Source organism: Pipistrellus hanaki (genome assembly GCF_964339955.1).
Source record: "Pipistrellus hanaki genome assembly, chromosome: X".
NCBI lineage: Eukaryota > Metazoa > Chordata > Mammalia > Chiroptera > Vespertilionidae > Pipistrellus > Pipistrellus hanaki.
The window spans coordinates 9,142,099-9,214,187 of NC_140524.1; the positions used below are offsets into that span (position 1 = coordinate 9,142,099).

At 42.5% G+C, this 72,089-nt stretch overlaps 1 protein-coding gene across 1 annotated transcript; it reads right to left on the bottom strand.

The window, feature by feature from the left end:
• Positions 1–11,654: 11,654 nt before the first annotated feature.
• Positions 11,655–49,561, bottom strand: VAMP7 (vesicle associated membrane protein 7). Its single transcript, XM_084871162.1, has 8 exons — positions 49,416–49,561; positions 38,424–38,578; positions 34,196–34,253; positions 31,403–31,540; positions 29,582–29,672; positions 18,547–18,614; positions 16,804–16,896; positions 11,655–13,477 (listed from the first exon to the last, which is right to left on the bottom strand). The coding sequence occupies exons 2-8, from the start codon at positions 38,567–38,569 to the stop codon at positions 13,415–13,417; spliced, it is 657 nt and encodes a 218-aa protein (XP_084727288.1). The 5' UTR covers positions 38,570–38,578; positions 49,416–49,561; the 3' UTR covers positions 11,655–13,414.
• Between the last annotated feature and the right edge of the window lie 22,528 nt (positions 49,562–72,089).

Below are 72,089 nucleotides of genomic sequence, written 5' to 3' on the forward strand. Positions count from 1 at the left end.
ATTTCCTTTTCCACAGTACAAGTTTCCCTGGTAAGGCGATTTTTTTTTTTTCCTTTGGGAAACACTAACAGTGGTCGGCAAACTCTTTAGTCAACAGAGCCAAATATCAACAGTACGACGATTGAAATTTCTTTTGAGAGCCAAATTGTCTAAACTAAAACTTCTCCTAACGTTACTTCTTCAAAATAGGCTCACCCAGGCGGTGGTATTTTGTGGAAGAGCCACACTCAAGGGGCCAAAGAGCCGCATGTGGCTCGCGAGCTGCAGTTTGCCGACCACGGGCCTAGGAAAAATATTTACAGTATGTATTTTGGGGGGTTGAGCAGTGGGGTCCTCTCTCAAGGTGACCCAGTATCTCCTTCATTTGAGGGTTTCTTTGTCTGTAAAACTGGCTCAAACCTGGAAATTGATTAAGAGCGCTGTACTTTTAAATGCAAGTTAGCTTTTTGTTTACTTAACATAGAATTCTTCCACTTATGCAGATCAAGTAAGACTATACTAGGCTACTCATTTATTTCACTTCTAAAAACATTCGGGAATCCTGGCCAGGTGGTTCAGTTGGTTGGAACACCATCCATGCACCAAGAGGTCGCTGGTTCAAATCCTGGTCAGGGCACATGACCAGGTTGTGATCAATGATTCTCTCTCATCATTAATGTTTCTATATCTCCTTCTTCCTGAAATCAATAAAAGCATATATATTTTTTAAATGATAAAACAGATAACACTTTTTTTATTCTCAATAGGGAAATAGAGGGTAATTTGCACAAGAGCCATTTGTCCTGACCAAGATGTCAAAGTTAAACACAGCTCAAACAACATTCTTTGAACCTGCTTTGGTTCTTCATCACAGTGCTTGTGCTTGAATGTTTACGCACTCCTATGTTCAGAGCAGCATGATTTACAAAGGCTAAGATCTGGAAAGAGCCCAAGTGCCCATCCTGTGTAATATGCAAATTGACCGTCACTCCGCCACAAACATGGCAGTGCCTACAGTGGAGGCAGGGGTTTCTGTAACACAAGATGGCTGCACCCACAGCAGAGGCTGAGTTCCTGTAACAAGCCTTAATGAGCAATCAGCAGGGACCTGAGGCTGCGTTCCTGCCCCTGCCCCCATGGGGCTTGACTGGGGACCTCAGGCCACACCCTTTGCCCCGGTGCCAGGCTGGGAGACTTCAGACCGTATCCCCTGCCCCGCAGGGCTTGACAGGGGACCTCAGGCTGCCTGAGTCAGGGGACCTGAGGCTTTGCCCCCCACCCCAGCACCAGGCTGGGGGACCTGAGGCCACACCCCCAGCACTGGTGCCAAGCCAGGGGACCTGAGGCCGTGGCCCCCACCCGGTGAGGCTTGATGGGAGACCTTAAGGTGCGTCCCCATTCCCGGTGCTGGGTCAGGGGACCTCAGACTGTTCCCCCTGGCCTGGCGCCAGGCCGTGGGACCTCAGGCCATGACCCCGCCCGGTGGGGCTTGATGGGGGACCTCAAAGCATGCCCCCCACCCCAGCCCAGGCTGGAGGACCTCAGGCCATGCCCCCCACCCGGCAAGGCTTGACAGGGGACCTCAAGGTGCACCCTCCCTGCCCCAGTGCTGGGCCGGGGGATCTCAGGATGCCCCCTTCACCCCTGGCCAAGGGACCTGAGGCCACACCCTCTGGCCCAGCACCAGGCCAGGGGACCTGAGGCTGTACCCCCCTTCCCAGTGGGGCTTGACAGGGAATTTCAAGGTGGGTCCCACTTCCTAGTGCTAGGCCAGGGGACCTCAGGCAGCGCCCCCCACCCAGTGGGGCCTGGTAGGAGACAACAACGTGCGCTCCCTGCCCCAGCCCAGGCTGGGGGACCTCAGGCCATGCCCGCCACCCAGCAGGGCTTAACGGGGGACCTCAAGGTGTGCTCCCCAGCCTCAGTGCTGGGGTGGGGGACCTCAGGCTACTCTCCTTGCCCTGGGCCTGGGGATCTCAGGCCGCAACCCTCACCCCAGCGCCAGGCTGGGAGACCTGAGACTGCATCCCCCAACCCAGCAGGGCTTGATGGTGGACCTGAGGCTGTGCCCCCTCTTGGCACCAGGCCGGGAGACCTGAGGCTGCACCCCCTACCCAGGGAAGCTTGACAGGGGATCTTAGGCCATGACCCCACCCAGTGGGGCTTGATGGGGGACCTCAAGGTGCGTCCCCTTCCCTGGCCCAGGCTGGGGGACCTCAGGCCATGCCCCTGCCTGATGGGGCTTGACGGGAGACCTCAAGGTGGACCCCCGCTCCAGTGCTGTGCCAGGGGACCTCAGGCTGTGCCCCGTGCCCAATGGGGCTTAATGGGGGACCTGAGGCTTCACCCCCCACCCTGCCCAGTGGGGCTTGACAACGGTGGGACCGGCTAGGTCTGGGTCTGGCACAATTTCGAGGTGCAGGTGAGCAGGGACTTGACTCTGGTTCCTGTGGCACACCTCAGACTGTGACAGGAGGGACATTTTCATATACATTTTACTAATTTCCTTTCATCTCTGACACTTCTGTTATAGAGAAAGGGCAAATAGCAATATTAAAATATTTCCTCTAATTAATCCCCTTTTAATGTGCACGATTTTGAGCACAGGGCCATTAGGTTGTAGACAAATGGATAAAAAAAGCTGTGGTATGTCTATACTATGGAACAGTATGCAGGGTATAAAAAAGAAGGCTCTCGTACTCTTTGAGACAGCATGGAGGAACTTGGAGAGTATTATGCTAAGTGAAACAAGCCAGTCAGAGAAAGACAAGTATCACATCACATGATCTCACTCATATGTGGACTCTAATGAACTAATAAACTGATGGGCAAAATAGATCCAGAGACATAGAAGGACGGAACAGACTGAGGATTCTCACTCAGAGGGAAGGGAGGGGTGAGAGGGGTGGGAAGTGATCAACCAAAGAACTTGTACGCATAACCATGGACACAGACAATGGGGTGGTGAAGGCCTGGGGCAGGGGTAGGTGGCAGTGGACTAGAAGGGGTCAATGGGAGAGAATGGGGGACACATGTAACACTTTCAACGCTAAAGATTTTTTAAAAACCATATTAAAAGGGCACAGCCTTCTGGTTTCCCTCCTCCATGTAAAGAGCTTGGAAAGCAGCCACCCTGTTCTTACACAAAAAGAAAGATGAAAAATCAATTCTTACGTTTATCAGAAAATTGAGGTCACGAGGGCAAACCACTTCCTTGGAAATTAAAGAGACAGGCAAATACAGACCAATGCACCATCCCAGGAGCAGAAACAGCTCCTGGACCCAATGTCCGGTAGTAATACTTAGAATAATTGCTACAGATTTATCACGGATTAACGAGATAAAAAAAAAAAATCTGGAAGCGCAACCTTGGAGTGGGGGGGGGGGGGGGGAGAAACTTCCATTCTTTCCAGAGTTTCGTTCCAGGAACTCATCCAGGTTCTCATGTAAAGACCATAGAAAAATGCCTGCATTGTTCCAGAGGGGAAGCGAGGTGTTTTGATATATGGTCCGGTATTCCGTTCTTCATAACAAAGGCCTGCCTCTGGAGGAAATGGTTTTACCAGAGCCTCATCTACCCGTGGGAGTGGAAGTACCCAACTTTAGCACTGTTTAGCCTTCAAAGTGGGAGCGTGATAATAGGAAACTCCGGCCCCCTTATCCTTCCTGTCTCACCGAGTGGTAAAGAAAAGCTGAAATGTACTTGGGGAAGTCATGGACCAGGGACAGAGGGTCACTGAAATGCTGAGGCCTAATCCTAGGACTATAGGACACGTCTACTCCCCGCAAACCCTACCACCATATCAACGGGTATTCCAGGGGTTGAGCGTCAACCTATGAACCAGGAGGTCACGGTTCGATTCCTGGTCAGGGCACTTGCCCAGGTTTCAGGCTTGATCCCCAGTGTGGGGTGTTCAGGAGGCAGCCGATCAATGATTCTCTCTCATCATGGATGTTTCTATCCCTCTCTGAAATCAATAAAAAATATATTACAAAAATAGGTCTCCTGTACCATAACTAAGGGTTGCAGCTAAAAAGAATTGCAAAGTTTGGATCTTATTTTAGACGGAGATTTTGGGGAAACCCAACACTGACAGCCACAGAAAGGGAGGGATCTTATCCTCTGACACCCACAGCTACAGAAAACGTAAACCCGGTCTGATTTCTAGCCCAGTGGTCGGCAAACTCATTAGTCAACAGAACCAAATACCAACAGGACGATTGAAATTTCTTTTGAGAGCCAAATTGTTTAAACTTAAACTTCTTCAAATGCCACTTCTTCAACATAGACTCGCCCAGGCCGTGGTATTTTGTGGAAGAACCACACTCAAGGGGCCAAAGAGCCGCATGTGGCTCGCGAGCCGCAGTTTGCCGACCATGGCTCTAGCCTGATAAAACCAGGCACTAAAGGTCTTAAAAGTCATACTAATGCGCAAAAACACAGTCTGAAGTGACACAGCGAGCATCACCACCAGACTCAGACATGGATGGCAAATATTTAGGGATGATCACGCTGAGAATGAGAGATAACTGTGATTAATACTGCTAATGGACAACGCGCAAGAACAGATGGCTATAGTAAACAGAAAGAAGAAAACCAAAAGGACATCATAGAAAAAAAAAAACTAACAAATTTCAAACGCCTTATGAGATGCTCTTTAGAGGTGATGAATACACACCGGAAACCGAATAACAAATAATACAGTACCGTTGAGCTCTCTCTGCTGACTACCCATGGCTAGTCTGTGGCTTTAAAATTGAATACCTCCAGCCAAGTGTGTAAACTTATATAACAAAAGGGTTATATGCAAATTGTCCCCTCCAACGGGAGTTTGACTGGAGTTCAACCAGTGGCCAATCCCAGCAGAAGGGCCAGTAATAACGGGCACCCAAGGTTGGGCCAGCTGATGGGTGGCACAGATGGACCACAAAGGCTTGAAGAAATGGTCCGAGGTTGCCCGGCCAGTGTGGCTCAGTGGTTGAGCCAGGAGGTCACGGTTCAATTCCCTGTCAGGGCACATGCCCAGGTTGGGGATAGAGAGTACAGGGGGTGCTATTCTTTGTTATTGTTAATCCTCAGCGGAGGATATTCTTCTATTGATTTTTAGAGAGAGTGGAAGGGAGGAAGAGAGACACACACAGAGAAACACCAGTATGAGAGAGACACATCAGTAGGTTGCCTCCCGCTCACACCTGAGCAGGGCCTGGGATCAAGCCTGCAACCGAGGTATGTGCCCTTGACCGGGAATCGAACCTGGGACCTTTCAGTCTAAGGGCCAATGCTCTATCTAGTGAGCCAAACCGGCTAGGGCCATATGCAAAATATCTCTTTAGTTTTCACTCCACTGTCCCCAGATGTGGTGACTGACTTAGGCTCTGTAAGCACACTGTTAGTTCAAAATCTGACCTGGGGACAGCAGGGAGTCAAGAGGGGAGGGTGGCATAAGGTGTGCATAGGTAAGAAGGCAGTTGAGTCAGGGTGGGCCAAGCCCTGTGCCAGGTTTTGCCTGAGGACTCCGCATTCCAGTGGGAAGTTTCCAGATCACAAATAACCGAACCCGGGGCAAGGCGGTGGGTCTGACACAATCTTCATTGGTTCAGAAGCCTTTGCAGAGAAGAGTTTTTTGACACAGACAATGGGGCGGCAGTGAGGGCCTGGGAGGGGCACAGGAGTGGGCTGGAAGAGGTTAATGGGGAAAAGAGGGGGACTTATGTAATACTTTCAACAATAAAGATTTTAAAAAAATATATTTTATTGATTTTGTACAGAGAGAGGAAGGGAGAGAGATAGAAAATTAGAAACATCGATGAGAGAGAATCATCGATCAGCTGCCTCCTGCACACCCCCTACTGGGGATGTGCCCGCAACCAAGGTACATGCCCTTGACCAGAATCGAACCCGGGACCCTTCAGTCCCCAAGCCGACTCTCTATCCATTGAGCCAAACTGGTCTCGGCTCAACAATAAAGATTTTTTAAATATTAGCTACAAATTTAAAAAAAATACATTTTTCTTGATTTCAGGGAGAGGGAGAGAGAGATAGAAACATCAACGATGAGAATCATTGATTGGCTGCCTCCTACACCACCCCCATTGGGGATCGAACCCGCAACCCAGGCATGTGCCCTGACAGGGAATCGAACCTGAGACCCTGAAGTCTGCAGGCCAGTGCTCTATGCACTGAGCAAAACGCGCTGGGGCAACAATAAAGATTTTTTAAAAGGAGAGAGAAGAGCTTTTCCTGAAAAAATAACAAACACCTACATTCTGGTGTTATTCCTAAAATGAACACTAGATGACAGCACAGAAGACTTTGTTCACCATGATGACTTCTACTCCGATGTTATTCCCAAACTGTACACCAGATGGCAGCAGAGCATAACTTTTTCTGGTTACCTGCACGCGGGTGTTAGTTCCACGATGCACACCAGATGGCAGCAAAGAGCGTTTTCCTGCCTTGGGGGCTCTGCCCACTTGGCTTTCAAAGGAGAATCCAGATCTTGGTATTAAGCTCACTTTGAAATAACCCTGCTTTAGGCCCAGCACATGCTTTATCTCACGTACTGTCCCCGCGCTTCAGATGAGACGGGGGCACTGATTCCGTCCATTTTACAGGTATTTAATCTGAAGACTGATTCTAACAGCCTGAAGTCCAGAACTGAACCAAAACGGCCAAGATGGGCCAGAAGAACATGCACACACAACAGCGTGGACAAACAGAGGAATCCACATAGTCCTTGCAGCTTGGGGTTGAATCTTGGCCATTGCGCTTGAAGAAAATCTGCACATGACCTAACGGTTCGGCTTGCCATGCACACAGGCTGGTTTATGGGGTGGGTCCAGGGGAGGCTGCTGGGGACAGGCCCAGACCCCTATAACAATGACTTCCCAACTTCTACACCCTGCCTGGCCTCTGGCCTTTTAGTCATTTATTTTTAAAATATTTTATTGATTTCAGAGAGGAAGTGAGATGCTCAACCGCTGAGCCGTGCCTGCGGGGCCTAACTCTTGCATCTGTGCCAGCTTTCTCCTCAGGACAGTATTAGCCACGGGTTCTGTCTCAGCCCAGGCCAGCATCCCTTCTGCTTCCTGTTCCTCTCTCATCCAGTCCAGCTTCCACACTGTGACCGGTTTGATCTTTCTAAATTAGGGATCTAATCCAGTCACTTCCTGTTTATTGTATAGAGCTACCACCAGGTCTCCCGCTCCCCTGCCCACTCCCCCCTCCCTCTCCCGGCCTAAAGGATAAAGTCTCTATTAGCGCAGGGTTGAGACTCTTATCAGGCCAGTTTCTCCTCCTGGGCTCATTCCCATCATCCCACCCAATTCAGTTGCCCACCCGGTCCTGCTGTCAGCATGAACCCCTCTCTCTGGTTAACAGATGGAGGCGCCAGCACCGAGACTGAGCCTGTGTGCGGGAACCTGAATAAAATACAGGCTGCAGTGAATAATAAGGCATCCATGTTTGGCCATTCATTGTAACAGTTGTATTAAAAAACTAGAAAGATAGGAGAGGTTAAAAGTGAAATAAGTCCTAGAGGGGTTTTCTCAGTGGTTAGAGCACTGGCCCATGGACCAAAGGGTCCCGGGTTTGATTCCGGCCAAGGGCACATACCTCGGTGGCAGGCTCGCCCCTGGCCCTGGTCAGGATGTGTGTGGGAGGCAACCAATCGATGTGTGTGTCTCACATCGATGTTTCTCTCTCTGTCTCTCCCCCTCCCTTCCACTCTCCCTAAAAGCCAATGGGAAAATATCCTCGGGTGAGGATTCACAGCAATAAAACAATGAAATAAGATGAACATATGGAATCGAACTGGAAACCCAGAGGAAATGGGCGATTTCTTAGTGAAAATAAACATTAGAAAACTGGACCCTAAAATAAGGGAAATACGATTAGATGAATTCCACATCCAGGGACCTCCCCCCCCCCCCCCCCAGCTGATTCTCCTCTCATTGTTTTGGGGTTTCCCTCTCCCAGGATGGGGAACAGCAACAGAGCTGTTCAGCAGCTCCCCTAAGATCCAACCCCACACACATCTTCATTTCCCAGAGCTGTGCCTGCCCAGTGAGAACACCGCACTGGAGGACGCCTTGTGGATTTTTTGCCCTTTTTATTGAATTTATTGGGCTGACACTGATTGACAAAATTATACCGGTTCCAGGTGCACAATTCCGCAGCACGTCACCTGTACACTGCATTGGGTGTTTATCACCCCAAGTCTCTTCCCATCACCATTCATCCCCCCATAAGCTCCTTCACCCCCCCCCCGGGCTCCCCCCCCCTCGCCCCCCGCAATCCCCACACTGTTGTTCATGTTCATCTTTGTTTTCCTTGTGATGATCTCACCCAGATGTGGGACCCAGCGAACAAAGTGAGCTGACAAGCAGAACAGAGACAGACTCACAGACAGAGAGCAGGCTGACAGGCGTGACAGCAGCGAGCTGGGCGGGGCGGGTGGAGGGACGGAGCACAAAGTCTCGGGGACAATTCATTCCGATAGGTCAGCTCAGGCTTTTTGATTGCTAGCAACTGGACACACTAAGGGGAAGTAAGATAAATTCATAATTTTTCAAGAGGTAACAGTAAATGAATACTTGCAAGGGGCAAATTGAAGAGCGAGCTGGGACCAGACAGGCCTGGGTTTTCACACTCTTGTCGTGGGACCTGGTCCCTCTCCAACCTCCATCCTACTAAGTGCTTTTGGGGGGTGCTGTACACAGGCACAGACCCACCCCCCACAACACACACACGGAGAGTTCAGCAATGTTGGGTTGACCCTCATTCACCCGGAAGGGGTTCTCCTTCCCTTGAACTCCATGAATACTCACAGCTTTAAAATGCCAGTTGGGCCAGGTCAGCATGGCTCAGTGGTTGAGCGTTGACCTATGAACCAGGAGGTCAAGGTTCCATTCCCAAGGTCAGGGCACATGGCCGGGTTGTGAGCTCGATCCCCAGTGGGGGGTGTGCAGGAGGCAGCTGATTCTCTCTTATCATTGATATTTCTCTCTCTCTCTCTCTCTCTCTCTCTCGCTCTCGCTCTCGCTCTCGCTCTCGCTCTTGCTCTCTCTCGCTCTCTCCCTCTCCTTTCCTCTCTGAAATCAATTAAGAAAATATTTTTTAAAAATGCCAGTTGGTTACTGCAATATCAGGGGAATCGAGTATATGATTGTCTAACCACTAAGCTGTGCACCTGAAACTAATATAAAATAAAACTGAAAATATCCAACATTCCCTTTCGCCTGGTTTGGGTCACATTCTCATCCCTGAACCCATCAGAGCATCCAGAGGATGGATTGGCGAGGTGTGGGTTCAGCCCTTTGAACTGTTGGGACTGGAAACAGATGAGGAATTCCCACGGGAAAGTTGAGGTGCTGGATTTGGTCATGAGAACAGGCTGTGGGTTGAGAAAAGCAGATTCCACACTACCAATGGCCCATTGCTGAGATGGGAATCTGAAGCCCAAGAAAAGAAGGGGTTCACTTAGGGTCAGGAGTTCAGCCACCCATCCGGCTCTCTGCTGTCCTCCCACCATGGCAAGAAGCAATTGTACTTGCTGAAAAGGCAACGTTGTTCTTAGTGGTACACTCAAAGCTTCTGCCTTTGGCATTCGGTCCTCACATCTCCTCTTTGGAAAAGAGGTACATAAAAATCACAACATATTTTGGAGTTAGATAATGTTTTTCTTTAATAAAAAGCAAGAATCCAAAATAATTTTTGTACAATGTGTCCTGACCAAAAGAATGCTTTAACTTACCTGAATAGCCTTTCTCTGTGAGATCAAGGAATCTATATATATAAAAGCCTAATATGCAAATTGTCCCCCCAGGAGTTTGAATGGGATATCTATTGCTCCCTATGACTTGTGCTGACCGCCAGGAGGTGTAGCCGAACAAAGGAAGGCCCCAGCCAGCAGCTGGAAGGTCCCGATTGGCCCTAATCACTGGCCAGGCCTAGTGACCCTCCCCTTGCACAAATGTCATGCACCGGGCCTCTAGTTACATTGATATAATGAATGGCTATGGGAGCAACTTGGTTTTCCTGGTCTGGTACCATGGCTCTTGCCAGAAGCTGGGAACTTCATAGAAATTCCTCTCCCTGTACCCTATTAGGATTATGTTTTGCCAGTGAAATGAACGTGTGTGAGACTTGGAAAGCAGAAGGGAAATGGAGGCCAATAGTCTGATGGTTATGGCAATCAGACTTGAAGATGCTACGGTGCCTGGTGTACCCCAGCTTTTTCTCAAATGCCTTCACTCCACATCCAGCTCATCTTCCTGATGACTGGCCCGGATGACCCATCTGAGTGCAAGTCAGGTCTACTGAGGCTGTAGTTTCCACACACCTTTCCACGTCAGTCTTCACAACCACTTAGGCAAGTAGATGCATAGCACTCCTTGGGTTTCTCAAACTCTGAGCTGTCCACCAGCGCCATGCTTAGCCTAGCTCCCAATTCCTTGATGTCTCCCTCTAGACCTCTCCTTCACAGGGTGATACACACCCATGTAAGCTCGATTCCTGCGTTCAACCACTGGTTTCCATATACTTGTCTTGGCTGTTTTTCCCCACGGAATCACCACCGCCATTCTACCCCCTTTATTGTTCTTGAAAAGATGGAAATGTCAGAAAAAGACCAGCTTCTAATGTAGGACATTGTGTGTGTGTGTGTGCGTGTGTGTATGTGCGTGTTGGGGGGAAGTCTAGGGCTGCTGTTATTGTTGTTACATCTATTTCTATCAACATATCCTGGGAAGCAACCCAATTTCTTCCTCAGTCTCAAGGTCAGGAAGGATAGGTACGCACAGAGCTGAGCGAGGCGAGACCATTATCTGATGGAAGCCGTATCCATTCATTCTGAAGGAAACGTATGGATTGTGACCCTGGTCGACCTTGTGGCCAAGGGTTTGAGGTAGAGACATACTTGTAATCCCTGGGGTTCTTTTGTTATGTCTCAACCATGGTCTCAGGATGATGGCTGTGGAGGCTGCATTGCCATTTCAGGATCTTTCTCATTGCTTTCAGTACGACCTGCCATATTTTATTAAGTTCTTTGTGTCTTGGTTTTGTAGAAATTTTATACACCGAAGACAATGCTATTGTTCTGTACTGAAAGGCTACAAGTCACACGTTTTGTACATTTTAAAATAGATTTTTAGAGAAACATTGACTGGTTGCCTAAGGCATGTGCTCTGACCGGGGATCGAACCCACAACCTGTGCATGTGCCCTGACCTGGAATCAAACCAACTACCTTTTGGCGAATGGGACGATGCGCCAACCAACTGAGCCATACCAGCCAGGGTACAAGTCCTACTTCTTCTTTTTTTTAAAAAAATAAATGTATTTTATTGATTTTTTACAGAGAGGAAAGGAGTTAGAGAGTTAGAAACATCGATGAGAGAGAGTCATCGATCAGCTGCCTCTTGCATGTCCCCTACTGGGGATGTGCCCACAACCAAGGTACATGCCCTTGACCGGAATCGAACCCGGGACCCTTCAGTCCGAAGGCTGACTCTCTATCCACTGAGCCAAACCGGTTTTGGCTAAGTCCTACTTCTTAATGTTATTTTCAGCAGAAGTAAATTAAGGGTATTTTATTTTAGGTATGTCAACCAGGGCAAAATGTCATTGCAAGAAATGAGATTCCGGGAAGAAATTCTAGCACAAAGCATCTCAGCAGATGACTCTTAAACTTTATTAATGCCTTCAGTTTGTTCATCATTCAAAACAAGAGATGTGCTTTTAAAAGCATTCTGATACATAAACAGATCAAGGAACTGCGGAGGAACTTCTCCCTAAAACATGCACATCGGTTCTTTTCAGTTGTGTACAAGGAAGGGAAATAACTTTTAAGTCTCTTTCTTTGGATTCAAGACATTTGGAAGTTATTATTCAGGAATGCCAGCTGCTTTCCTGGAACAGATGTGCTTCCCAATAGGAAATGCTGATGTAATTAAAAGGCCTTAGTGTTGATAAACAGGACTGGAAAAACATTTGCGCTTTGTCTGATCACCAGGAGAGTTCCCAGGGGACCGAACGTACATGTCAAAGAAACGAATCCGGTAGCAGGAATCGAACGGTTTGGATTGAAAAACAGGGAGTGGGAGCCAGATTATGTGACATATATATATATTCAAGGCACGTGACTAGGCTACACAGGTGGCTGGGGTTTATTGACCAATTTGTTCTTTCGCTGGGAAAAGAGTCCAATGTAATTTAATTTCCGCTTCCTGGCACTTATTGATAAATGCAATTAGAGCTGGGCAGCGAATGTCCTTTCGGATACACATTCAAGGTGCACACCAGCTAGCAGATGTCCGAGTGGCCCAAACAGTAGGACTCCGGGGTTCTTACAGGGCATTGCAGCGAGTGCTCAGCTGTCCTGGATTGTTACTAGACCCCATCTTGCCTGCTCTCGTTTCACAAAAGGATTGTTCAAAACAGGCAGCTGAGGAGCTTACGGGACCCACAAAGGATGCTCAGACTGTTATTCAACAGCAAGCTCTGGAGTTGCCCACTGACTATGTTCTGCCTGGGGTTTTCCCAGATTGGAAAACAGTCCCCACGCTACCTCCCTTCATCCAGAAAACATGCCAGCATATTCGCTGCGATTCTCTTCTTTGGCGTCCCTCCGTGACGTATTCCGTTCAAGAGACGGGTGCCCTAAATATCAACTGAAGAATATAAACAACAGAACCTCCAAGAACATGAAAACTACCCTCTTCTCAAATCAACTGGGACGGGGACACAGAGGATCAGGCTCTGCGAGGTGTGTTAATGGCCAGAGCTTTCGTCTCGAAAGTGAATGCTAGGAGGTCAGACATGATTCCATGTGCTTCGAACGGCCTAGCCAAAGGTTCCCCATCTGATGAGATAAAGTGTCTAATTCTTCACCTGCCCGGGCTACTAGAAGCAAGCAGCACCAGCAATGTAATTACACTTCCCCAGGTAACACCGAGTCTCCATCTATCAATATATCGTTTGGAGCACCTGAAACTCTTCAAGAACAAAAAAACAACAAAGATGAGATGTTAGCAATACTCTGTGTCTTGCATACTTCTGCGTGTGTGCGCGAAACGGGCCTCTGGTTACAGGAGAGAGCTCCCGGGACTGGTGCTTTCTGCCTCGGTGACAGCTCTGTGCAATTCCAAACAAAAATACTTCCCTAAGGAGATGACAGGAGTTAACCGAAGAAACAAACAAAAAGCCCATTAAGGCTACTGCTGCAATGAATGGCTCAATGTGAAGTGTATTGGAATAAATTGGCTGAAAGGACAGAGATCGATCTGGATGCATAGAACAAGATTATGAACAGAAAGAGAGAAAAGGGAGGGCTGAAGAGACTGGCAGACACCATCTGTCAGTATTAAAAGGCTTATGTCGCGCGGAACTTTGAACTTCTTGTTCTTGCCTGTCCTTGGTTGACTCGTCTTTATTTCTACACGCACTTTGGCCATGTGAATCCGCCACAGACAAGTGACACGATGATATAGATGAACACCTGGAGGGAGGAAGGAGGCAATTTTATTTTCTGGAATCTAGCATAGGATCCTAAATGATATAGGACTAACAAATACTGGTTCTATCAGAGTTGTAGTTATGTAATAATACAATACCCTCATCTAGTATTTTCAAAGATAGAGGTTGAATTAAAATTATCTGTTCTGATATAATTCTCACTGGATTTAAAAAAATATATGTATATTTTATTGATTTTTAGAGAGAGAGAAAAGGAGAGGGAGAGAGAGAGAAACATCAATGAGAGAGCAATATCTATCAGCTGGCTCCTACACGTCCCCTCCTGGGGATCAAGCTTGCAACCTGGACATGTGCCCTGACCAGGAATCAAAGGGGTTCATAGGTCGACACTCAACCACTGAGCAACACCAGCCAGGCATTTCCCACCGATTTGAATTCCACTACGCTTTCTTCAGTGGGAGGGAAAGCAGTGGGATTGTTTCACTTTACCGCAAACTAGAAAGAATCCATTTATATAACCAACTCTTACTGATACATCACTAATAGTCATAAAGATCACAAATAATAATTCCCTCTAAGTATGATTTTACTATTAAGTACATCCTTAGGTTTTACACATGGACTAATTTTTCATTATTAGGATAAAAATGTAAAAGCAGCCGAAACCGGTTTGGCTCAGTGGTAGAGCGTTGGCCTTTGGACTGAAAGGTCCCAGGTTTGATTCCAGTCAGGGGCATGTACGTTGGTTGCAGGCACATCCCCGGTAGGGGTTGTGCAAGAGGCAGCTGGCCGATGTTTCTCTCTCATCGACGTTTCTAGCTCTCTATCCCTTTCCCTTCCTCTCTGTAAAAAATCAATAAAATATATTTTAAAAACGTAAAAGCATGAGATTCTACCATTGATATTACCTATGAGCAAGAATATTGTTACTAACCTTTCAGTGGATAAAGACAATAATTATAATTACCAAGTCAAAGGCAAACTGATGATAAAAAGAAAGCAAAAACACTAGCCCTATTATAGATGTGTTTGCTCTTTAGAATATTGTAATTTGAAAATCATGTTATTTTTATTTTTTATCTAGTTGGGATGACACTGGTTCTCAAAATCATACAGGTTTTAGGGGTACAGGCTTGCTCATGTTACTATATTCCAAAAAATACATTTATTTTAGACCTTAGGTCCAGTGTATTAAATTGGTCATTTTGTTTGGCTTTAAATTACATTTTGAGACCTCTAGGTGACTGATTTAATTATTCACAGGCTTGGGGAAAAAGTTGGTAAATTCCATGCCCCCTCTAAGAAGTCATCAAAGTGTTTTGCCTTACTTCTCTACAAATGTTGGGGGGTGGTTTACAGCAAATTCTGGTTATTAATGAATAAACTCCTCACATCATGTTTATTCACTTACACACACACACACACACACACACACACACGTTCCAATTTGATATAAAGTTGCTTGCCAGATGAAAGATAAGGACTTTTAAAGCTGAAGCACAATATGTTAGGTGAAAACACCTTTTGGCAAAGATTGGCATTGCATGTAGAGTACTGCTCTGCATGTAATAAGTAATCAATAAATATAATGTTAATTGAACAACAAGCCAGCTTCATAAATCCATTAAATTCCCAGAGCATAGAAGAAGGAAGAAAAATAGCTAAGGAGCCTAGAATGTACCACCTGAAGATCCTGAGCAAGAAGACATTTAAGGCCATAACATGCCTGGCTGGTATGGCTCAGTGGTTGAGCATTGAGCTATGAACCGGATGTCACGGTTTGATTTCCGGTCAGGGCACATGCCCAGGTTACGGGCTCGATCCCTAGTGTGGGGTGTGCAAGAGGCAGGGGATTGATGATTCATTCTCATTCTCTCTCTCTCTCTCCCTCTCTTCTTTCTTCCCTCCCTATCCCTTCCTCTCTGAAATCAATAAACATATATTAAAAAAAGAAATTAAATTTAAAAAATAGCTGTATAATTCCTATAAAAATAAAAAAAATCCATTACATATAAACAACTACATTTCTGGGAGGTCAATTTTACGTGTCAAATTGGCTAGGGCACAGTGCGTTGCTTTATCCTGCACATGTGATTCAAACTCACAATCAGTTGGCTTTAAGGCTGGTTATCCTCCATAATCTGAACGAGCTCGACTCAATCAGTTAAAGGGCCTTACGAGCAGAGCTGAGGTTTCCTTGATGAGGAAGGAATGCTGCCTGTGATTTACAGCTCGCTTTCTTCCTGCGTCAGAGGGCCGGCCTGCCCTTCCTCACGGCCTGCCCTACAGATGTGGGACTTGCCCAGCTGGCGCCCACCGTCACGTAGGCTCTGCAATTCCCCACGCTGGCGCTCTGATTATACAGCCAGACAAACCCCAGGCTAGGGCTGCATTTGTTAGCAAACACAAGTCCCGTGGAAAACAAGTTAGACTCCTTTCGGTCTCAGAAACTGCAAACATGATTATGAAAACTAAAAAAAAAATAAATAAGAGAGCTGGATAGCAGAAGGAACGGAGGTAAAAGTCAATTTAGTCTGTTGGAAGAGTTAGCAAAGTGATTCTCCGGAATGTAATGCAAAAAGGGGGTTAAACATACTAAAAAGGTTACTACACATGCAGCATAGTTCAAAGAGGTCCAATATCCGCTCACAGAGGGGAGCCAATAGGAGAACAGCACATAGACTAATTTGTACTTATAGATAAGAGAACCGCTAAATAAATATTAGCAAACTGAACTCATCATGCATTAAAAATACTACATAATAACTCCTTGATATCAATCCCAGAAATAAAAGTTAATTATAAGTGCATTTATAAATGTAATTCAACACATTAATATTAAATGTAAGTGGTCACATTATCAATTCACTGGGTAGAGAAATATCATTTCCTAAAATTAAATGCCTATTCCTGATTTAAAAAAAAATGTTAGCAGTCTAGAGATAAAATGAAAGTTCTTTGACTTGATAAGAATCCAACAAGAATTCATAGTAAATGTCACTCTTATAAATTAAATATTAGAAGCATTTCATTTAAAACCAAGAACCAGCCTGGCTGGCGTGGCTCAGTGGTTGAGCATCGACATATGAACCGGGAGGCCACGGTTCAATTACCAATCAGGGCACATGCCTGGGTTACGGGTTCGATCCCCAGTTGGGGGTGTGCAGGAGGCAGCCGATCAATGATTCTCTCTCATCACTGATGTTTCTGTTCTCTCTCTCTCTCTCTCTCTCTCTCTCTCTCTCTCTCTCTCTCTCTCTCTCTCTCTCTCCCTTCCTCTTTAAAATCCATAAAAATATATTTGAAAAAAATAAATAAAATCACATGCAAAAAAAGACAAACACTTACAATGGATACGATGATAATGATGATAGTAAGCTTGAGGTTCTTCATACACATGGCTCGGGCAAGATTTCTGCTGGTTGTTTTGAAGGTAACAGACTAGGAAAAACAAAACGAAACATGAATTGTTTGAACCCTGGCACTGACTATATGGTTGGTTTGCAGCAATACCTCCAAAATGTTGACTTTCATTCACTGTTCTTTACCCCTTCCCTCTCTTCCCAGGCAGAGACGGTCATTCATAATCATTAGCTCCCAAAGAGGGCTCTGCCAGGTCTATGGTAAGCAGTACGAGCCCTCTTCACACCCCAGGGATGGGATTAAAGTGAGCCATTACAGAACCCTGGGGATTTGAATTCCTATTTGATGCCACCCTTCCTCCAAAGACCACGTGCTTTGATGAAAAACCTGTTAACCTTCTAAGACCTCCTGTTAACCAATGCTCCTGTAAAATAACAATCAACACATTTAAATAGCTCTCACCATGTGCCGGACACTGTCAGGCACTTTGCATACATTACCTTGTTGAAGCCTCAAAACATTAGGAGTTACATGTCCATTGGACAGATAATGGCCGAGGCACAGGTAAGGAACTTTCTTGAGGCCGCACAGCCAGGAAGAGGCAGAGATGGGATTCAATCCTAGGGAGCTCGACTCAAGAGCTTGTGCTATCAACTACTGCAATCCCGCTGCTGGTTCAAGGTGTAAACCTCCACTCTGCAGTTACATTTGCCCCTGTGCAGGCGCACGTGGTAACTGATCTCTGCCCACTTGGCATCACCACATATCTATCATCTTCCTCCAAGCCTTTATCCGCTAACCAGATGGGGAACACAAAGACACGAGTCATTGCAGCGTAAGGAGGTCACGGGGACACACGGACTACTTTAAGGCTCAGTGGCCCTCCCTAATCCCTGCCTCTTGCTTGATACTAAGGAAAGCCCAAGATGTCACAGCAGCCCAATCGGTGCTGCTCAGTGGTTGGGTTGACCTAGGAACCAGGAGGCCAGGGTCTGATTCCTGGTCAGGGCACATGCCTGGGCTGCGGGCTGGACCCCAGTGTGGGGTGTGCAGGAGGCAGCTGATTGATGATGTTTCTTTCTCATCGATGTTTCTATTTCTCTATTCCTCTTCCTCTCTAAAAAGGTCAATGATATATATATATATATATATATATATATATATATATATATATATATATATGTGTGTGTGTGTGTGTGTGTGTGTGTGTTTTCGGGACACTGTTATGAAATGTTTTATTTTTTATTTTATTTTTAATATATTTTTAATATATTTTTATTAAGGTATTAATAAAATACATTGATAAAAAAATAAAGATGTCACAGTAAGCAAGAAAGTGACTGCCCTGTCCAGATGTCAGGATTCGTACTGGGTCATAAGTGGCCTGAAAAAAATTTTTTTTTTCACGTTTTACAAAACCTACAGGGAACAGATTGGTATGTGCCGCTGAGGTGCTAACTGATGTAGGCATCAATCCAAAGCTTGAAAAAAAATTGTTTCTGTAAACTGAGCAGGCTTCCCAAACCGAAGCTTCCTTAGTGGCTATTAATGGTTGTGGCTCTTTTTCTATGCCTCATTGTTATCCACATAATCATAATGTAATCACATAAATAGGTCAGAACAAAACACACTACAGTATGGAATTCAAGACATTTCCCCTTTAAGTTAGCCATCAGCCACTTGCTGTACTTTTACATCCTGAAAAATACCATCATATCCTGTACTTACCGAATCCACGAGATTTTCTGTTTTATCTATCAATAGTTCCAATCTTTCTCCGCGCTGAGCTACCAGGTCTGAAAATGTTGGAAAAACGGAAAATAACATGTTTATATTAAAGACGTGCTATTTTTAATCTTTGCTTTAAGCCCAATCTGATTTTAATTATGGTTGGTCCGCCGAGAACTCCCATGGACTGGGGGAAGCGCTCGTATGTTTCATTAATAAAATATATGAGTAAAGCTTATCAGCTAAAGTGGGGGCTGGCAGGGTGTTTTTTTTCTCTGTAAAGGGGCCAGACACTGAATATTTTAGGCTTTGTGGCCCCAACAGTCTCAGTCGCAATCACTCAACTCTGTCAGACAGACAATGTGTAAACAAATGGGCATGACTCCGTTCCAAGGAAACATTATGTGGAAAAAGAGGCCAGATTTGATCCAAGGGATATCGTTTCCAAACCCCTAAATTAAGAGGATAATCTGAGAGTGAAAAAAAGACACTGGAAAGGGGAGTGTTGGACACTGCGAGAATTGTGGTCTGTGGACCCTCTCTCTAACAGAAGTCTGTAACTGGAAAAAATTATACAACAGCCCAACTCAGTGGTTGAGCATCAACTATGAATCAGGAGGTCACAGTTCGATTCCCAGTCAGGGCACAGGCTGGGGCTGCAGACTGGATCCCCAGTGGGGAGTGTGCAGGAGGCAGCCGATCCATGATTCCTGTCATCATGGATGTTTCTAGCTCGCTCTCTTTCTCTACCTGTCTCAAATCAATAAAATATATATTTTCAAACAAACAAACAAACAACAACAACAACTATTTAAAGTCTCTGAGCCCTGGCTGGTGCGGCTTAGTTGCCTGGGCATTGTCTCAAGCACCGAAAGGTTGTTGGTTCCATTCCCATCAGGGCACGTGCCCAGGTTGCAGGCTCAGTGATTGGTTGGTCAGAGTGCATACCAGAGGCAACTGATCCATGTTTCCCACATTGATGTTTCTCTCTTTATCCCTCTCCCTTCCTCTTGAAAATGAATAAAAGAAGCCAAAACCGGTTTGGCTCAGTGGTAGAGCATCAGTCTGCGGACTGATAGGTCCCAGGTTCGATTCCGGTCAAGGGCATGTACGTTGGTTGCGGGCACATCCCCGGTAGGGGGTGTGCAAGAGGCAGCTGGTCGATGTTTCTCTCTCATCGACGTTTCTAGCTCTCTATATCTCTCCCTTCCTCTCTGTAAAAAATCAATAATATATATATATATATTAAAAAGAAAATGAATAAAAGAAATTGAAAGTCTTTGAAAACTGTGAATGTCCAAATGAAGAAACATTTATACAAGAAAAACCAACCAATTCTCAGTAAGAACAGCTAAAGTCTATGGCATTTAAGCGATTACCTGCTCCATGTGTCGCTCAGCTCAGGGAGATAGAGGCTCTACTCCTGGGCTTCTCTCTCTCCTCAGGTCTCAGGCAAAGACTACACCGTCTCCCCAGGAAGGGGGAGTAGGGGCGAGTCATCACCCCTTCTCCTTCCACCCTGCCCCCCTTAAGGCTTAACATGCAGAAGCTCTACTCCGGCAGGGAGTGACGGACAGGCCTAGGGCTCCAATCCTCTCCATAGCCCCGCCACCAAGGGCAGAAGCTCTCCCTCAGGGGCGGGCCAAGACAATGGATCCCCTGCCCCGACTCATCCCCATGCTGGGAGAGGCAAGCCAAGAAGACCAGGTTACCCAGGACTCCGTAGATCGAACCAGTGTGTCCCTCCAGAGAGCAGTCCGCTGTCCTACCCATAATTATATATATTATTGATTTCAGAAAGGGAGAGATAGAAACATTAATGATGAGAGAGAATCATTGATTGGCTGCCTCCTGCACACCCCCCACTGGGGATGGAGCCCGCAACCAGGCATGTGCCCTTGACCAGAATCGAACCCAGGACCCTTCAGTTTCTGGCCGATGCTCTATCCACTGAGCCAAACCGGTTAGGGCAAGAGCTCAGGTTTTATTTGGAGCAGAGTGTAGGGAAGTTCAAGCCTAAGAGTGCTGTCAAAAACAACAGAGATTTTTAGCCTGGCTGGTGTGGCTCAGTGGTTGAGCATGGACCCAGGAACCAGGTCAATGATTCCAGTCAGGGCACATGCCCGGGTTGCAGATAGATCCCCAGTAGGGGGCGTGCAGGAGGCAGGCAACTGATGATTTTCTCTTATCATTGTTTCTATCTCTCTGTCCCTTTCCCTTCCTTTATGAAATCAATAAAAAGATATTTTATTTAAAAATACAAACAGATTTTGGAAGTAAGCAAGCAAGATGTCGGTGGTAGCATCATGAGAATCACAAGACAAACCATAGGCCGGGAGAAGTGTAACAGAGAGCTAAGAAAGAGACAGCTAAGGAGAACCATCCTGAGGTAAGAAAAATATCTAAGACTGCCCACAGAGACAGGGGAGCCCAAATCTAATTAGCTCAGACTGGAGACATTTAAGTCTGGGGAACTACTGGGAAAAAATAGAACAATTAGCCTGCGCTTCGTGAAGGTTAACAGCAGAGTGAGACACCCACAAAAGCAGACTCTCTGGAAGCATAACAGGAAGCCCGGCCAGTGTTGCTCAGTGGTTAAGCATCGACCTACAAGCTAGAAGGTCATGGTTTGATTCCTGGTCAGGACACATGTGGGTTGTGGGTTCGATCCCCACTGCGGGACGTGCAGGAGGCAGCCGATCAATGATTCTCTCTCATCGTTGATGTTCCTATCTCTCCTTCCCCCTTCCTCTCTGAAATCAATAAAAGTATATTAAAAAAAAAAAAAAAAAAGAGGCATGCCAGGGAGATCAAGAAAAGAGACAATCAAAACGACCATGTCATTTCAGGGTGACAGTATGTGTGCCCAAGGCTGAACACCATGGGAAAAACAAGACTTCAAACAGTCCAGCCTAGCACAATCGCTACACAAATAAACGAGCCAACCACAAACTCCGGGGTTTGGAAATCAGTATCCAGAGTTGCTGCAATATGTTATCTAAAGTGTCCAGTTTTCAACAAAAAATAGAGATAAGAAAACAAACAGGAAAGTGTGAGCCACAGACAGGAAAGAGAGCAGCGATTAGACATTTACATTGGGGGGCTCAGCTGTGGGACTGGGGAGTGGAATGAAATCGGAAAGCAACAACAGAAGGAAAACATATGGGATGAGGTCAAAGCGGTGCACAGAAGGGAATTTATAGCAGGGGATATATAAGGAAATTAAACACCCACATTAAAGCGAAGATGTTAGGGACTCACTCGTGCCCTTCCTTCCACTAAATTCCTATGGCAAAGCCCTGAAACCCTAACCGCCACCGTGATGGCATTCGGGCATGGGCCTCTGGGAGGTCATTAGGGTTAGATGAGAACGTGAGGTTTCTCGCTCTCCTGCTTCCTCTCCCTGCCTCCCCGCCCCCCATTCAAGGACACCGTGACAGGGCGGCAATCTATAACCAGGAAGAGAGTTCTCTGCAGAGGGAAGGAAATAATACAGATCAGGGCAGGCAAAATTAAATACAGAACAGGAAAACAATAGAGAAAAATAATTAAAACCAAAAGATTTTTATTAAAAAAAACCAAAAAAACAAAAAAAACACCCAACAACATTGACAAATCTGCAAAAACTAACCCGAGAGGAGAGAGGAAAAACTCAGATTCCTAAAAGAATCACTATCAGCTTCACAGAAATTAGGGGGATCCTAAAAGAATACTATGAATAAGAATATATATATATATATATATATATATATATATACACATACATACATACATATACATATCTCAACACGTTCGATACCTTAGATGACATAGATAAATTCCTAGAAAGACACAAAGCACCAAAACAGACTCAAGAGGAAATAGAAAATCTGAATCTGACCTACAACATATTTAATACAGAACAGAGGTTGAATCGAGGATTTTTAAATTTTACAAGAAGGGCCCAAGCTCAGATGGCTTCAGAGGTGAATTCTACCAGACACAGAAAGAAGAGCAAATTTTCACCAACTCCTCCCAAAACAGAAGAGGAGGGAACACGTCTCAGCTCATCCTAAGAGGCCAGAAATAGTCTGGTATCAAAACCAGACATAGACATCAGAAGAAAACAACAGATCAGTATCTCTTATGAATACAGACTCTAAAAATCTCCAATAAGATACCAGCATATGAATCCAGCATCCTTGTAGACCATGATAAACTGCCATTTATTTAAGAAATACAAGTTGACTTACTACCATACTTAATTGTGAAAGACTCACAAAGATCAGAAATAGACAAGGATGTCTACTCTTGCCACTTAAAAAAAATAATTGTATTGATTTCAAAGAGGAAGGGAGAGGGAGAAACATCAATGATGAGAATCGCTGATCGGCTGCCTCCTGCATGGCCCCTACTGGGGATTGAGCCCGCAACCCAGGCATGTGCCCTGACCAGGAATCGAACTGTGACCTCCTGGTTCATAGGTCGACGCCCAACCACTGAGCCACACCAGCCAGGCAACTCTTGCCACTTTTATTCGACACTGTACTGGAGGTTCTATCGTGGGCAACTGGATAGGAGGAAGAAATGAAAGGCATCCAGATTATAAAGGAAGAATTGAACTTATCTTGATTTTCAGAATGTATGATCCTGTATATTCACAATCATAAGTAATCCACTAAATGCTATTAGAACTTTAGAGCTAACAAATGAGCTCTAGAAAGTTGCATGATATAAGATCAGCATACAAAACCCATAAGCAATGAACAATCCAAAACCGGAAGAGAAAAATTCCATTTACAGCAGCATAAATAAAAATAAAAAGACTTGAAAACAAGGCAAGAAGAATGTTAGAAGATACTATCAAAGAGACATCATTCTACACTTGGCAAATGGTAAGGAAGACTTTATTCAAGACTCTAGCAGCAGGGGTCAAGACTGAGGGAAAGATTGAGCTCAACTCTGAATATGAGCATGTCCCAGTGAATAGTGGGCAATGTCAGCATTCTGGCAGCTCCGTGATGCAATGGCGCCTGTCCAGGGTGAGTTCCCGCCTTGCACCCTGAGCTGCCAAGACAGGTCCCGGGCACCTGCACCCCTGACCTGGAATAAGTGGGTTGGAAAAGAATTGTACTTGTTTTTATTAATCTTTCTTAAATGTATGTGTAGCTCATGCTTATTTCAATGCTTACTATTAGAAGTATTTGGGGTCTTTATTTATAAGTTTGCTGCTGTTTTTGTGACCAAATATGCTGTAGGAACTGATCTCTTGTTCATATCAATTAGCTTAAGGTAAAACTGGTTTCACTATATATTGTTTCTCTTAAAGTCACAGTTTCCGGGAACCTACTGAGGACTTACTATATGCCAGGGGTCCTCAAACTTTTTAAAGTGGGGGCCAGATCACGGTCCCTCAGAGAGCTGGAGGGCCGGACTATATGAACTACTAATTCCTACTGTAACACCTCGGCTGCGCTCACTGCCCAAAAAACCTGGCGGGCCGGATCAGACTCCTCTGTGGGCCACATGTGGCCCGCAGGCCGTAGTTTGAAGACCCCTGCTATATGCCATTCAAAAAAAATTTAACCTGAAATGGATTAAAGACTTAATATTGGTCTTTGCAATATTTTTTAAAAATATATATTTTATTGATTTTTTTACAGAGAGGAAGAGAGAGGGATAGAGAGTTAGAAACATCGATGAGGATGTGCCCGCAACCAAGGTACATGCCCTTGACCGGAATCGAACCTGGGACCTTTCAGTCTGCAGGCCGGTGCTCTATCCACTGAGCCAAACTGGTTTTGGCATCTTTGCAATATTTTTTAGAATATGACACCAAAACATAAGCAATGAAAGCACAAATCAACAAGTGGTCTACAGCAAACTAAAAAGCTCTGCGCAGCAAAAGAAACAATCAACAGAATGAAAAGACCACTTCCAGGATGGGAAAAAATATTTGCAAACCCCTATACTGGATAAGGGGTGTCCCAAAAATGTATACACGCATTTTGAACAAGTATAAAGGCCATGTTTATTAAAATGCATTTCACTTTCAAAGTGAAGCTATCAGCTGTTCATGCGTATACATTTTTGGGACACCCTGTATATAAATAATTCCTAAAACTCAGTAACAAAAGAAAACGACGAAAACACACAAACAAGCTGATTAAAAATGGGCAGAGGGACTGAACAGATATTTTTCCAAAGGCATACAAATGGCCAACAAGGTAAGTGAAAAGATACTCAGCATCACTCGTCATCAGGAGCAAGCAAATCAAAGCCACAGGGAGGGGCGGGAGGCCACAGGTGGAGCCGGGCTGCCGTGTGGCCACAGGCCGCCACGGGCTAGCCTCAGATTGATCAGCAGGCTCTGTGCCACCAGCCACGTCAGCCCCTCCTGGCTTCCCTCGCTGCTAATCCCCAAGGCTCTGGGCCTCTGCTCTCCAGATCTCACCCCGCCCTGCGCGGCTCAAGGACAGGCAGTGAGAGCTGCAGACGCAAAGCAATGTCAATAAAACCACCCTGGAGCCTGCAGAAAAGAAAAGAAAGAAAACGCACATATTTTGGAATGGCTATCACCAAGAAGACAAGAGATGCCAGCAAGTGGGGGAAAAAAAGGGAACCCTTTTGCTCTGCTGGTGGAAATGTGAATTGGTTCAGCCAGGTTTCTGAAACAATTAAAAATACCGCTCCCACATGATCTGGCAATCCCACTTTGGGGTATAGATTCAAAGGAAATAAAAATAGGATTTTGAAGAGTTATCTGCATTCCCAGGTTTATTGTAGCACTGTTCACAATAGCCAAGACACGTAAACAACTGAAGTGTCCATTAATGTATGAATGATGAATGAATGGATTTAGAATATGTCACACTCACACACACACACACACACACACATGCACACGCACACAGGAAATCCTGCCATCTGCAATAACATAGGTGGATCTCGGGGCACTATTCTTAGTGAAAGAAAGCAGCCTGAGAAAGACCAATATTGTATATTATTTACATATGGAATCTAAAAAATGCCAAACTCATAGAAACGGAGAGTAGAATGATTGTAACCGACGGATGGGGGTTGGAGAAATTGGGGAGATGTTGTTAAGGGTATAAACTTGCAAGGAGAAGGTGAATACGTCTGGAGATCTAATGCACAGCCCACCGATTACAATCAACAACACTGCATTATGTGCTTCAAAATTGCTAAGAGACTAGATGGTGTTTCTCACCGCAAAAAGTAATTTATGTGATAGATGTTAGCTACAGCTAAGGTGGTAATCACTGCAATATACAAATATATCAAATCAACATGCTGTGCTCCTTAAACTCACAGGATTTTGTCTGTAAATTGTATCTCAGCAATGAAAAAAGAGGAGCAGGATGAGGGGATGGTCCGTGCCTGGAAAATGACTGGAAGTGAAACCAAGGCAAGGGAATCTTGCTAAACTGGCCTAAAGCATCTCGGTAAAGGGCAGGCCAAAGATTTACACATCAAAGGTAGGGGATGAGGAACTTTGGTCGGCTATCAGGGGTGATCAGCTATCAAGGGTAGGGGATTGACTTAACAGGATTCTCTGCTGAAACTGGCTTAGGCAGGCCAAGGACAGGGCCTAAGGATGAAGCCTGGTCAAACAGAGGGCTTAGAGGAGCTGTGTAACCTTTGGTCAAGCATAGTCTTTGTCACGTATGACTTGTACGCTGCAAACTACAGAACGTCTTAAAAACACACACACACACACACACACAACTTCAAGAAGACCTAAATAAATGAAAAGGCATCTCATGTTCATGGATCAGAAGTTTAATATCGTGAAACTGGCAATGTTACCCAAATCGACCTACAGATGCAACACGATCCCTATCAAAATCCCAGCTATTTTGGTATCAGACACTGACAAGCCTACCTTAACATTCTCATGGAAATGATATGCAGAATAGCCAAAGCAATCTGCAAAAAGAACAAAGTTGGAGGACTCACACTTCCTGATTTCAAATCTTACTACAAATCTACATGACAGTGTGGCACTGGCCTAAGGGCACAGTATTGGCACAGACCCGAGAGTCCAGGTAAACCATACATTTTTGCAAGGATGTGAAGAATCTGGAATCTGCATGCATTGCTACTAGAAATGGACAATGTAGCAGCTACTTTAGGCATGTTTGGCCTTACTCAACATGTGAAACATGTCAGGGGAGGGGGGCAGGGGTTGGGTGGAGATGGGCCAAGGGGGGCAGTGGGGGACATCTATAACACTGTCAACTATAAAAAAAAATTTAACGCCGGGACCGGTTTGGCTCAGTGGATAGAGCATCGGCTTGCGAACTGAAAGGTCCTGGGTTCGATTCCGGTCAAGGGCATGTACCTTGGTTGCGGGCACATCCCCAGTGGGGGGTGTGCAAGAGGCAGCTGGTCGGTGTTTCTCTCTCATTGACGTTTCTAACTCTCTGTCCCTCTCAATTCCTCTCTGTGTAAAATCAATAAAATATATTTTAAAATAAATAAATAAATAAAAATTTAAAAAAAATTTAAGAATAAAAGAAAAAATAGTTAAACATGGAGGTCCCATGAGGCTTGTAATTCTACTCCTAGCTATATATCCAAGAGAACTGAAAATAGATACTCACACAGAAACTTGTATACTAATGTTCACAGAAGCACTATTCATAACCAAAAAGTAGAAATCGCCCAAGTGTCCATCAACTAATAGATAAATAAAATGTATCAATGCAATGGAATATTCAGCCATAACAAAGAATGAAAGACTGATGCATGCTAACCTCAAAATCATCATGGCAAGTCAAAAAAGCCAAGATGCAAAAGGCCACATGTTACAGGATTCCATTTATATGAAATGTCCAGAAAAAGCAAATCTATATGGACAGAAAGGGCTTAGGTCTGGAGTTTGAGGGGACTGTCTGTAAGTGGGTATAGGATTTCTTTTGGGGGGGAGGGGTGATGAAAATGTTCTAAAATTGATTGTGGTGATAGTTGCACAACTCTGACTATAGTAAAACCATTGGACTGTATACTTTAAATGGGTGAGTCGTATGGTATGTGAACTGTATCTCAATGCAGCTGTTAAAAAATCAAAGGGAAACATTTAGAAATGGTTTTACTGCATTTCTGTTGTCTTTGTTATTCTAAAAATAAATACATTTAAAAGGAGTTGATTAAAAAGCTTCATCTTCTAGAAACATGCATCTGTAATCTATATATATAAAACCCTAAGCAACCAGTCAACTATTTGACCAGTCAACCATTTGACTGGTCGCTATGACATGCACTGACCACCAGGGGGCAGGTGCTCAATGGAGGAGCTGCCCCCTGGTGGTCAGTGCACTTCCACAGTGGGTGCGGCTGCAGTAGTACTGAGCTGCGGTGGCTGCAGGCACAGCGGGGCAGGGATGGCAGGAGTGGCACAGCGCCTGGCCCAGGCTCGGGCACCTCCCTGGCTGCCTGCCATTTCACGCACTACTACATCCTTCAGGGGATGTTGGACTGACGACATCCCACAGTCTGACATCACTGGAGGGGTCCTGGATTTCAAAAGGGACCCCAGGCTGAGGGACCCCACCGGTGCACGAATGTGTGCACTGAGCCTCTAGTAAATAATATTATAGTAGTTGGCTGCTTCCACTTTCAGGTAAAATAAATATATTCATTGACAAAAAAAAGAGGAACAAGAGGAAGCTATTTTTTCAAAAGGTTCTCTAGACTGCATCTAGACATATAATTAAAACTAAAATCAATAAAAGGACATCACTTCAAGTACCCAAGAGACATACACATCCATAACCGCAAAAAATGTTTCTGCCTTTTGATTATTAATTCCATTCCTGGGAATTAGGCTTAAGAAAATCATAATAGCCACAAAACCATTTCTAACAGAACGGTTATATAACACAAACATCTAAATCCGTGCTACCTAAGAGTGTCTGCTGCTGCTTTAAGTCTCTAAGGGAACTGTTCAGTCCCATTGAGATTTTCACAATGAGACGTTCTCAGTAAAGGGAGCACAGCACTGACTTACAGAACTAAAGTGTAAAAAATAAAGACAGGACTGATAACCTATGATATAACTCAATGAAATACTGGATGAACAGAAAGTAGACTAACAATAGCCAACAGTCACTCAACTCTTGCTATGTGCCCAGCCATGTACAAAGTGATTTACTTACATTATCTCTTTTTTCCCTGGTATCCTTAGGCTCTATTTTCTTCTTTTTGCAGATTAGTAAATAAAGCTCAGAGAGGTTAAAGGACTGACCAAAGACTAACAGCAAGTAGGACTTGAAATCAGGCATGCATGACCCCAAATCTTGATCACTATATTACTGCCTCCATGAAATGGAATATAAACTATGATTACAACTAAGCATATATGTGGATAAAAGTTTAAAGGAAGGAAAATGAAAAGAAATCTTAGGATGGTGAGACCAAGAATACATTTTTTTTAATTGTCTTTTCTTGCCCGGCCAGCATGGCTCAGTGGTTGAATCAGGAGGTGATGGCTCGACCCCAATCAGGGCACATGCCCGGGTTTGGGGCTCAATCCCCTGTGGGGGGCATGCAGGAGGCAGCCAATCAATGATTCTCTCTCATCATCAATGTTCCTATCTCTCTTCCTCTCCCTTCTTCTCTGAAATAAATTAAATTTTTTTTTTTTGTAAAAAAAAGAGCTATAAACCTTCTAAGGTGGTTAAATGGTTATACTTTAAAGTATCTACTGATAATATCAGCTATCTGGATATCTCCAGCCAAAAACTGATTAAATTATGCTAAATCCTTGAATTGTTGTGAGGGCCTAGGAAATTAGTCTTGCTAAACAAACTAATAAATTTAGAATATAGAACAATCATAAGTACTAAAAAGAAACCATTCAAACAGTAGACAGTATCATAGGTAAGTAATCTCCGTATCTCAGCTGACAATTAGCTTCCAGTAGTAAGAATAAGGAAGTATGGTTTCGGTCTCTCTAGAATTGTTTGACCCCAATCAAGTAATCTATTATCATTTTTGTCCACATTCACATGAGCTTTGTCATGAAACATACCTATGTTTCTGACCATGATTCCTTTCAGCTCATCCACTTGGGCTTGGGTCTCCATCACTTTGTCTAGGCTCTTGTTTTCAGAATGATGCTTCTGTAAGAAAATAGTATTGAACTTACAGTACCCAGACATTATTTATAATAGGAAAACAAAAAGAAGAGGAGTGACAATGAGAAGTACTATAAAATTATGTGTCTATTGATACCAAAAACATGTCACTTTATTTAAACATTATTACCAGACCTAGGAAAAATCCTATATAATAAAAGGCTAATATGCAAATTGTCCCCTTGACCAGGAGTTCGACTGGGAGTTCCACGAGGGGGCGGAGCCAGCCAGCCAAATGCTTAGGGCCCCTCCCCACCACCGGCTCATTACCCCAATTGGGACAGGCTGGCTGGATCCCACCCATGCACGAATTCATGCACCAGGTCTCCAGCATAAACATAAAAATGCTACCAAATTAAATACGTGTTATAGTATAAAAATGACACCTTATTTTAAATGAAGTAAAGCTAAATATATTATAATATATCAAATATATATCTGAGACTCTTGGAACAGAAAGTAGGGGGTTCAGACTGGGAAGAAAGAAGAACAGAAGACTGTGGTTGAGGCAAGGGTGGCAGGACAGGGAAAGGGTACACTAAATTGTTCCCCACCACTTGGGTATGATGAGATAGGAAATGGCCCAGCTTCTAGGAATCTGTTCTTATACTGTTGGGATCAAGGTATGCATCCTATTTTGATTAGCTTTTTATAGGAGTTAGAAATATAAGATACTGATAACAGTATATGTTTTGAAATTATCATCCATAGCTTACAATTGAGTGCTTAACATACAGTATTCCAGTCACTTAACTGTGCTAAATGCTTCAAGTAGGGGATATTATTTAATTCACTCAAAAACTCTATGATGAAGATGCTATCATTATTACAGCCATTTGCAGGTAACTATTCAGAGGATCACACACAGAACCGGAGCTAATGACAACAGCCTAAGTTGAAAGTTCTCTGCCAGCTTTCCTTGTTTACTTTTGACTGTGCATCAGTATGTTTTTTGTTGGTGACATTTTACATAGTTTCACATATATGAATGTTTCCTAGTGGGAAGTATAAAACAAAACAATTGATTCTCTTCCTCTCCCTTCCTTCTATGAAATCAATAAAAAAAAACACCAACATTTAAAAAAAGCCTCACATTGAGCAAAACAAGAAAAAGAGCACATAATATATGGTTCCATGTATAGTAAATTCTAGAAAAGACAAAACTATAGTGAAAGAAAATAGTGCAGTGTTTCCCGAGGCAGAGTGAGGGAGAGGACTGACTTCAAAGGGACAGGAGGGGACTTTTAAAGTCAAGGAGATGTTTTCTATCTGAAAAGGGTACTATTTCACAGGTGTATACATATGTAAAACTTCACTGAGCCCACAATTAGGCAAGCCGACAGATAAACAGACTTTCAGAGGCCTGCTCTGAGCTGTTCAGAAATTAAAGTTGTCTCATGGGATGGGAGAAGGTCACTGAATAGGTTGAGAGACCATTGGGGACGTTGAATGAATTTATGCATTGCGTGTAGATTAAGTACATGACATTTAATGTCCTTCCCAGCCCTGAGATACTATGAGCATTATTAACAGAGAATATCACCAACTATCAGCTTTCTACCCTAAAATGACCCCTTTTGTGAGAGAAATTACATTATGGTGGCATCTAATAACATAATCAGAAAACTGTATTGCAGGTCAGGGTCCTCTATATTCATGGTGCTTTGAGGTAATCAAGATATGAATAAAATACTATATCCTGAGAAAGATCTTACCAGCTGTGCGGCCAAGACACTTGAGAACTCACTATTCATGGCATAAGGCAGGGCTGTCTGCGCCCTTGAGCCATAGGTAGTCTGGAACCTCTTCTTTATCTCATTCAGAAAATTAAAGGCCCGGGAACGTTCGAAATCCTGAGGAGAGACCAGCACAGAGTTCAAAAGTAAACAAAAGATGACATAGATGATTAACGACCATAAGAACAGCTAACATTTACTGAGCAATGATTCCATGAGGAAGAACTAACACTGACCTCATTTTACAGATAAGGAAACAAAGTCTCGGGAAAGGTAACCAGCTAGCCAAAGGTCAGATAACTGGTAAATGAATGAGCCGAGAGTCCACTCCAAACATGTTTGATTACTGCCAACTGAAGATAACAGGAACTAGGTGAGCTTCTTGAGAGCAGGAATTGGGGTTTACTTCCTCCATATCTTTCCCAGGATCTTTTAGATGGCCCAGCTCAAGGTGTTTAATAAACCCATAATAACAGTACAGTCATTCATAACAAAGATAACGCTACCAAGATAAACTTTGAACTGATTTTTTCCCCCAAGAGTGGTGAGACATTTTGAAAAGATCAAATGATGTCCTTGTGTCTAGTCCCAGCTAGTCAAAAAGTATTTATATATTATATAAAGACTTACACACACACACACACACACACACACACACAATTATAGTTCAATAAATATAAGACTCAGCTCTGAGAAATTTAGTGATATTTCTCATGGACTCTAAGTCCTTTCACATCCGTCATTTTAGATACAGCTGGATTTTTCAAAATAATTTTTAAAAGCACTGTGAGACCAAGGATAAAAATCACTGTGGTAATTTGACAGTCTGTTCGATGCTTCTCTGCCTCTGTAGCTATCTTTTTGTTCATCAGGTTATGATGTTATTATCCATAAATGAGTGAGATCATGTGGTATTTTTCTTGAACAGACTGTCAAATTACAGAGGGAAGGCAGGGGAGGCGGGGGAGATAAGAGATCAACCGAAGGACTTGCATGCATGCATATAAGCACAAGCAATGGATGCAAGACACTGTGGGCTGAGGGCATGTATAGTAGTGGGGTGGGGGGCAATAGGGGGATATGGGCACATATGTATTACCTTAATCAATAAAAAAAATTGAAAAAAAAGAATCTAGACTGAATGATTATCTGTTAGATTTATAGATAAAATTCATGGATAGGTAGAAGAGATGGGACTAAAATTCTAATTCTTTTTTGATGATACTTTTATTAAACATGTTAATTAAATGTTTTCTAATTGAATCCAAATAAATTATTGAAAGATTAAAAAAAAAAAAAGCCAAAACCGGTTTGGCTCAGTGGATAGTGTTGGCCTGCAGACTGAAAGGTCCTGGGTTCGATCCCGGTCAAGGGCATGTACCTTGGTTGCGAGCACATCCCCAGTAGGGAGTGTGCAGGAGGTAGCTGATGGATGTTTCTCTCTCATCGATGTTTCTAACTCTCTATCCCTCTCTCTTCCTCTCTGTAAAAAATCAATATATATATATCACTGTGGTGACCACTGTGATTGACACATCTCCAATTCACCAGATGATTAATCAAGCCAAGGGTTCTTAAACTGGGGTCAGCGGTCCCAATTCAAGGGGCCTATGTACTTAAATAGAAAAAAAAAAACCTACGCTGCTATTTTCACCAATCTTTAACTTATATTTCAATTTTGAATGTAGGGAACAAGCCAGAGTAGTATCATTAGATAGTAGCTGTGACTCTACCACCAACAGAAAAATTTTTTTCATATATGTTATAAACATCTCGAAATATTGTTATAATCAAATTATTATTAGATGTCAGACCCATGGCTAGATCTTGTAAATGAATTCACAAAGAAGCATACACCTTAAGACCTGTGAACACTGTCTTCCAATATGCTTGGTTTCGTTTATAGTCCTGTACTTTATTTCATATTTTAAAACCAATATGAAGGTCAGAGGGGTCTGTGACACAATAAAAGCTGATACCCGTGTCGATCCCATGCCTCTGGTCAGTGATCAATTTAGAAATAAGTATGTAGCCTGGTCCTAGCCAAAGCTGCACGAAAGGAAGTCTGCTTTGAGAGCAGGGGGAGGGGAGAGTGTGTTTTTGGAAAAAATTTCCTCATTCCTCATACAATAAGAGACGGGAGGAAACCCAGTCCCCAGCCTCTGGACACAAATAACTAAGCGTGTGGCTACATGCAGACAGAAGGGGGGAGGCCGGGGAGAATGTCTAGGGAGGAAAGGACACTAAGTCAGAGAGAAAGGGCCTTGGCAACAGTAAGTTACTGAGCATTTCGAGTCCAGAATTGACAAATACTCAAAATCAACCTGCCAATGTGAACTGCAGCTGATCAGAGTATATTGTGATTTTCCCAAAGTTCACACACATTAAAAAAAAAAATTCACTAACTATTAATTGGAGGGATGAAATAATGTAATTTACTATTTCAGGTACATTTTGAGAATATTTGATACCAAAGAGTCATATTTATGAACACCAATTCTCACTTCACAATAGGATAAATGGAGAAGTTGCAAGAAGTTAAGCTAAAACTCTACCAGAACCAAGCTGATTTGCATATAATCAGATAGCAACTCTACTTGTTATCTGCTGCTCTGTATGATAAATGTAAAGTATAGAAAAAACATTTCCAGCTATGGACAGTTATATCCATGTCACCTTTCCCCACCACAGATATAGATAATTAAGAACTAAAAAAATGACTCTATTAACAGTACACGTAATTAAATAGCAATATGTCCTCAAGTTACTTACATCATCAGTAATGCAAAGGTATATAATCCTGTCTTGGCAGATGTAATGAAACAAATAACTGTAGGATAAAAGATATAAAAGTTATGTGGTTATGTGGTTACAAGTAATATCTCTTTCTCTTTTGTCTTTTTCTATGTATAAGCGAAATCGTATTGCTAATGTGACCATATTATTTACAAATACTGTCTATTCTCTTTTCCCCTCCTTTATGCATACCTGTTTCTCTCAAGTCAAACTGATAGGAACAAATAAGAAATTAAAAGAATGTCTCTACTTGCTGGCCAGTGTGGCTCAGTGGTTGAGCATCGACCTATTTTCCAGGAGGTCATGATTAGATTCCTGGTCAGGGCACATGCCCTGGTTGCAGCTACATCCCCAGTATGGGGTGTGCAGGAGGCAGCCGATCAATGCTTCTCTCTCATCACTGATGTTTCTCTCCTTCTCCCTTCTTCTCTGATATCAATAAAATATATATTTAAAAAATAGAATGTCTCTACTCTAACTATATAGCACAACAGTGGGCACACTTACCCATTAAAACTATAGCTGCACAAGCATAACTGCACTCTTAAGGCCTGGATAAGAGATGACAGCTTAGGAGGGACACGGAATTAAAGTTAAACCCCAATGAGCAATATGGTCTTCCCTGCCTTTTCCTAAGATCTCAGGGCACTTTCTCCTCCAAATACTCGATGATAACGTTTGCTTGGTCTCTGCTTTGAAGTCAGCTGCCGGGCTATGAGATGAGTAAACTCATCAGTCCCTGCCTTCCCAGAGATCACTGCGGGGAAGGACAGAGCGGCATGGTTTAGGTAGGATGAGGGGTTAAAGGCAGGAGATGGTGTCTGGGAACAGAGGTGAGGTAACTAAGAGAGTCTGACTAAGGGTTAACAGGAAGGACATCCTAGAATAAGCAAGAGATGGCGAGGGAAAGAGCAAGCGAAGTGTTCCCGAGTGAGAGCCCAACAAGCCTTAAGGGCCTGGAGCATAAAATGGGTTTAGGAAAGTCAAATTTGTTCATATGACTGGAGTATAGAATGTAAGGAAAAAATAAATTGACTGTATTGATGAAGCTGGAGAAGGAAGCAAATACCGGGTTACATAAGACTTTAAAACCTCACTATGCATTATGCTAAGAACAGTGAACAAGGGGAGAGTGATTAGGTTTGCAGTATAAAAGGATGTTTTCTGGCCCTGACCATGTGGCTCAGTTGGTGGAGCACTCTCCTGGATCCCCTGTAGGGGGCGTGCAGGAGGCAGCGCATTGATGTTCTTTTTCTCATCCATGTTTCTATCCCTCTCTCATTCTTCCTTCCCCTCTCTCTAAAATCAACAAAAACATATATAGATGCTTTGCCTAGAGCACTGGTTCTCAACCTTTCTAATGCCGCGACCCTTTAATACAGTTCCTCATGTTGTGGTGACCCCCAACCACAAAACTATTTTAATTGCTACTTCATAACTGTAATTTTGCTGTTAATGAATTGTAATGTAAATATCTGTGTTTTCTGATGGTCTTAGGCCAGTGGTCGGCAAACTCATTAGTCAACAGAGCCAAATATCAACAGGACAATGATTAAAATTTCTTTTGAGAGCCACATTTTTTAAACTTAAACTTCTTCTAACGCCACTTCTTCAACATAGACTCACTTAGGCCGTGATATTTTGTGGAAGAGCCACACTCAAGGGGCCAAAGAGCCACATGTGGCTCGCGAGCCGCAGTTTGCTGACCATGGTCTTAAGCTCTACGGTGAGTCACAGGTTGAGAACCGCTAGCAGGGTCGCCTAAGACCATCGGAAAACACAGATATTTACATTACGATTCATAACAGTAGCAAAATTACAGTTATGAAGTAGCAACGAAAATAATTTTATGGTTGGGGGTCACCACAACATGAGGAACTGTATCAAAGGGTTGCGGCATTAGGGAGGTTGAGAACCACTGGCCTAGAGTGTGAGAACTGACCGAAAGGAGGACCGGACAGACTCTCCTGCAGTAGAGCAGGTAAGAAGGAATGAAGGAGGTAAACTAAAGTACTATAGGTAGAAGAAGGGACAAAGAGAAACAGAACAGAATCTGGTGATTGGCTATTGGAGGTGAGACACGGGGATAATTTGCCACCTAGATTTCTACCTTGGGCAAGTGAATAGACAGAAGTATCTGTTGAGTTATATTGTTTTTTAAAATATATATATTTTTTTATTGATTTCAGAGAGGAATGGGGAGAGACAGAAACATTAATGATGAGAATCATTGATCAGCTGCCTCCTGTATGCCCCACACTGGGAATTGAGCCCCCAAACTGGGCCTGTGCCCTGACCGGAAGTCACTCTGGCCTGGGTCACAGGTCAACGCTCAACCACTGAGCCACACCTGTCGGGCTTGAGCTATATTATTATTATTTTTTTAAATAGATTTTATTGATTTTTTACAGAAAGGAGGAGAGAGGGATAGAGAGCTAGAAACGTCGATGAGAGAGAAACATTGACCAGCTGCCTCTTGCACACCCCCTACTGGGGATGTGCCCGCAACCAACGTACATGCCCTTGACCGGAATCGAACCCGGGACCTTTCAGTCCGCAGACCGACGCTCTACCACTGAGCCAAACCGGTTTCGGCTGGCTTGAGCTATATTATTAATGGCCAGATAGAGGCTTCCTATGAATTACCCAGAGGCATGGGAACTCAAGGCAAAATGTCTTCCTCCACTGCTCTGAAAGTGTTCACATCAACTCCACCGATGACTTCCCCATTGCTGTATCCAGTGGCTGTCTCGGAAACATTTGCTAGTGGTGACCACTTCCTTTTTCTGGAAGGTGCTTTCTTTGTACTAGATTTTCTTGACAGCAGGCTGGCCTAGTTTATGTGTCTCTTTCCTTCTCTCGTGATGTCTTCTAGCACCCTCAGCCCTTGCTTTCCTCACACGTGCTCCCTAAAGGGCGGCATCCACTCTCATGCTGTGTGGTTGATGTCTGTTTTCGGCTGTGATGACTGCTCTTACATCTGGCCTATCTCCTGAGTTCTAGGTCTGCATACGCTACTGGCTAGTAGACATATCCAACCGGATGACCCAGAGACATCTTAAACTCATGTCCAAAGTGGAAGTCTTCCTTTTCGCTACAAAATGTACTTCTCTTAAATCACACTTGGGAGTGACTTGGTGCAAAGATAACAAAAGGAGTGATTGGTCCCTGCTATCAAGGGGACAGAGACAAGAGAGAAAGATGGTAATTATAATACCGTTAAGTGTTACAATATGAATAAACCCAGGATTCTACGGAGACACACAAAAAGGGGGACCTGGCCGTAGCTGGTTTGGCTCAGTGGATAGAGCATCGGCCTGTGGACTGATGGGTCCCGGGCTCAATATGGGTCAAGGGAACATGCCTGGGTTGTGGCTCGATCCCCAGTAAGGGGTGTGCAGAAGGTAGTCGAACAATGATTCTCATCATTGATCTCTCTCTCTCTCTCTCTCTCTCAAATTAATAAAAAAAAAGGGGGGGGGGGCACCTGACCCAGCTTGAAGTTCAGGGGTTTCTAGAAGAAGCTGGGTGCAGGGGCAAAGGTGGGAATGAGGGACATCTATAATACGATCAACAAGAAGAAGAAGAAGAAGAAGAAGAAGAAGAAGAAGAAGAAGAAGAAGAAGAAGAAGAAGAAGACGACAACAACAGCCTAGCCAATGTGAGTCAGTGTTTGAGCATCAACCTATGAACCAGGAGGTCAAAGTTCCATTCCCAGTCAGGGCACATGCCTGGGTTGTGGGTTCAATCCCCAGTGAGGGCCATGCCGGAGGCAGCCGATCAATGATTCTCTCTCATCACTGATGTTTCTATCAATGATTCTCTCTCATCATTGATGTTTCTATTTCTCACTCCCTCTCCCTTCCTCTCAGAAATCAATAAAAATGTATTTAAAAAAAGAAATATATATCTTATCTGGATCAAGTTTCACATATCCTAGAGCTCTATAACAAAGTAATTTTTACCTCTCACATTTCCCTTTCTTTCTTTAAAATATTAAATCACTTCAAATGATAGAATAAAATAATTATAAGTTAAATTTATAATTAATAGAAATTGACATGTTCTAAGCTGGTAAAGGTTACTGGTCTGTCAGCTTATTCAAATGATCTACTAAGCAGTTTCTTTCCTAGTTTTATGCTGTCCTGATTATAATAATAGAATTCACTTCTTTCACCCTTTACCCAGGCAGAGCAGAACTCACCTGCCATGTGAGTATGTTAGTTTGTTATTTTCAGAAGGTATCTTAGCCAGAATCTGCTCCGTCACCTCCAGGAAGTTTCCCCCACACCAAGCATGTTTGGCAAGAATGGTGGTTCCTCTGGCCACAACAGCAAAAAGAATGGCCATGGTTTTAACCTATCAAAGGGGGGGAAAAAAGACACAAAACTTAGAATATCCTATATAATAAAAGGCGAATATGCAAATTGACCAAACGGTGGAACCACCAGTCCACCGTTTGACGCACACTGATCACCAGGGGGGTAGACGCTCAATGTAGAGCTAAGGATGTCTGACTGCTGGTTTAGGCTCGCTCCCCTGAGGAAATCCCCTGAGGGCTCCCAGATTGCAGGCTGAGAGATCCCAGCCATATGCACTTTGGGGGCAACCAGGCTAGCAGGGGAGGGCCATTAGGGGTGACCAGGCAGGCAGGCAGAGGTGGTTAGGGGTGATCAGGCAGGCAGGGGAGCAGTTAGGGGTATTAGGCAGGCAGGTGAGTGGTTAGGAGCCAGTGGTCTTGGATTGCGAGAGGGATCGGGCCTAATCCAGCAGTCAGACATCCCCTAAGGGGTCCCGGATTGGAGAGGATGCAGGCTGGGCTGAGGGAACCCGCTCCCCCCCATTCATGAATTTTGTGCACTGGGCCTCTGGTTTCTTTGATATGATCTTTCAAAAGTAACTCAGTATCATTTTTAAAAAATATATTTTATTGATTTTTTACAGAGAGGAAGAGAGAGAGAGAGAGAGAGTTAGAAACATCGATGAGAGAGAGTCATCGATCAGCTGCCTCTTTCACACCCCCTACCGGAGATGTGCCCGCAACCGAAGTACAACCGGAATGGAACCTGGGACCTTTCAGTCTGCAGACCAACGCTCTATCCACTGAGCCAAACTGGTTTCGGCAAGAACTCAGTATCATTTATTAACATCTTCCTGGAGACAGTATTGACCAAAACACTATAACATTAAATGTAACAGACTTAATTACAGGCTTAAGAGCATTGACCTACGAACCAGAAGGTCATGGTTTGATTACTGGTAAGGGCACATGCTGGGTTGTGGGCTGAATCCCTAGTAGGGGGTGTGCAGAAGGCAGCCGAACAATGATTCTCTTTAATCACTGATGTTTCTCTCTCTCTCTCCTCTTCCTCTCTGAAATCAATAAAAATATATTTAAGAAGATCCTGCCTTGAGCGTCTGTCCCCATGGTGGTCAGTGGGTATCATAGTGACCAGTTGTTCCACCATTTGGTTGATTTGCATATTAGCCTTGTACACACACACACACACACATATTACACGTGTGTGTGTGTGTGTACAAGGTGATGTATACATGGTACAACACATATACCTTACATTTATGGATAGGTTGCATTTGTAAATTATACAGCACAAATTCATATTACCCTTTAAAAAGCGATGACCACATATACCAAGGGACATAAAGACCTCTTCATTCTTTAATGCAATATCATCCTGAAAATGTATCCCTGGGAAACAGTTCATCAGAAGCTAGACTCTAGATTCCTAAAGATACCTATTATCAATAATAATAGCCCATATTGTAAAACTTTAGACAATAAAAAAAATAGCCCATATTTATTAGGTGCTTACTATGTGCTAGGCACCATTTTAAGCATTTTACCAATATTAGCTCATTTGGCCCTCACATCCATGAAATGATGCACTATTATGCAACTTACATTAAAATGAAGAAACTGAACTATAGATGACTTATATAATTTCCCCAAAATTACAGAGCTGGGAAGTGATAAAGGGTTGGGATTTGAATCCAGGCAGTATGGCTCTAAAAGCCACAAACTTATCTCCTATGTATACTGCCTCTACTAGAAAGGCCTTGAGTACCCATAATAGAAACGAAGTGAAAACAAGCAACCTTCCATTGGAGCGGAGTGTTTCTTTAATTTCTCCTTCAGAAACAAAGCATTCTGGGGGAAATAATGAACACCACAAACTGATGAACAAAAACAGACCCGGAGACAGGGAGGCATCGATCAGACTGTCAGATCTCAGAGGGAAGATAGGGGAGGGTGGGGGAAGGGGGGAGAAGGACTTGTGTGCATGCATATAAGCCTAACCAGTGGTCACGGACAACAGGGGGTGGGGGCATACGTGGGGAGGGGTTTGGGATGGGAATGGGGGGGGGAATGAGGACAATTATGTAACACCATAATCAATAAAGAAATAAATAAAAAAGTAACAAATAAAACAATGCAGCAGGTGTTTATTTTTCTCCTATTTCTGTATTTGTAGCATTGCTTTCCTCTCTAACAGCCCCGTTTGTCTTATCTAATGAGATAAACTTATAAAAAGGGATGCAAAAAATGCCTTCCTAGTCTTCAACCTAATGCTGTTTGTTATGTTCAGTTTCATCCCATCAGCCATTGCTTCTCACACTGCAGTGCATGAGTCATCCTAGGTGGCAGAGCAAGCGTCGCTTGTTAAAATTTCATATTCTTGGCAGTATCCCCTGGGGTTCTGATTCAGTCGGACTGATGCGGGGCCTCGGATGTGTATCTGATACAAGCCGGCCGGGGTGCAGGTGATTCATCCAGCCGGATTTTGTGAAACATAGCAACAGAAATAAAGCGTTTGACGTCAGAGACCGACCCCCTGATTCCTTCTTGGAATCCTAGCCCCGAAGGATAGCACACAGACAGAGATGCTCATCTGTCTCCTTAACTTAACTCTTCTCATTCCACTCTCTAAATGAGGGCGTTATGTCCTCGGTCGTCTTCTTTTTGGATTTCTCCTTACAATATGGGGCAAGTTATAATTTCTAAATCACTTTTCATGTGATATCCCTCAATTCTAAAAAACTCAACTGGCCCTAGCTCATGTGGCTCAGTGAATAGAGCGCCGGCCCGTGGACTGAGGGGTCCCGGGTTCAATTATGGTCAAGGGCATGTACCTCTCTGGCAGGCTCAACCTCTATCTCTGGTCAGGGGGCATGCGGGAGGCAACCAATGGATATGCCTCTCTCACATCAATATCTCTTTTTCTGTATCTCTCCCAGTCCCTCCCACTCTTTCTAAAAATCACTGGAAAAATATCCTCGGGAGAGGATTAACAACAATAGGAAAATAATAAATAAGAATAAAAGCAGTGTTTCTGGGGGGAAAATGAAAACCTCAATTGACCCTGTAACATTCTCTAAATATTACTCCATTTTAAAAAATCATAATCTACGCATTCTCTCTGCTTCTCTACCTCCTTTTAACTCTCCCACTTACTATATTCTGGCTTTTGTCCTCAACACTCCATAAAACCGTGCTTGCTAAGATCACCAACTGCCTCTCTGTTGCAAACTTTGGTGGTAACTTCTCTATTCTCACCTCACTTGACCTCCCAGAACAATCAACTAAACCCTCTTTCTTGAAATTCTCCTATATGCCTGGCTGTCCTGTCATCTTGCTAGCCCTCCTCCTCTAGTTTACCTCTAATTCAACATACCTCTAAATGTTGAATTTCCACAGGGATTGGTTTTTATCCCTACATGAGCTGATCCAGGCCTGCCATTTTCAACATGATTTATTTGCTGAAAACACATTGCATGCAAGAAACAAAACAGCCTTGGCCGGTGCGGCTCAGTTGGTTGAGCATCGTCTCATACACCCAAAGGTGGCAGTTCGATTCCCAATCAGGGTGCATACCTAGGTTGCGAGTTTTATCTCAGGTTGAGGTGTGTGCTGGGGTGTGTGTGTACCAATCAATGTTTCTCTCTCTCTCAAAATTTTTTTTTAAAGAAACAAAACAAAGCAGATAAAGCAGCAAAGGGACACCAAGATTGAGGGAAAACCAAAGATAAACCCCAAGATGCAACAAACAGCTGAGGGAAAGGTAGATGAATAGGGATCCGCAAAGAAGACTGGGGCCCGGTCGGTGTGGCTCAGTGGTTGAGCATCAACCCATGAACCAGGAGGTGCCAGTTCGATTCCTGGTCAGGGCACATGGCTGTGTTGTGGGCTCAGTCCTCAGTGTGGGGCGTGCAGGAGGCAGCCGATCAATGATTCTCTCTCTTCATTGATGTTTCTACCTCTCTCTCCCTCTCTGAAATACATACATACATACATACATACATACATACATACGAGTGGGTAAGTGAAGGAAAGGTCTGGAAACCAAAGGGAAAGAAAGCTTCAAGAAGGACAAGTGTCAGCCCCTGGCTGTGTTCACTGATGCCCAGTATGATGACTCTAACACAGTCACTGACATTTTATAAGGAAGGTCATTGGTTAGGGTCAAAGAGACACGTCACGGAGTGGAACAGACACACAAAGAGAAACAGAGGTGAAGAATCGTATGGTTCCTGACACACAGAGATGGAAAAGTAGCAGGCTCAGTCCCTTCGCAGCTGGAAGAAGAAAAACTGAGTTTGGCAACTACACAAAAACATCCAGTGTCTTAGCGGACTCTAAGTTCATTATGAACTGACATGAGGTAATTGCTTCAAAAGCATATGTAATCTTAAATTACATTAAGGAACAGGGTATCTTGATCTCTTTAAGCGCTCCTGCCATTGTACTCCGTGGCAGCTAGAACACCAGTGGAATACTGAGTTCAGATCTGGGTGTAGTATTTCAAGAATGCACGGAAGGGCAACAGCATGGGCGAGAGATCTGGAGATTGTATTGCTTCAGCATGGCCAGAGGAGCGAGAAATCTCTCACAAGAAAAAGAGAAGACTTAGAGGGAATGTGACAGCAGTCTTCAAGTTGATCTAAGGTACAGTCACCTGGAACAGGGTGCGTTATTCAGACTATAACTAAGAACAATGGATATCAGGTACAGGGAAGCAGTGTTTTAGTCCATAAAAGCAATCCTCTGCCGAAACCGGTTTGGCTCAGTGGATAGAGCGTCGGCCTGCAGACTGAAAGTTCCCGGGTTTGATTCCGGTCAAGGGCAAGTATCTTGGTTGCGGGCACATCCCCAGGGGGGGGTGTGCAAGAGGCAGCTGATCGATGTCTCTCTCTCTCATCGATGTTTCTAACTCTATCCCTCTCTCTTCCTCTCTGTAAAAAAATCAATAAAATATATATTTTTTAAAAAGCAATCCTCAATTTTAAAAAAATGCCTGACTGCTAAACACTGAGTACATAGCAACAAACTTTACTTTCCTCTCACATGTCACTAATAGGAATTTCTTACTCTCTTCTATACTGCTAAAAACTCCACCTATCACTCGGCCAGTGTGGCTCAGTGGTTGAATGTCAACCTATGAACCAGGAGGTCATGGTTCAATTCCTGGCCAGGGCAATGCCCAGGTTGCGGGCTCGATCCCCAGTGCGGGGTGTGCAGGAGGCAGCCAATCAATGATTCTCTCACATCATTGATGTTTCTATCTCTCCAGCCCTCTCCCTTCCTCTCTGAAATCAATAAAAATATATTTTGAAAACCCACCTATCATCCAGTCTCACCTTCCCCCGCTATAATCCCCTGCAATATAATCCGTAATGTCTGAATGAGTATTGGGATCATAGAAACAACTGTGACAGGAGTAATACCGCATTTGAAATTTTTAAAAAATCCTGGCTCTGCTAATTATCAGCAGTTAGTGAATGTCCAATAAACCACAGAGTGCTACTCAAATATATTTAAGAAGAGAATGAATGAAAAGATAAGCCAGAGAGAGAGAAGAAGATAATGGAATAGACAGGAAACCCCTGTCTCACCGTTATCCCCTGTTTGTTTGTGTTTTTTTTTTTAAATATATTTTATTGATTTTTTTACAGAGAGGAAGGGAGAGAGATAGAGAGTTAGAAACATCGATGAGAGAGAGTCATCGATCAGCTGCCTCCTGCACACCCCCTACTGGGTTTATGCCCGCAACCAAGGTACATGCCCTTGACCGGAATCGAACTCGGGACCCTTCAGTCCCCAAGCCGACGCTCTATCCATTGAGCCAAACCGATTTCGGCCTCCCCTGTTCTTTTATTCTCTGCTTGCTTAGTCCCACAGCCATTGTCCCAGTTCTACTCCCTTCCTGCTAAGAGCTGTGTATGAGTTTCCTGTGGACCATTTTAAAAAGTGCAGAAAGTATTAAGGCTCAAAGCAATTTCAGAAGCCTGAATTCAAAATGCTGGCAGGACCACGGTCCCTCTGAAATCTGTGGGAGAGACTCCTTCCTTGTCTCTTCCGAGCTTCTGGTGCTTTGCTGGCAACCAAGCACTTCAGTCTCTGCCTCCATAGTCAAACCGCCCATGTTTTCACATGGCATTCTCCGTGTCCCTTCTCTCCTTATAAGGATACCTACTCCGGCCAGGCCGGTGTGGCTCAGTGGTTGAGTGCGGCCCTAGGAACCAGGAGGTCACAGTTCAGTCCTAGTCAGGACACATGCCCGGGTTGTGGGCTCGATCCCCAGTGTGGGGCATGTAGGAGGCAGCCGATCAATCATTCTCTCTCATCATCGATGTTTCTCTCTCTCTCTCTCCCCCTCTCTCTTCTTTGAAATCAATAAAAATATTTTTTTAAAAGGGATACCTACTCCAGCATGATCTCATGTTAACTTACAGCTTAATGACTACAACTGCAAAGACTCTACTTCCAAATAAGATCACAGGTACCAGGGGCCAGGATTCAACATACCTTCTCTAAGGACACAATAAACCCCCACCTTAAGGATTAACCATCCCTCCCAAATCACTTCTCCTCTCCCTTCCATATTTTCACATCACCCCAACTTGCCTACCTCTATCTCAGCGGTCGGCAAACTCATTAGTCAACAGAACCAGATATCAACAGGACAACGATTGACATTTCTTTGGAGAGCCACATTTTTTAAACTTACAACTTCTTCTAACGCCACTTCTTCAACATAGACTCGCCCAGGCCGTGGTATTTTGTGGAAGAGGCACACTCAAGGGGCCAAAGAGCCGCATGTGGCTCTCGAGCCGCAGTTTGCAGACCACGGCTCTAAACCATCTCTTTCCTTACTTATGTATGAGTCCTTACAGCAGTGGGTGAGAAGGGCAACATCCCACAGCTTGGAGTTAGATAAGGACTGTTTCTACAGCCTAGAAGTTTCCAAGGAAAGGACATTTTTGTTCTAGTTGCTAGGATTCCCCCCAAGAGAAAAAATATACGCTATGGGAAAATCCAAATGAGAAATCTGGACGTGGTTTTGTGTGTGTGTGTGTGTGTGTGTGTGTGTGTGTGTGTGTTTGTGTGTTTTGTAGAAGAAATATAAATTGTGGTGAAAGTCTTGAAGTCCATTAAAATAAAGGTTAAATAAGATTGGCATATTGGCATACCAATCAAAACATCATAAGTAGCGTTGTTTATAGAGAAAACTGCATCCAGAGGGTCAAACAATCATCTTAGGAATATATCTTTTTGTAATTAAGGGACCGCCTATTATTTGTAAAAAATTACTAACAAAATAGCGCAGCAATGATGCAAAAGTCCCTCCCCCGCCCCCCGTGGAGGCATCTTCAAGCGGAGATTGAAGAGTTTCGGGTAACAGATGAGGAGAAAAGGCCAGCTCAGTGTTTCTCACACTCCAGTCTATGTGTTCTGAGAAAATTTTTAAATTCTGTATTTTTATTTTGATAAAATTTTAAAATGTATGCCCTAGCCAGTTTGGCTCAGTGGATAGAGCGTCAGCCCAGGGACTGAAGGGTCCCGGGTTCAATTCTGGTCAATGGTATATACCTGGGTTGCAGGCTCGAACCCTGGCCCTGGTCAGGGTGCATGTGGGAGGCAACCAATCAATGTCTCTCTCTCACATCGATGTTTCTCTGTCTCTCCCTTCCAGTCTCTCTAAAAAAAAAAAAAAAAAAAAAATCAATGGAAAAATATCCTCAGATGAGGATTAAAAGAAATTTAAGCCCAGCCGGTGTGGCTCAGTGGTTGAGCATCGGCCTATGAATCAGGAGGTCGGGGTTCGAGTCTCAGTCAGGGTACATGCCTGGGTTGCAAGTTCGATCCCCAATGTGGGGCATGCAAAGACAGCTGATTGACGTTTCTCTCTCATCATTGATGTATGTCTCTCTCTCCCTCTCCCTTCCTCTCTGAAATCAATAAAAATATTTTTTAAAAATATAAAAGTGTAGATGAATATTCTGGATCACGGACTTGTATACCTTATAAATGAGTGATGGCACACAACACAATGCTCCACTTGGATTATGAAGTCATAGGTACCAAGAAGGTCCCTAAAATGACAATGCTTAATTTTTAATGTAATAGAAGCATGTCTGGCAGCTCTTAGATTGGCATATCCTAAAATCATAATGACAATAATAACTCAAGCACTCTTAAATTTCTGTTGTGCTTTTATAATCAGTTATAGAGATGAAATGTATCTTTCACAATGACAATTTACAATGGGAAGACATTTGCGTTGAAAAACCTGAAGAATTGAGACTTCATCTGACATTCTGAAAATGACAATGTGACAGAATGACAAGGACACTGGTACGTTTTCTCACGCTCGGGAGAAAATGCTACCCCAAGATATGCTTGTACAAAGTGGAAACTAAATGATACAACAATGTGCTGAATAAATAAAGGCTATCCGACTGTTCAAACAGAAAAGGAAGTGGAAGCATGAACTCACTGCGTAATACGTGGCAATCATTAACCCAAAATAAAAAGTATTCCATATCATTATTTATATTATTGCAAGGGGGTCTATTATGGAATGGTCTACATTTGATGAATGAAAAGGTTTGGGGCTATGTCCAATGACCTCATATAAAGAAGGTCCTGTGTAAGTGAAAACCTTTGAATTGGACCAAATAGTTTTTCTATTTCAATTCAACACGTGTGTTCTGAAGGTTTACTAGGTGGCAGTCCATGTAGTAGACACTGAACATGAAGACCACTAAAAAAAAAAGATCTCTACACTCAAGGGAGCCATCGTACAATGGGAAGACAGACAGGCAAATCAATGCAATAAAATGTAATGAGTGAGTAATATCAGAACGTACACAACTGTGCAGGAGATTTCTTAAAATTTTGTATTTATCACACCTTGATTAAGATAAAAAAAAGAATGCAGGTGTCAGCCTACTTATTAGGAAATTTCTCAGTATACTGTTACAACGATTTCTCTTTGAGGGGGAAGTCAGAGTGTTTATTTTATCCTCACTAAGTTCTCAGTGTCCAGAACAGTGCCTGGCATATACTATTCCCTCAAGTATTTCGGACACTGAGCATGATTTGGTTTTAAATATACTATAGCTCTAGCTGGTTTGGCTCAATGGACAGTGTCGGCCTGAGGACTGAAGGGTCCCAAGTTCAATTCCAGTCAAGGGTACATAGCTCGATCCCTGGCCCTGGTCTAGTCTCTCGCACATCAAGGTTTCCCTCTCTCTGTCTCTCCTCATCCCTTCCACTCTGTCTAAAAATCAATGGGAGCCCTGGCCGGTTTGGCTCAATGGATAGAGCATCAGCCTGTGGACTGAAGGGCCATAAGTTTGACTCCAGTCAAGGGCACATGCCTGGGTTGCGGGCTCAATACTCAGTGTGGGACGTGCAGGAGGCAGCTGATCAATGATTCTCTCTCATCATTGATGTTTCTCTCTCTCTCCCTCTCCTTTACTCTCGGAAATCAATAAAAAATTATATAAAAAATCATTGGGAAAAAATAAATATACTATAAATGATGGATAACTTTATTAGTAGGATCTGGTAAAGAGAATGTTTGTTGCCAACTAAGATAAAACAGTTGATCTGAGAATAATCCACTCCCCAACTCTTTTGCCTGGGTCTGAGGAGGAAATAAACCAACGACAGATAAACCACCAATTCTGATGTAATAACGTTGGAGGAGACAGAAGGGTGAAGAACAGACGCTGATATGACAGAGGAAAAGAAGAAGTGTTTATGAAAAGCCTTAAGTCTAGTCACAGCTCAAGACTGTTCTTGCTGGTATTGTAAATATTCTTTTTGGGTCTCTAAGACCCAACCCTTTTGCCCTGAACTTCTCAGAACAGTAGCCTGCCCTGTCAAGTCAACCATTTGTTTTATGTTACACTGACTACCACTGCCACCATCTAACATGATCATCTTATTCTTCATTCCCAAACATGTAGATTTCCTATGTCTTGTTTCCAGCTATATCCCTTGCATGTAAGCTACTGAGTAGCGATTTCCTATGTCTTGTTTCCAGCTATATCCCAAGAGTGTCTCACCCAGAACAGCTGTCCAAGAAGTGCTCTCAGACACAGCTATTCAAAGGGAAAGAAAGTCCCACTCATGACAGTATCCTCTGGGATCCTGGATGGGACAATGGAGGTACAGGTAGACGGAAAAGGGGTTGACAACTGACTGGGGGTGTTCTGGGGGAGGGAGATGTAAAGCATGGACAAGAGGGAATGTCAAAGCAGATGGGGGAGCTTAGATCCAAGTAGAGTAGTTACTCAGTGGTTGGGCGTTGACCTATGAACCAGGAGGTCACAGTTAGATTCCCAGGTTGGGGGCTCCATCCTATTACACGGTCAGAGTTTGTTCCATATTGGCCAATAACAACATCATACATGTCTGACATCGAGAAAATAGTGGGTGGAAGTCAGAGTTCCTAACCCAACTGAGGAGGGAGAGTGTCAACCCTGAGGGGTGGAGGATGGGCACGGGGAGGGCTAGAGACCCACGTAGGAGCCCGGGATGAGGGAGGACGAGCACAACGTGACGTCATAAAAGCAAGGGCGTCAAGGGGAGTTTTCAGAAAACTTAAGGGATGTCCAGAGGCTGAATGCCAGCTTAATTCAAGCTGTCATCTGTCCCCCTCCGGTACGTGACGCATTCTGACACTCTTTATCTCGCGGCCTTTTCCGTGGCGTCACGCTCACTTCGCCAAAACTGTCACCCGGCTGACCAAACTGTCGACGACAGAGAAGCCCAAGTCACCCTAAGCACTGCCTCCTCTTTCTAGCCCGGCACGTCCGGGTCCACATCTCGGCCCTCCCTCCGCTGTCGCTCCCCGCCTGCCGCCGAGCGCCCCGCTCCGTTTACCTGGCCGGACGCCCCCTGAGAGCGCACGGGCTCCGGACCGGGGGCGGTTCAGCGGAGGGTCTCTAACTCCCAGCTCCCAGAAAAGGCTGGGACCCGGACGCCGCCAGCTTCCGGGTATGGAGCCCCGCCCGCGCGCGGCCTCCTGGGAATGTGAGCGTTCCTCCAATGGGAGCCGGCGGAGGGGCGGGGCCTGTGCGTTCCCAGCCGCGCCGCACTTCCCAGGAGCCGCGCTGCATTCCGGGAGTGGTAGTTCCGACCGGGTTAGAGCCTAGTGACTGTCACATGCTCAGTCCATACCTGGCTGAAAGGACGTCAAGCGCTATTTATTCCTCCAGGAAAACGAGAGGCTGCCATGGCACAAAGCGTCTACCAGCACTGAGTTGGCTGGATAAGTGAAGAGCCAATCATGTCCCACCAACTGCCTGCTTAGTCTCAGCAGGTAATGTACATACCTACAAAATAGAATTCATTTGGCAGGGATTCCTTCTAATTTACCCACAAAAATTTCTAACCTCTTTGGAACCCTCTGGTGAGGACCTGCTTCCTTTATCCCATTCTTTGGCAATAACAACAACTACTGTTACTACTACTACTACTCTAAAAAATATATTTTATTTATTTCAGTGAGGAAGGGAGAGGGAGAGAGAGATGGAAACATCAAAGAGGAGAGAGAATGGGATTGGGCCCACAACCTGAGAATCTGACTGCGACCTCCTGGTTCATAGGTCAATGCCCAATCACTAGTTTGATCTAAGCTCCCCCATCTGCTTTGACATCCCCATTCCTTTTGGTCAACTCTGAGTCTAGGTCCACTGATGAATTCTTTCATCTCCTGGCTTTTCAATGGTTCCCTGCTAATTTGCTTTTTCTTATCAACACTTAAAGACTGTAAAAGTTTCTCTCATCTAAAATATTCCAAAATCATCTTCCTCAACCCCACACCCTCCAAACCCCTTACACACACAGACTTAACCTTCTGGTCTTTCTCCCACCTCTCCTTTCCAGTCAAAATTCTCAATAATGTTACTAAAACAAATAGACACTTTTCGACCATTACCATACCTTGATTCTGCAGGACTTTGCGTAGATTATTCCCTCTTCCTTGAAATCTTAGTTCCAGCTGCTTTAACAAAATACCACAGATCGGAAGGCTTAAACAACAGAAATTTATTCTTCACAGCTTGGGAGGCTATCAAGTTTCAGATCAGGTGCCAGTATGATCAGGTTCTGGTGAGGACCTGCTTCCCAGTTTGCAGACTGCTGTATTCTTGCCGTATCCTCTCAAGGCAAAGAGACACCCTCACTTTCCCATCTTTACAAGGGCACTAATCCCATTCATGAGGGCTCCACACTCACGACCTAATTAACCTTCTAAAGGCCCCACCTCTAGATACCATCACTTGATAATTTGAGCTCAAATATATAAATTTGGGTGGAGAGCACAAACATTCATTTCATAGCACCTTCTAGTCTCTTAGCCTTTCTAAGATGTTGCACCCCCCTGGTTTCTCTCACTTCTGTGCAGTTTCTCATTTTCCTTTGAAATGTTCATGTTCCATAGGACTCTTTCTGCTCTAGACTTTTTTTTTTCTTACTCTTCACACTTTTGGGGTAATTTTAACGATTCCATTGCTTTAGTTGTCAGTATGCTTATTATCCCCACATACAGGAAGGCCAGATTACTGTAACTGAGACTAAAATATCTAATGACAGCTGGGCATCTCTTTCAGGCACCTAAAACTTAACATAGTATTCAGTGGCCTAATACATGTCTGCTCTCTACTCTCCCACAACCTGCTCCTCCTCCCCTCTGCCCATTTCAGTGACTGGCACAACCATGCAATCAGTTGCCCACATTAGGAAACTGAGTATCATTTTACCCCTCACTGTTCACTTCCAATAACCAAGTCGTTAATTCTATTTCCTAAATATTTTACTTTCAAGCTTCAGTTTTCTTATCTTAATAATGAGGATACTAATGTCAGGCCAGTGATACTAATGTCAGGTTGAGTGTTGACCTATGAACAGAATGTCATGGTTCTATTCCAGGTCAGGGCACATGTCTACGTTGCAGGCTCCATCCACAGTGTGGGGTGTGCAGGAGGCAGCCAATCAATGATTCTCTCTCATCATTGGTGTTTCTGTCTCTCTCTCCCTCTCCCTTCCTCCCTGAAGTAAAATAAAAATATATTTAAAAACCAAATAAATAATAAAATGAGGATAATAATGGTATCTATGTTCAAGGATTATTGACATGCTTAATAAGCAGTAGTGCCAGGCAGAGAGTAAGCACTCAAGGATAAGTATTTATTAAACAAGCATTGTGTTCCTCTTCATTAGGTCTTAATGATGATAGCTAGCATTTACTTTTTCATTTAGTTTATATTTAGAGATAAATAAAAGGGGAAAAAAAACAAGAAATGGTGAGATGGTTTGTACAATTTACTCCCACTCCATTCCTCAGTATTTTTTTCAAGCATGACACAATAGAGTACTGGTTGTTCTATGCACATGGTTCTATAACGTGTACAGGATATACTATATCTTAGTTATTGTTACCAGCTTTGGATGGGCTATTGAGAAACTGAAGTACATTCAGAGAATTGTGACTAAAGTGATCTGGGCACTAGAAATCAGAATTAATGTCTCTGTGCCTATTGTATCTTCTTCACCACGACTCCCTTTTCTCACTTGAGATTGCATCTAAAACGAAATCTCTTCACTTCAAAATCCTACTTAAAACTTTCATTGCCTCCCTGTTATATAGGAAATAAAGTCCCAAGAGAAGGTCTCCATGAACTGACCTCTCTCTATCTCTCCTGCTTTATACTCTGCTTCTCTCACCAACACATCCTGTGTTCAAGTTTGCTCCTGTATTGCGGTATTCACCCATCCATCCAGCCATCCAGCCATTCATCCATTCCTTCAACAAACGTATACGAAATACTTACTATGAGCCAGCCTTGTTCTGGACACTGGAGCTAAACAGTGAATGAGAAAGACAATGTCCTTGCATATATAGAGTTAGCACCTCATTAGCATGCTCTTCCATGCCTCAGTGCCTTTGCAACTGCCCTCCCCTGCTGGCCATCTTGTGGTGGCCATCTTGTGTCCACATGGGGGTGTCCATCTTGTGTGTTGGAGTGATGGCCTATTTGCATATTAGCTCTTCATTATATAGTGTTAGGGGCCCAGTGCACAAATTCATGCACCTTGAAAGAAACTGTGGGCCATAAGGCTGCAGTAGGCACAGAGGCAGGTTTCGGCCCATCCTCAGCATCTCTGCCCAGCCCCTCCCACTGTGGAATCTGGTCCACTGTCCCTGGTCTGCCAGTAGCCCTAGTCCCGCCGCCATTGCTCCCATGCACTGACAGTGCATGCCCCGCTTGCACCCAATGATGGCACAGAGTGATTGGGGCCAGTGCCAGCAGTGGGTGTGAGCAGCGGTTGCTGCCCCAATCGACCCTCAGGAGCAGGGGGAGGTGGAAAAGCCCTCAAGGGCAGTAGGGATCATCAGCCGCTGCTCACACCCACTGATAGTGCCTAGTGATTGGGACCAGCATCAGGCACCAGAAGCGGGTGCAGTGGTGGCTCCAGTGCCAGCTGCGGGTGCAAGCAGGGCCAGCACTGACAGCAGATGCAAGCACCAGATGGGACCTTGGTGTACAGGAGCAAAGAATTTTCAGTAACCACCAAGGCTTACCCCAATGACAGCGACCAGCACCCCACCTTGGTTTGGCGCCCCTGCTTAACTGTTCCACCATCCCGCCATGTTCTACACACGCCTCCTGGTGGTCAGTGCACATCATAGCTATCGGTTGTTCAGTTATTTGATTGTTCGAGTCGTTCTGCTGTTTGGTCTATTTGCATATTAGCCTTTTATTATATGGGATGTAATGAAAAATAATTAGAAAGGTTCAAGCAAAGGAGTGATATGATCTTATATCTGGGTTTAAAAAATTATCAGGCCTTATTTAGCATTCCCAGTACATTGTATTCTGGCAATAATTAATGTGTACAGCTTTCAAGGTGTGTTAGCTAGTTTCCAAGAAAAAAATGCTTCTGGATATGTACACTAAAGTATATATATGTAGAACTGTTCAAATAGGTGACTTTATAATTTTATAATTTTCCAATTTAGAAATTCTGTTACCATTTCATCAAGTTACTGAAGAATAGAAACTCTTTCTTTATAATCCATGATTTTAGATAGCTTGAGTTTGCGGAGTCAAAGTTTCAATTTCCATTTTAGTTCCTGCAGCTACCAAACCTGGAATTAAAGAACTGATGGTTTACTTTAGATAACCAAATCCAGTCTCCTTATTGTACACATGAGAAATTTTCTGGTCTTGACAAAGATTAGAAAGCTAAGAAGAGATGTAATCTGGATTACAAACCAGATCACATGTACCAGATGCTCTAGAAATATCTGTTGAGCTCAAATAAGATATATACCACACAGAGCACTAGTCAGATGTGGGATATCCTGGTTTCACGTTCTGCTTACTATAATCAGATCTCAATGTGTTTGTTTATGGTCCACAAACAAATCTAGTGACTATTACTGTGGCATAAAAATCATTGGCATTGAATAAAAAAATGGATAAATGAGTACCTTGAAAAAAAATCATTGACATTATTGCAGTTCAACACTAATCACCACTGCTGCTTATACTTCTTTTTCCTGGATATTTGGACTTGGGAGACTTTTCTTCCTCTCTTCAATGCTTGAAACAGACTTACATCAAGAATGTGTGTTTGAGTGGCTGGTATGGCTCAGTGGTTGAGCGTCGACCTATGAACCAGTAGATCATGGTTCGATTCATGGCTGGGCACATGCCTGGGTAGTAGACTCAATCCCCAGTGTGGGGCATGCAGGAGGCTGCTAATCAATGATTCTCTCTCATCGTTGATGTTTCTATCTCTCTCTCTCTCTCTCCCTTCCTCTCTGAAGTCAATAAAAAATACTTTTAAAGAAGAATGAGTGTTCTTCTTTGAAATTCACAATCAGCAGAGGGAGCTAACATGTTATCAATATATATAAAACCATTGATATTTGACTATTAGACAGTTTGTTTCTCTTTGCAGCTCATTCTAGTCAGTCATCACATGTCCTCTTCTGTTGATCTAAGCCAGTGGTCAACAGAGCCAAATATCAACAGTACAACGATTGAAATTTCTTTTGAAAGTCAAATTTTTTAAACTTAAACTTCTTCTAACACCACTCCTTCAAAATAGACTCGCCCAGGCCGTGATATTTTATGGAAGAGACACACTCAAGGGGCCAAAGAGCCGCATGTGGCTTGCGAGCCGCAGTTTGCCGACCACAGATCTAAGCCATCAGTGGTTCCAGCACCAGCCTTGGCAAAGCAATTGTGGATTACTTCAGAGTTGTTTGTCCCACATAGCAATAAGATTGTTCATCATATCAAAACATACCATTTCTTTATATCTTCAATAGAACAATGAATGCTTCTCATACTATACCAAGCACTAACAACATCCAATTTTTAAATTACATTTCAGTCTAATGGCTACACATAGCCATGGTGCTGGTTGGCAGAAAACAACAACAAACAAAACAAAACAAAAAACAACCACAGACTTGTTTTATTTTTTATTATTACTTTGTTGTTCTTTATTTTTTATTTTTTTAATATATTTTATTGATTTGTTACAGAGAGGAAGAGAGAGGGATAGAGAGTTAGAAACATTGATGAGAGAAAATCATCGATCAGCTGCCCCCTGACACCCCCCACTGGGGATGTGCCCGCAACCAAGGTACATGCCCTTGACCGGAATCGAACCTGGGACCCTTCAGTCTGCAGGCTGACGCTCTATCCACTGAGCCAAACCGGTTTCGGCCACAGACTTGTTTTAATTTAAACCTCCAGTGTCTGTGTGCAGCTTTCCTATATAATAAAAGCCTAATATGCAAATTGACCAAACAGCAGAATGACAGGTTGTTATGATACACACTGACCACCAGGGGGCAGATGCTCGATACAGAAGCTGCCCTGGTGGTCAGTGCGCTCCCACAGGTAGAGTGCTGCTCAGCCAGAAGCAGGGCTCATGCTGGCAAGCTCAGCAGTGGCAGCAGGAGCCTCTCCCTGCCTCCGCTGCAGGCAGGCAGTAAGGAGCAAGGAGTCCCAGACTGTGAGACATCCCTCAAGGGGTCCTGAACTGCAAGAGGGTGCAGACTGGGCTGAGGACCCCCCTCCTCCACCCGCACGAATTTTGTGCATCAGGCCTCTAGTCAGTAATAGAATGTTCACTTTCTGGTAAGCCACTTTTCTCTCTAATTGCAGGAGGCATTTCCCAAACAAACTGCCAGACGTCAGTGCATTTTTCCCTTTATATACACAGAGGGAAGTTGTATATATAAAGGCAGTTTTCAAATTTCCATATAAGTGATTCTAATTTCTTGCTCCTCTTAGCACTGCAACAAAGGAAAGCTGATGACCCATTTCTCCATATATATTTATTTTTCCCCAGGACAGCATTTTTCCTGTCAGAATGTGCCTCTGTTTTTGTAGATTATAGAGGCACATGGATGTGTCTCCATGGAAGTATCTTTTCAGATTTGGCCTCCCATTTTCAAGATGATCTCCAGCGAACAGAGTTGTCGTAGATGCTTCCCTTCCTAGGTGAAGTGACATGATATTGTAATGATGCCGCAAGGGTTGTTGCCAGCCAGAAAGACTTGGGAGATCAACTCCCATCTGGAGAGCAATTTCCTTAGCTTTTTCTAAAACCCAATGAGCATCCTGATATAGAAATATCTGCTCTAGTCTAGCAAAATTATTCAAGTGTTTTCCTTCCTAAGTTGGCATATTTTGATCCTCTCATTCTGTTCTAGATGTTGCCTCCCCTGACTGCTTGACTTTTATCTTTTCTTAGTTTGAAAGAAACATACAGAATATTAATAAGGAAATTCCAAATGTTGTAACCATTTCCCTTTCCCCCCCACTAATTTCTAGTCCTAGAGAAGCTGGGAGCTCGCTATGTTTTCTCCTTACTGGTACAGCTTAGACTGGATGGAGTGAAACAGAAAAGGCTCACTTGACAGAACAGGAATATTTTTAAAAGGACAGAACCAAGTCCTAGCCTGTTTGGCTCAGTGGATAGAGGGTCAGCTAGAGCATCAGCCCACGATTGAAGGCTCCCTGATTCAATTCCAGTTGAGAGCATGTACCTCAGTTGCAGGCTCAATCCCCAGCCCTCTGGAGCAGAATGGAAGGCGACCAATTGATGTGTCTCTCTTACATCATGTTTCTCTCTGTGTCTTTCCTCCTCCCTTCTACTTTCTCTGAAATCAATGAAAAACATCCTTGGGTGAGGGTTAACAATAAAATAAAATAAAATAAAATAAAATAATAAAATAATAAAATAATAAAATAAAATAAAATAAAATAATAAAATAAAATTAATAAAATAATAAAATAAAATAATAAAATAATAAAATAAAATAAAATAAAATATAAAATAATAAAATAAATAAAATAAAATAACAGGACGAAGGGCAAGCCCAAGGTGCGGTGCGGCAGATGGAGGTGCAAGTACTAACAAGGCAACTCATTTTTACAAATTTTGAGGTTTCTAAAGCAAAAGGCGATCTCAAATTACAAAAAGGGCGAATTTGAATGATCTTAGTCATCGAGTTAAAAGTAAGAGATAGTGATGACTTTGAGGTAGATATTACTGCTATCAGCAAGTGATTAGACTCAAGTTATAAAAATGATGAAATGGAGGGCAAGAAAGCTCCGATTTGAAATTATCTTGCTTTAAAATTCTGATGGAACATTAACGTCCAGTTCAAAGTCCTCAGCATCAAACCCAGGCATGTCCCATCTGTTGGCTCACGTCAAATTTGATGTAAAAACTCCACATTCTAACGGGATAGCAAACCACAAAGACCTGGTATCTCTGTAAAGAGGCCTGTACTTGGCTTTTTTTTTTTCCTTCCACTTTGGTTTATTCCCAGTTGCTTAGGATTTGACTCCTCACGCATTCAGCATTTAACCAATTATTAATATTTGTTGGTGGAAGGGGCTGGGATTGTTTCTCAACACATAAATGGGCATTGGTCATCAACCACTTTTTAAAAATATATATATATTTTATTGATTTTTTTTTTTTTACACAGAGGAAGAAAGAGGAATAGAGAGTTAGAAACATCGATGAGAGATAATCATCCATCAGTTGCCTCTTGCACACCTCCTACTGAGGATGTGCCCGCAACCAAGGTACATGCCCTTGACCGGAATCGAACCTGGGACCTTTCAGTCTGCAGGCTGACGCTCTATCCACTGAGCCAAACCGGTTTCGGCAACCACTTTTATAATTAGAGAATATCCAGGACACATAGCCCTATTTTCCCTGTTCTCCAACTCTTCATGAGAATTCAGATGCTCACATAAGTTATCCCTACATGTGCAATTGTAGACTACTCTGAGACATGATCATGTAGCAAGTCCATGATTCCCACCCTGGAATGCATCAAAGATGTTCTCACCTTTGAGTTTTTACAACAGCCATTCACTCAGCACTGAATGCTGAACCCCCAGATCTGTGCATATGTCTTTCTTGTCATTCAGGTTCCTGTTTATACTGCCCCTCTTCAGAGGGACTTTCCCTGTCCACTGATCACTATACATTCTCCTGGTTTTTGTTTGTTTGTTTGTTTTTTCATTAATCCACACGTGAGGGTATTTTTCTATTGATTTTTTTTTTTTTTTGAGAGAGGGAAATACAGAGCCAAATATTCATGTGAGAGAAACCACCTGTCGGTTGCCTCCTGCACGTGCCCTGACCAGGGCCAGGGCCAGTGAGGAGCCTGCAACCGAGATACGTGCCCTTGACCAGAATCAAATCCTGGACCCTTCAGTCCACAGGCCCATGCTCTATCCACTGAGCCAAACCGGCTAGGGCTCCTATTTTCTTTTCTTTACAAAATTTAGGATCATCAAAATAATTATTTTGTTTACTTGCTTATTGTCTGTCCGTCCCATTACATTTTATTCAGTAGTGGAAAATACAAATCCCATGAGGGCCAGAATCTTATTGCTTCTGTTCATCTTTCTTTCTCAAGGTGTCACAGAGTGGGTGCTCAATTAGAGTTTGTTGAAAGAATGCATACGAATGAGAAGGGCTAACACTTCTCTGGTACCAAATAGCATTCTAAGGTAAACATATATTACTGCATTTAATCATCACTGTAATGGTGTCAAGAAATTATTATCATCAACCTCCTTTGCCTGGATCTGTGCTTCCTGACCCAGTCCCTCTTGCATAAATTTCAGCACCACCTTAAGAAAGAATGCAAGGAACGGTGGGCAATCGGTGTTGGTTTGCTAAATCTAACAGTTCTAGACCCATACACAAACTGTTTGCTTCCCTCCTCCTCCTCCATTTTCATTCCTGCCTCCTGAGCCACGTTTCCTTGAAAGCTGATCAGGAGCATTAAGAAGACGCCAGGAGTGTGTGTGTGTGTGTGTGTGTGTGTGTGTGTGTGTGTGTGTGTGGTGGGAGGGCGGGGTTAAGGAGAGCCAACCTTTCACAGCAAAATTGTTGGAAGACAGTGAGTAAATGCTAGCGAATGGTTAAGTATTTCTGAGTACACAGTCCCCAAGGCCACACAGAGCTTGGATTGGGGGTCGGGATAGGGTCAGGGAACAGGGACCAGGCAGGCCAGGTGGTCACTGCTGGAGGCAGCTGCTCTATGGCAAAATGAGAGCTGGGGGGATGGGGTAGAGTGCCCTCCCTGTAGTTCTGTTCCCTCCAGTGGACTGGGGACTGCAGGACGGCTCTCCTTAGATATTGCGGCCACTGAATGTGAGCTCATGTCCTGGGTTGCAGAAAGAGGTGGAAAATGGACTGAAACTATGACCTTTTCAACGGGTATGGGGATGTAACAGTCATCATGTAGACCAGGTCAGCTTTGGTTTTCTTTTGTCTCATTCATTGTTCCTCAAAAAAACCCACAGAGTGGATGGGGTTTTATCTCCTTCCCCATTGGTTCTGAGATTCACTTGGAGCACTTCTATGAAAGAAAGGAGGCTGGGGTTTAAATGATGGGTCAAGCCCAAACCGGTTTGGCTCAGTGGATAGAGCATCGGCCTATAAACTGAAAGGTCCCAGGTTCGATTCCGGTCAAGGGCATGTACCTTGGTTGCAGGCACATTCCCAATAGGGGGTGTGCAGGAGGCAGCTGATCGATGTCTCTCTCTCATCGATGTTTCTAACTCTCTATCCCTCTCCCTTTTTCTCTGTAAAAAAAAAATCAATAAAATATATTTAAAAAATAAATGATGGGTCAAAACCACAGATGGAGTTCATCTCTAGAGTCTTATACAGTGAGGCTCTAAATCACCCCGCAGTTAGAGGCTGCAATGCGGGGTCTACAAGCTGAGGTGGCTGCCCCCTGGACCCTTGCTCTTCCTAACGCATCTCAAGGCTTTCTAAAATTCCCCCTACAGCCTTCAATCTCATTTCAAGTCTGTGGCCACAGTGGTTCCCTCTAAGGAAAAGAATAAAAGCATCAGATAGCTTGCATGTAAAGGTAATGATTTTCATGTTACGTCTTAGAGCATTTGAAAGCTGTTTGTCAAAAAGATCCAGAGACATAGAAGCATGGAGCAGAGAGCAGAATCTCCAAGGGAAGGCGGGAGTGAGTGGAGAGAGATCCATCAAAGAACTTGTATGCATATATGCATAACCCATGGACTCAGGCAATATAGTGGTGAAGGCCTGGGGTGGGGGTTGGGGGTGGGCTAGAAGAGGTCAATGGGGGAAGAAGGGGGACATATGTAATACTTTCAACAATAAAAATTTTTTTTAAAAAAAGAAAGCTGTGTGTCATATATCACACAAAGGAAATAAAAAATACATATTTTTAATTTGTCCCTCTGACTCCCTTCTGGAGAGTAATTTCAAAGTGTTTTTGAAGCTCTGTAAAAAAGTAACAAATTCATTCACATCCTGTGGCTCGCAAGATCATTAGGATACACTATTGCTCAACTCTGCATTAATGATTACCACATCTTCACACAGATTTGCAGACCATTAACTTTGTTGAGAGGTGGAAATACCTTTTTGTAGGAAGACAGCAAGTTTCTAAGTATAACAGAAAGTCATATAGAAACTTAAAAAAAATCGAAGCAACATACAGGCTAAACATTTATTGAAACCTGCTGAACTGGGTGACTACAAACAAGGATAAAACCATATGTGTGCAATCTGGGTGGAGGTGTAAAGTGGAAAAATACGTATGCATGGTACAGTGATCATTGAATGATAGATATTTTATGTCAAGTAGGCAGAGGAAGGAAAGGAAACACATTCCCTTTTATTTCTTGAATATATATGTATTGAGTGTCTGATATGTCCAAGATACTAAAACAAGAGTACATAAAACACAGTTCCTGCCCTCTTAGAGATTGCATTTGTTGAGTTTCTATTTAATGTCAGGCAAGTATTTTTACCTTCTGTTTTTAAAAATATATATATATATATATATATATATATATATATATATATATATATATATACTTAGTCTCAGTTACTATTCCATGAACTCTGAATAATATCATCTTGAGGTATACCTCTTGAAATTTCAGCAGCAACTACAATTTTATAAATAATCCAGAGACATCTCCTTATGCAGATATATAAAAGGACATGGTGAAAGATAGTAACAAAACTTAGGTTTAAAGGGATAAAGGGTCCTCAAACTTTTTAAAGTGGGGGCCAGATCACGGTCCCTCAGAGAGCTGGAGGGCCGGACTATATGAACTACTAATTCCTACTGTAACACCTCGGCTGCGCTCACTGCCCAAAAAACCTGGTGGGCCGGATCAGACTCCTCTGCAGGCCGCATGTGGCCCGCGGGCCGTAGTTTGAAGACCCCTATAAGGTTTGAAGACCTTTTAAAAAGGTTAATAACAAAGCTGAAATTCAAATTCAATGACTTCAAAGTCCCCTATATACCTTTATACAATGCAGCTTCATAGCTGACTTCACAGTCAAATTGTGTCTTAGCCGAAACCGGTTTGGCTCAGTGGTAGAGCGTCGGCCTGGGGACTGAAAGGTCCCAGGTTCGATTCCGGTCAAGGGCATATACATTGGTTGCGGGCACATCCCCGGTGGGGCGTGTGCAAGAGGCAGCTGGTCGATGTTTCTCTCTCATCGACGTTTCTAGCTCTCTATCTCTCTCCCTTCCTCTATGTAAAAAATCAATAAAATATATTTTAAAAATTGTGTCTTAAAGGATGAGTGAGACAGGAATGTAATAGAGAAAAAGGTTACTGCGTATGTAATAAGTCCCACACAAGGAACCTCTTTTTTTTTTTTCAGTCATGAAGGTAACATGTTTCAATTGTCCAGATGTATTGAGTTAGTCATACAATTATAGCTTGCCAAATTAGAAAGACCAACATTCTAGGATTTTAAAAAAGTATATTTTTATTGATTTCAGAGAGGAAGGGGGAGGGTGAGAGAGATAGAAACATCAATGATTTAAAAGAATAATTGATCAGCTGCCTCATGCATACCCCATACTGGGGATGGAGCCGGAAACCAGGGCATATGGCCTGACTGGGAATCGAACTGTGACCTCCTGGTTCATAAGTTGATGCTTACCCACTGAGCCACATTGGCCAGCCTAGAATTTTTTTTAGAAGTTATCCCCATGACTTTAATTTTAAGTACCTGCAATTACACAGAGAAATTCAACAAACTTTTACTGAGGCATCATGTGCCAAGAGAAGTATGCTAAGTACTGGAGACACATGCTCTCAAGGAACTCAAATAATATATGTAATTGAGTCATTAAAAACACGCAAGTGTAAGAGTCATTGTGTCCTAGATTTTGTTATACCTCCAGTTTCAATGCAACTCATATGATTTCACCTTTCTGACTCTCATCTATAAAATTATGAGGTTGTATTTGCTGATCTTTTAGAAAAAAATTTATGACGTGACTGTATTGGAATCTGGCAAAAAAAAAATTTTTTCTTTAAGTGATTGCTTTTCTCTTTAAGGTTTTGCTGCATTTTATTGTCTGGTTCTTGATAGTGAGCAATAACACTGTCATCCTTTGCTTTCTCTTGGTTGGTGGTTGCTGGCAGTTGATACAGATAGAAATTGCATATATTTGTTTTGTTTTGTTTTGTTTTCCAGAAATTGCATATATTTGTATTGCCCAAAGAGGACTATATCCTAAGGAACTCTCTCATTTTATGATCATGGAGAAGTGAGCTTAAATGTCCACCCACCAAGAGTTTGGTGGGTTCTTTCTAGAACCACTGGATTAAAACATTGATTCCTTAGCAATCAATATGGATGAGCTACATCAGAATTGCCTGGGGTGTTAGCTGTTAACATAGATTCCTGGCCTACAAAGTGACAATTTTTAGGGTGGAAGATGAGGATCCATATTTATAGCAAGAGACCCAGGCAATACTGATAAGAAAATACTGTAAAAGCAGAGGCTATAAAACCTATTTACTTAATGCCCCAATCTCAGAATAGGATCAGATTTAATCCTAAACTGGAATCAGATTTTTTTCATTTGCAGGAGTGCCTACCAGAGTTAACAACACTAACTGTCAGAATGTTATTGATTAGATATAAACTAAATCTTTCATTCTGTGGTTTCAAGATCATTTACTGTCCCTCATAACTGGTACCCTATAATTCTGGATTTAATGACCCTATGACATAAGCCTAATTTCAGTCACCAGTTTGTAAAACCAATGCAAACAAAATCTGTCACTAGATAGATACTATAAGCTTCTTTTCAACCATTATTCAAAACCTATTTTCATTAGATATATCATAAAAGTTTTGTAGTTATACAAGTAATGCATGATCAGTAATAAGAAATCAGAAAATGCAAGTAGATAATAAGGAAAATATAAAAATCAACCTTAATCCTGTCATTGAAGGTATATATTTTACAAGACTTTATATATACACTAAAGGCCTGGTGCACTAATTTGTGCATGGGTGGGGTCCATTCGGTTCACCCCAATCGGGCCAATCGGGCCAATCAGGCCAGGTGGGGGTAGGGGCTGCAGGCAGTTGGTGGGCCGGCTCTGCCCCCGATTGGAGTGGGAGGGGCTGATTAGGGATGAGGCTGGCTGGGAGGAGGGGCTACAAGCAGTTGGACAGCCAACCCCATCCCCTGGTTGAACTCCCAGTCCTGGGGACAATTTGCATATTAGCCTTTTATTATATAGGATGTATGGACAGGTATATGTATGTGTATGTGTGTATATAGAATTACTTTAAATATTTTTCTGGGTGCTTATAATTTGAATTTGTATAGGAAAACAAAGTACATTATACCACGAAAAAGGTCACTAATAAATTGATCACTTATAAAATTAATCCTCTTCAAACATTTCTCCCTGCTGAACAATAGCAACTCTATTCTCCATCGCATCATTGGTCCTTTGTCAACTATTGAATGCTAACGATGCAAAAATTACAAATAATTGCAAGGTAAAATATAAATCTTGCAAGAGATACAGGATTTCATAAAGTTGAAAGTAGTGGCGGATAACTGCTTCAACACACCAAAGCCACTTACCCATGAATTAGATCAGTGAAGAAAATTTAGTGAAGAAAATTTATGTGGATTGATAAGGGATGGGTATTTTAATATCAAATAATAAGGGGTCTTTAGAATAAACAGTGAGTTGTTCAAATGTTTTGCCAAAATAATCCTTTTTATGCTAGGAGAATTACAAATGAGGTGTAGCATGCAAAACTGTTATTGGAGAAATGCCTCCAGTCTCCCAAACAATTCTTATTTCATTCTTTGTCCATTCTAAAAATGAGTGAATAGTCACAGGGATGTAAAGTACAGCGCAGAGAATATAGTCAATAATATCATAAAAATTATGAGTGGGGCCAGGTGGGTACTTGAGACAGCAGGGGAACCACTCTTTAGAGTTCACAATTTTCAAACCACTATGCTGTACATCTGAGACTAATACAGAATAATATATACTGAATGTAAACTGTAATTGAAACAAATATATAACAAGTAAATAAAACCAGGTTTGTCTTAATTAGACATTATGTTCTTTGCATTGTAAAATGCCACCTTCTTTTCTAATTATATCCATTTAGAATATGTGTACAATAATTAAATATGCCTGTTTATTTAACCAGATCTATCAGTAGCTTTTAACAAAATTGACCTGTCCCCCCTTGCAGTTCTTTCCTACCTTGGTTTCCAATAAGCTACATTTTCCTGGTTTCCCCTCTATTATATGGTTACATCCCAGTTCCCTTTTCTTGGTCTTTCTGCTCTATCTGACCCTTCAATGTTGGAGTACTCAGGACTTTTCCTGGGCTCTTTTCTTTTTAATTCTACAGACCTTTCCTAAGAAATATTATCCACTCTTAGAACTTCAACTATTATTGTAGTTTGATGATTCCCACATTTATACATCCAGCATACGCTATTTTTGTAAGATCAAGAGTATATCTGGAAACACCAATCAGAAAGGATATATGCACCCCTATGTTCATAGCAGCACAATTTACAATAGCTTAGATTTGGAAACAGCCTAATTGCCTATCGGCCAATGAGTGGATTAAAAAACCGGTACATCTACACAATGGAATACTACGCTGTGGTTAAAAAAAAGTTCTTACCATTTGCAACAGCATGGATGGAATTGGAGAGTATTATGCTAAGTGAAATCAGCCAGTCAGAGAAAGATGAATATCACATGATCTCAGTCATTTGTGGAAGATAATGAACATCAACTGATGAACAAAAACGGATCCAGAGACAGAGAAGCATCGATCAGACCATCAAACCTGAGGGAAGGTAGTGGAGGGTGGGCGTAAAGGGGGAGAGATCAATCAAAGGACTTGTATACATGCATATAAGCCTAACCAATGGACATAGACACCAGGGGGGTGAGGGCATGAGTGGGGGTGGGGGGCAATGGGGAGGATAAAGACACATATGCAATACCTTAATCAATAAAGAAAAAGAGTATATCTAACTTCATACTTTACATCATAGCTAACTCAAGTCCAATATGTTCAAAACTGAACTAATTATCTTTCTCCCCTTAAATATGCTTATCTTCAGGGGTTCTCAAACTCAATGAATAGTAATACTGTCTACTCAACTGCTCAAGCCATATGCTTATGAATTAACCTTCTCTTCTCCTTCTTTGTCACACAACATATACAGTGAATCAAAGTCTGGTCAATTCTACTTTCTTAAAAATCTTCCCAATTGTTTCCTCTCTACAACCATAACTTACTAACCACAAGGCTATTAATAATGCCTATTGCACTGCTTCAAGGACTTCTTAACTAGTTTCATCATAAACCCTTTTGTGCTCACTCTATTTCTTCACATAGCAAAGAGTGAGATTTTAAGTGAAAATTTGATTATTTCAGTCTCGATCTCATTTCTCTTTGAGCTCCCTAATTAGTAAACCAAATTTCTTAACAACTTTATTCCAGATATACTGGTCATCTCTCTTTTCCTTAAACATACCATGCCTTATTCTGCCCCAAGCATTTGCCCATGTTGATTTATCAAACCAATCCCCTTAATACCTTTCACTTGCTCATTCTTTAGCTATCTTAACTATCACCTTTGATTATGATACTTTGGAAACTAGATTATTTTCTTCATTATACAATTCTATAGTACTCAGTGCTCTGACCACTAGCAATTATTTAATTACACGTTTTTCTGATGCTAAAATATAAACGTTGTGAGGGAGGGAATAGTGATTGTGTTTTAAATGGTTGTGTCCTCAATACCTGGCATATTGTAAAACTGTTTGAAATAAATTACATGCATCGATATACTGCAGTCTATTCCACTGATAAACAAAAATGAGTTTCAGATTATTGCTCGTCATAGTCATCAATGTCATTACTCCAAATATATTAAAGTGTAAAATTCAGAGAGATATGTATTTCAATCATGTCTATGACTTAGACCTATACTTCATTCTCTATTGCAATCCTATTTTAAAATGTGCCTGAGCTGTTGACTTGAAAATTTTAATTTGTATTATATACTGCTTGAAAGTCATGCATTATTCATTCAATGTCAAAATGCCCAGAAGTACTTTTAATTCTTTTTATTTCCTACTGTGATTTTTCAAATCCTGCTGGGTCAGGCGGTGTTGACTCATCTTAGAAAATACACTCATTTGACTTCATTATTTGACTTTCAAATAAGAGTTCCTTATATTAAAAAAAAGAAACATTTTCTTTTCTCTCTTGGATACAAAACCAAGAGCCAACTATATTTTGTCTAAAAGAGATTCACTTTATTATAAAGGCACAGATAAGTTAAAAGGAAATATGTGGCAAATGGTGTTTAATACAAAAAAACAATGCAAAAGAAAGCTGGAATGTTTATATTAATATATAAAATAGATTTCAGAATAAGAAATATTATCAAAAGTAAAGACAGGCATTTCATAATGATAAACAGGTCAATTCTTTAGGAAGACATAGCAATCCTAAATGTGTATAAATCTAACAGAAATTGAATATACATGAAGCAAAAACTGACAGAAATGAAAGACAACATAGATAAAAAGATTACAGTTAGATATTTCAACATACTTTTCTCAGTAATTGCTAAAACAAGTAGACAGAACATCAATAAGGATATAAAAGATTTGAAGAACTGGATCAACGAACATAACTTACTTGGCATTTATAGAAAACTCCAATCAACAACAGCAAAATAGATATTCTTTTCAACTGTACATGAGCACTCACCAAAACAGGTATATTTGGGGCCATAAAGCAAGTGTCAATAAATTTAAAAGAAACGAAATCATACAAAATGTGTTTTTCTGACAACAGTGCAATTAAATTAGGAGTCTATAAGATATCTCAAAAAAAATTAAATTAGGAGTCTATAAGATATCTCAAAAAAAAAAATCCCCAAATATTTGGAACTAATATGGGTTAGAGAAATCCTAAGTTAAATGAAAATATATTTTTTACTGAATGGAAATGAAAACATGGGATACTAAAGTTTTTGTGTTGTAGCTAAAGGAGTACTTAAGGGAAATATATTGTATTAAGTGCTTATTATATTAGAAAGGAAGGAAGTAGAAGAGCAAATTCAACCCAAAGTGTGGAAGGAAGAAAATAAAGAAAGGGAATCAATGAATTTGAAAACAGAAAAACAATAGAGAGCCACCAAAACCGGTTTGGCTCAGTGGGTAGAGCGTCAGCCTGAGGACTGAAAGGTCCCAGGTTGGATTCAGTCAAGGGCATGTACCTTGGTTGCAGGCACATCCCCAGTAGGAAGTACTCAGGAGGCAGCTGATCGGTTCCTCTCTCATCAATGTTTCTAACTATCTCTCTCCCTTCCTCTCTGTAAAAAATCAATAAAACACATTTTTTTAAAAAATGAAAGAAAAAATAGAGAAAAATCAATGAAACCAAGAGCTAGTTATTTGAAAGGATTCATTAGTTTTAACTAATAGATGAAGAAAAAAAGGGAGAAGAAACAAATTATAAATATCAGGAATTAAAGAGGGAATGTCACTACAGATCCTTCATATATATATATATATATATATATATATATATATATATATATATATTTAATATATTTTATTGTTTTTTTTACAGAGAGGAAGGGAGAGAGATAGAGAGATAGAAACGTCAATGAGAGAGAAACATTGACTAGCTGCCTCTTGCACACCCCCTACCGGGGATGTGCCCGCAACCAATGTACATGCCCCTGACTGGAATCAAACCTGGGACCTTTCAGTCCTCAGACCTACGTTCTACCACTGAGCCAAACCGGTTTCGGCCAGATCCTTCATATATTAAAAGGATAATAAGGAAATATTGTGAACAACTTTATGCCAAGATATTTCACAACTTATATGAAATTAACAAACTTCATGAAAAATCAAAAATTTGAAATTGACTATAAAAAGGAAAATCTGAATATGTTATATTTTATAAAGACATTGAATTTATAATTTAAAACATCACAGAACCAGATGGCTTCACTGATTAATTCTGTGAAACATTTAAGGATGAAATAATATCAATTTTACACAAACTCAGAAATTAGTATTCCATTGTATGAATATAGCATAATTTGTATATTTATTCATCTTGAATGGAAACTTTGGTTATTCCCAGGTTAAGGTTACTATGAATAAAGCTTATATAAATATTTAAATACAAGTCTTCTTATGGAAATATGTTTGTATTTGTTGGATAAGTATGTAGGAGTGGTATTACAGGGTTTTATGTAAAGTATATATTTAGCTTCATAAGAAACTGTTAAACTGTTTTCCATAGTGGTTGTATCATTTAATGTTCTAATAAGATGTGAGTTTCAGTTTCTCCACACCCTTACCAATATGGGTTACTGTCACATCCTTTAATTTCAGCCATGCTATTGGATATAAAATAGTATCACATTGTGATTTTATTCGTATTTCCTGATGACTAGTTTTGTAGAAAATCTTTTATAAAATTTCTGTTCAAATTTTTGACCAATGTTTCTGCAGGTTGTTTTCCATGATTATTATTACTAGTGGCCCTGTGTATGAAATTCATGCAAATTAAAAGGGGATTACTAAGAGGAAATATTTTAATATTGCTATTCATCCTTTCTCTATACCGTAATAGAAGTGTCAGAGATGAAATAAAACTAGTAAAATGTATATGAAAACCTTTCTCCTGTCAGAGTCTGGGGCTCACAACAGGACCCAGAGTCAAGTCCCGCCCACCCACATGTGCCTTGAAATCGTATGAGATCCAGACCCAGCTGGCCCCACCCTCGTCAAGCCCCACCAGGCAGGGGGTGCAGGTTCCCGAAGCAGCCTCAGGTACCCTGGTCTGGCACCTGGGCAGGGGGCATGCCTTGAGGTCCCCCATCATGCCCCGCTGGGCTGGAGAAGTGGCCTGAGGTCCCTCAGTCGGTGCCAGGGCAGGGGGTACAACCTCAGGTCCCCTGGCCCGGGGTGAAGAGCACGGCCTGAGGTTCCCCATTAAGCCCCAATGGGTGGAGGGTATGGCCTGAGGTCCCCCGTCCCATGCCCGGGTGGGGGGCATGCCTTGAGGTCCCCTGTCAAGCCCAGCCAGGCGGGGCCACAGCCTGAGGTCCCCTGGCCCAGCGCTGGGGCGGGGGTGGGGGTGAGGGGTGCAGCCTCAGGTCCCTGCTGATAGCTCCTTACTGCTCATTATGGGAACCACAACTCTGCTGTGGGTGCAGCTATCTTATGTTATGGAACCCCCCCTCCACTGTGGGTACAGCCATCTTGTGTTATGAGAACCCCCCCTCCACTGTGGGTACAGCCATATTGTGTTATGGAACCCTACCTCTGCTGTGGGTGCAGCCATCTTGTGACAGCATGAGGGTCAATTTGCATATTATCTCTTAATTATATAGGATTATTATTATAAATTTTGAGAATTCTTTTCATACTATTTTAAATATATATTTTATTGATTTTAGAGAGAGGAAGGGAGAGGGATAGAGAAACATTATCAATCATCAGCTGCTTCTTGCAGGCCCCCTACTGGGGGGTCAAGCCTGCAACCAGGGCATGTGCCCTGACTGGGAATAGAACCGTGTCCTCTGGGATGATGCTCAACCACTAAGCCATACTGGCTGGGCTCTTTGCTTACTCTTGACACAAGCTTTTTGTCAGATATCTGTTTTTGCAAACATTTCACACAATCTGTGACTTATCTTTTTATTTTAACAGAATACTTTAAAGAACAAAAGGTTTTAAATTTTTGTGAAACCCAGTTTATCAGTGTCTTTTCTTTTATGCCTCATGCTTTACAATTGAATGCTAAGAAATCTTTACTTACCCCAAGATTGAAAATATTTTCTCTTATTTTTTCTGTTGCCCATTTCAAATGAATTTCTGTGTGGTGTGAGGTAAGGTGGTTTCTTTTCTTTCTTTTTCTTGCATTCAGATATCCAGTGGTTCTAGCATCACCTGCTATAAAGATTATCTTCTCTCCATTTAATTATCTTGGCACCTTGATCAAAGATCAGTTGACCATAACTATGTGGGTCTACTAGTATTTCTGGATGACCTATTCTGTTCCATTGACCTCTATGACTATCTTTTGCCAACACCAAATTATTTTCATTTCTGCATCCTTTTAGTTAAGTATAGGAGTCAGGTAATGTAAGTACTCCCACTTTGTTACTTTTTTATTTTTATTTTTTACAATAATTCTTTATTGTTAAATATTGTTAAAAGTATTACATATACCGCTTTCCCCCCTCCTCGACCCCCTCCACCACTTTGTTACTTTAGAAATTATTTTGGGCATTTAGATTTTGGATTTCCATATAAAATTTAGTATCAGCTTGTAAATATATTTTAAAATACCCTGTTGGGATATTGATGAGCTTGACTTGAATATATGAATTACTATGTGGAGAGTTGACACCTTGATAGAACTGGGTTTTCCAACCTATGATATGGTGTATTCCTCCACTTAAGTTTTCTTCAATTTTTTTCAATAAGTTTTAAATGTACAGGTTTGCACACCTTTTATTAAACATAACTTTAAGTAATTTGTGTTTTTGGATGCTATTTTACTTTTATGTCAATATCCAATTGCTAATTTCTAGTTTACAGAAATACAATTGACTTTTGTATGTTGACCTTCTATCTTGAGACCTTGCTTACTTGTATATTTCGTAGCTCTTTTTGAGATTTAGAAAGATTTTCCATGTACATAATAATCTCACTTGTGAGTAAAGACAGTGTTGCTTTTTCCTTTCCAATCTTTATGTCTTTTATTTCTTATACTGACCTTATTGAAATGGCTAGGACCCACAGTATAATGTTGAAAAGAAATGGCAAGAGAGGACCTCCTTTCCTTGTTCTTAATCTTAAGAGTACCCTAGGGCTTTTCTGATAGATGCCCCTTTATCAGGTCAAGAAAGTACCCTTCCATTTCTTTTTGCTGACAGTTTAAAAAAAAAGTCATGATTTAGTCTTGCCCTAGCTGGTTTGGCTAAGTGAACTGAAGGGACCCAGGTTCGATTCCAGTCAAGGGCATGCACCTCAGTTGCAGGCACAACCAAACTGATGTGTGTCTCTCACATCGATGTTTCTCTCTCAATCAGTCTCTCCCCCTCCCTTCCACTCTCTCTAAAAATCAATGGGAAAATATCCTTGTGGGAGTATTAACAACAACAAAATAAAATCATGATTTAGTTTTGTTTATTTTTTCCAAATGAATTTTCTGTATCTATTAAAATGATCATATGGTTTTTCTCTTTTATCTTGTTGACATGATGAATTGCAACAATTTATTTTCAAATGTCAATACAACCTTGAATTCCCAGAATAAACCCCACTTGTTTGTGATGCAATCTTTGTTCTTCATCTACATTGCTGGATGCAATTTCCTAATATTTCGTTAAGTACTTTTGTATCTTTGTTCATAAGGGATGTTGCTCTGCAGCTTTCCTTCGGATAAATCTAACACCCAGGATGACAGAATTCAAGGGAAAGATTTGAAGAAGAGATATATATTTTGTATTATCAGCATATATACAGGGCGGGGCAAAGTAGGTTTACAGTTGGGAGTATGTGAAACAGTTTATTCTTGTATTATTATTTCTTCATTATTATATTATTTTCCATATGAACAACT

Excerpts from the sequence above, each read along its gene's own strand:
- VAMP7 (XM_084871162.1), bottom strand. The coding sequence starts at position 38,569 with ATGGCCATTCTTTTTGCTGTTGTGGCCAGAGGAACCACCATTCTTGCC. Across the intron at positions 34,254-38,423 it reads CTAACATACTCACATGGCAG|TTATTTGTTTCATTACATCT; the intron begins GTGAGTTCTGCT and ends TTTATCCTACAG. Across the intron at positions 13,478-16,803 it reads TCATTATCATCGTATCCATT|GTGTTCATCTATATCATCGT; the intron begins GTAAGTGTTTGT and ends TCCTCCCTCCAG.